Source organism: Micromys minutus, assembly GCF_963924665.1.
Source record: "Micromys minutus genome assembly, chromosome: 1".
NCBI lineage: Eukaryota > Metazoa > Chordata > Mammalia > Rodentia > Muridae > Micromys > Micromys minutus.
In genome coordinates, this window is record NC_137969.1 from 9,836,352 (window position 1) to 9,897,823 (window position 61,472).

The 61,472-nt window shown below is 37.9% G+C and overlaps 1 protein-coding gene across 1 annotated transcript; it reads left to right on the forward strand.

Moving 5' to 3' along the window:
• Positions 1 to 22,618: 22,618 nt before the first annotated feature.
• Positions 22,619 to 60,711, forward strand: DHX15 (DEAH-box helicase 15). Its single transcript, XM_080924496.1, has 14 exons — positions 22,619 to 22,820; positions 28,030 to 28,465; positions 31,179 to 31,372; positions 40,060 to 40,219; positions 41,283 to 41,501; positions 44,441 to 44,608; positions 48,419 to 48,505; positions 49,360 to 49,509; positions 50,045 to 50,153; positions 50,692 to 50,883; positions 53,633 to 53,755; positions 56,346 to 56,536; positions 58,560 to 58,729; positions 59,527 to 60,711. The coding sequence occupies exons 1-14, from the start codon at positions 22,750 to 22,752 to the stop codon at positions 59,642 to 59,644; spliced, it is 2,388 nt and encodes a 795-aa protein (XP_080780622.1). The 5' UTR covers positions 22,619 to 22,749; the 3' UTR covers positions 59,645 to 60,711.
• Positions 60,712 to 61,472: the final 761 nt, after the last annotated feature.

Below are 61,472 nucleotides of genomic sequence, written 5' to 3' on the forward strand. Positions count from 1 at the left end.
TGGCTTCCTGGCCATGATGCCCTCCTCCCAAAACAAGTGACAGTCAAAACAAACCTTCCTTCCATGGTTGCTTCTTGTCAGGTCTTTGGGGACAGAAACAAGAAAGGCAAATAACAAACACATTAAGATGCAGATATGTTGAGAAAGAAATTAGGGACATGACACCCTTCACAACAGTCACAAGCAATATAAAATACCTTGGTTAGGTGACCCTAACCAAGCAAGTGAAAGATCTGTATGATAAGAACTTCAAGTCTCTGAAGAAAGAAACTGAAGAAGATCTCAGAAGATGGAAGGACCTCCCATGCCCATGGATTGGCAGGATTAATAGAGTAAAGATGGCCACGTTACCAAAAGCAATCTAAGATTCAATGCAATCCCCATCAAAATTCCAACTCAATTCTTCATAGAGTTAGAAAGAGCAATTTACAAATTTATTTGGAATAACAAAAAACCCAGGATAGTGAAAATTATTCTCAATAATAAAAGAACTTCTGGGGGAATTATGATCCCCAACCTCAAGGTGTATTACAGAGCAATTGTGATAAAAACAAAACAAAACAAAAACCCCAAAAACCTGCACGGTATTGATACAGAGACAGGCAGGTAGACCAATGGGATAGAACTGAAAACCCAGAAATGAACCCACAACACCTGTGATCATTAGATCTTTGACAAAGGAGCTAAAACCATCCAGTGGGAAAAAGACAGCATTTTCAACAAATGGTCCTGGTTCAACTGGTGGTCAGCATGTAGAAGAATGCAAACCAATCCATTCTTATCTTCTTGTACAAAGCTCAAGTCCAGATGGATCAAGGACCTCCACATAAAGCCAATACACTAAAACTAATAAAAGAGAAACTGGGGAAGAGCCTCGAACACATTGGCACAGGGGAACATTTCCTGAACAGAACACCAATGTCTTATACTCTAAGGTACTCTAAGAATCAACTCATGGGACCTCATAAAATTGCAAAGCTTCTGTAAGGCAAAGGACATTAGGACACAATGGCAACCATCAGATTGGGAAAAGATCTTTACTAATCTTGCATCTGATAGAGAGCTAATATCCAATATATACAAAGAACTCAAAAAGTTAAGACTCCAGAGCATCAAATAACCCTATTAAATATGGGGTACAGAGCTAAACAAAGAATTCTCAACTGAGGAATACTGAATGGCTGAGAAGCACCTAAAGAAATGCTCAACATCCCTAGTCATCAGAGAAATGCAAATCAAAACCACCCTGAGATTTCACCTCACATCAGCAAGAATGGCTGAGATCAAAGATTCAGGGCCAGTATATGCTGGCGAGGATATGCAGAAAGAGGAGCACTCCTCCATCGCTGGTGGGATTGCAAACTGGTACAACCACTTTGGAAATCAATCTGGAAGTTCTTCAGAACATTGGATATAGTACTTTATTCCACTCCTGGGCATATACCCAAAAAAATGCTCCAACATATAACAAGAACACATATTCCTCCATGATCACAGCAGCCTTATTTATAATAGCCAGAAGCTGGAAAGAACCCAGATGTCCTTCAACAGAGGAACAGATATGGAAAATGTGGTCCATTTACACAACGGAGTAGTACTCAGATATTAAAAACAATGACTTCATGAAATTCTTAGGCAAATGGATAGAACTAGGAAATATCATCCTGAGTGAAGTAACCCAGTCACAAAAGAGCACACGTGGTATGTACTCACTGATAAGTGGATATTAGCCCAAAAGCTCAGATTACCCAAGATAGAATCCACAGACCACATGAAGCTCAAGAACATGTAAGACCAAAGAGTGAATGCTTCAGTACTGCTTAGAAGGGGAAACAAAATATTCACAGGAGGAAATACAGAGACTGTGTGGAGCAGAGACTGAAGGCAAGGCTATCCAGAGACGGGCCTCACCAGGGAATCCATCCTATATACAGTCATCAAACCCGGACAACATTGTGGAGGCCAAGAAGTGCTCGCTGACAGGAGCCTGGTAGAACTGACTACTGAGAGGCTCCGTTAGAGCCTGAGAAATACAGAGTCAGATGCTCTCAACCAACCATTGGACTGAGAACAGGGTCCCCAATGGAGGAGTTAGAAAAAGGACTGAAGGAGCTGAAGGGGTTTTGACCCCATAAGAAGAACAATATCAACCCACCAGACCCCCTAGAGCTCCCAGGTACTAAACCACCAACCAAAGAGCACACATGAAGGGACCCATGGCTCCAGCTGCATATGTAGCAGAGGATGGCTTTGTTGGGCACGGAGGAGAGGAGAGACCCTTGGCCCTGTGAAGGCTCAATGCCCTAGTGTAGAGGAATGTGAGGTGGGAAGGAGTAGGTGAGTCATAAAGGCAGGGGAGGGGATAGGTGGATTCCAGAGGGGAAATCCAGAAAGGGGATAACATTTGAAATGTATATAAAAAATATCCAATAAATTAAAAAAGAAAAAGAAAGATGCAGATACATTAATAGCTAAACTGTGTAAAAACTGTTTTTTTTTTTTTTTTTTTTTTTAAAGACATGGCTTCACTGTGTAGCCCTGACTGTCCTGGAACTCCCTCTGTAGACTAGGGTGACCTAGAGATCAACCTTCCAATGCCTAATAGATGACGGGATTAAAGATGTGAGCCAGCCTCACCTCCCCAGCTCACACTAATTTTTTAATTTGAAAGAAGTTCTCAGAAAACTTTAGATCGGTGTTTTCTTCCACCTTTCAGCACTTACCCACATCTTACCCCAGAGTGGCAGAGCCACTGTTAGTTAGACCCATGCAGTCCACACCTTCACATGTCCTTAAGTGCACACACACACACACACACACACACACACACACACACACAAGCACTAGTGTACATCAGTCTGCCTCCAGGAGCCATAAGACTTCAGTGGCTTACCAGTCTCACCCTGTGCTTGTGAGAATCCTAATTCACAACAAGTTCCATTCTACCTTGGAAGTCAAAGCCTACTAATTTATGAAGCAGAGACACTATTCAGCACGTTTGCAAAGTCAGCAAAAAGCAATTTATTAAACTGTTCCCTCATGGTTACGCGTTTACTTTGCTTTTAATTTTTTGCTACCATTTTGCATATAGCCTTCCATATTGGCTTGTTGTTAATTATTTCTACATGCCCAGGGGTGGAATCACTGGGTCAAAGGTTGTGTGGATTCTTTAATAGATGTTTTTAAGGCCATTTTCTCTCAAAAGACAGTGACGGTTCACAATTTCATAAACAGTGCAATAGTAACAGTCTTTTGAATGATTTTAATCTCATGGGTTTAATGTAATGCCTCATAATTAGTGGGAGTATTTTTATTTGTGGTGTTTTTAGGCAGAATCCCATAAAGCCCAGGATGACCTCAGATTTACTGTATAGCTAAGGCCAGCCTTGTTCCTCCTGCCTCTGCCTTCTGAGTGTAAGATTATAGGCACATGCTGCCCCATCTGGCATTATATTTATATATATTATATAGTCGTTATTACTATCCTAATTGCAACACCCAAAATGCTGGTGAGTTTAAAAACCATTAACATGATTTTTAGTCACTGGGAATGTTTTATCCTTCCTTTATCAATTTCTGTGAGTTTGCTGTGTGAGGAATGTTTAACCCTCATGTGTTGGCTGTGCTTCCCACACTTTACTAAGCAAGTCTGACATGACCGTCTTGCCTCCTTCTGCCCCTTAAAGGTTTGGAGTTTTGCTACCACACATTTCACATGCCTCAAGTTCCTGGTTTTCGTTTTTAGAACATGTTTTCTGTCACCCACATCTGAATGTAGCTACCTGAATGTTTCTCTAAGGCTTCTTGCTTACACTTAAGTTTTTAATCCATTTAGAATCTTTAGACTTGTGAAATTGAGACCCAAGTTCATTTTGTTCTAGATGAATAGCCGGTTACACCGGCACTGTTTATTAAATAAACCATTCTTTCCCACAGAATTGAAATACTGCCATTGTCACATATTAAATTATGATATATGCTGAGACCTATTTTTGGATTCACTGTTTGGTTCCACTGATTGGCCCGCCCTGATGCCTATGCCACGCTGACTGTGTTACTGTGACTTTTACCACTGCAGCTTCCAGCTGAAGACAGGCCTCTCATTATTCATCGTCAACATAACTTTTGTTGTTGTTATTACTCAGGCTTAGGATATTTGTGTATGGATTTGTGAATGACTGTCCGACTTATCCCACCTTGTGAAAGGGAGAACTATCCAGATTGTAACACGGATGCTACTGCTTTCTTAAGAAGAGCATTGCTCTTCATTGAAATACGTGAAAAGTTCAGTAGCATTTTATTTTTAATTCAGGTGTTTTAATGTTATGGGTATGAATGTTTTGTCTGTGTGGTACATATGTGCACTAAATGCATGCAATGCCCACGGTGTTTGATCTCTTGAAAGTGGCGGTACAGCCAGCTGTGATCCACTGTGTATGTGCTGGGAACTGAACCCCAATCCTCTACAAGAGCATCAAGTGCTCTTTGCCATTGGACCATCATCTCTCCAGCCCATTTATCACACATTTTTAAAATTAAGGGATTCCTGCTATGAAGACATGTCTTATTAAGTTCTAATTCTCCAGTTATTTCACAGCTTATTTGGCTAAACTCCTGATAGCTAAAGCTGTCACTGAGATGACGATGGTAAGTGTTGAGGCTGTTTTAATCCACAGACTTCTCCCTCCTATTCTTTACTGAAGAAAAGGGGTTGTTTTCCCAAGAACATTCCCTTAGCCTGAGTTTTGGTATCTGCACCTTTGTGGTGTTATCTAATGTCCAACATTCACTTAGGTATCGGAGAAGGCCTAACTGTTGCTGCTGCTGTCAGAAGCCCATCCATTGATTTGTTAGGACCTCCACAATGCTGAATAGATCCTTTTATCTGTTAACTGGAACAGATTTAGAAGGTCCTTCAACAAAAGTTGGCATCTTTTCCAAACACCCAGTACCTGGAATGTAGAAAAAAATAGGACTGCTCATAGGATGTGGTCTCCTGGAACCTGCTAAAGACAGCAACTGTTTTCTTTACTTCCAGACTGTCAGATGTAAGTGTAGTCACTATGGTTTCAATGAAGCATAATTGTTAATGTTACTTGTTTCACGGCTCTGCGGTAGCTTTTTAGATTGCTCGAGGTCTTTTTATAGGGCTGGGGGGGGTGTCTTTGAATCTGACAAAGAAAGAAAGGAAGGAAGGGAGGAAGGGAGGGAGGAGGAGAAGAGGAGAGAAGACAGAGGAAGAAAAAGAACAGAAAGTCAGGTGCTCAGGTCAGGGGCATTTCCTACCCAGACCCTTCAAGGCTGCAACCCAAGGGGTCCTTCTGCCCACTAGAGATCTTTGTCTGGAAGCCCTGTCAACACACTGGCTGATGTTTGCTAAGTCATTACACTGGAGCTTTATCTGGGGACAGAGAAGAAAGTGGAGTTTGTTTACACATTTGCATGTCCTAAACTTATGATGGCATTTCGGACTTATCTATAGGATCCCTAACTTGCTGATATACTTCTTCCCACACCTAAGACCTGCTGTTGTTGGCAATCCCAACAGAACCACTCCTTGAGGTCAGGACTTCTTAATATTTTAAAAATTTCCACTTGCAACCTATTTTTCACTTGAAATTTCTTTCCGTGCCGACGATCAGATTCCCTTTATACATGTACACTACCACTAGGCTACAGCCTAAGCTCCTGCCTCAGTAATTTAAATATTATACTTATATGTAAGCCAAATAAACCCTTCCCTCCTCGCTCCCCAAGTTGATCTGGTCATGATGCTTCATCTCAGTAATAGTAGCTCTAACTAAAATACCTGGTATGGATATAATTTTAACATTAGAGAATAAATACAATTTGCATATGAATTACATGGATGCGTGCTATGTTTGAATGTGGAATGTTTCCAACAGGCTCACATGTCTGAACACTTGTCCTTTGCTGGTAGTACTGTTTCAGAAAGTTTTGGAGCCTTTATATGTTGTGGTAAATATTAAATGAGATCACTTTTTTTCCATGCTAGTACTGGCTCTCATAGGGCCCCATGCCTCCTCTAAGAACTCAGGCACAATTCACTCCACCTGTCCCTGGTGCTTCTGTCCAGGGTGGCCTATGACAACCCTAGCATGCTGTTTTCACTCTTTCCTCTACTGTCTGGTATAAACATGACTCCATAATCATTAACTTATCAAACAGGTTTATATGTTAAATTCTCAGTCCACAGTCTTTCTACACAATAAGCTTACAGTCAGTTGACAAAGATATAAACTGCCCATCTAAATAAGATAAATAGACCCATAGAAACCCTTAGAAATAATCATAACAACCTTATCCATCTAGATATGCACTGAAACATCCATGTCTGCTTCCATGTTGCCTCCTCCTCCATGAATCTCCTGCCTCTCTCCTCTTCTGCTTTCCCAACTTTGTCCCCATCTACTCTCCACTGTCCAATCATATATTGTCTTGACATCGACCTACATTTATATGGCAGTAATGCTGGAGAAAGTGGTTCAACTGCATAAGCTTTTGGGGGAATGTAATAAGTATAAGGCCATCCACTGGGGCATGAGCAGTGTACCAGTGGCCACCCTCCTGAAGCAAAATTACTTTCCTAATGCACAGTATCTGTGAACTGCCAACAGTCCCCCAGCTAGGAGGATGGCCATGTGAGCTTCTTGCTCATCCATGCTAGAATGTACTTGGGCTTGATCTTGTATAGGTCTTGTTCAGGAAACCATAATTACTAAGTACAACAGGCTTCTATGTCCAGAAGATTCCATAGCACCCCACTCTATGCTCAGGCTATTACATTCTCTCTGCATCTTCTTTAAGATAGATATTCCTTGAAACTTAGGGAAGGTTGATATATATGTCCCTTTTAGGGTTGAACACATCAGTCCACATATTCTCAGCAATTTCATCAGTTGTGAGTCTATATTAACCACTACTCACTGGAAAAAGAAGTTTCTCTAAGGTTAAGAGAACAGATCCAGATGTAAAAATACAGGTACAGATGTAAACATTTAAAAGACAGCTTGACAACATGTCCATTTAGCAAATTTACAGTCTGAGATTTCCCCCTCTAGGTCCTGTGACCTCCTAAAGCAATGGATGGACTTTGACAAGCATTAAATTCCTACTGCGGTGCAGGCTTCAAATCCAATCAGAAAGTTGTTGGTTACCCCTTCGTTAATGCCAGTATCTATCTTGCCTAGCAGGTATATTAATTCTCTTTCCCCCTCTGCAAGACAGCATCTCTATATTTACTCTTGGCTGTTCTGAAATGTGTTATGAAGACCAGGTTGGCCTCAAACTCAAAGAGATCTTTCTGCCTCTGTCTACCAAGTGTTGTGATTAAAGACATGTAACACTATTCCTGGCTATTTAATTTTCTATGTGAAAATGAATACGCATATCTACTTCACTAGTATGTAAATTTGCTTTCATCTTTAATAAATGGTAAAATTAAATGTATGCCCCCAAATAGGCCCCAAAATTATTTGAAATATATTCCTTGATTATTTATTATCAGTAAATGATCTCTGCATATGCATATTTTATACACTTATATACCCAGTGTGACATGAAAAAATTCCTGTACAAAAAAGTTTAAGAAGCCTCTAAGTAGATGATTTCAGAAAACCACTTTAGGGAAAACCAAAATGAAGCTGTTAATCCATGATATCGCTCTGCAGGATCAAAAAAGGAAAGAAAATTTCCATATACCCACTACCTGGGAGGTGACAGATGTGTAGAGCAGGTGTATCCACAGGAACAACATTGGCAAGGCATGCTGGTTTACACACTTAATCCCAGCACTCATGAGGCAGAGGCAGGAGGAGTTCTGTGAATCTAAGGCCATTCTGGTCTACAAAGCTAGCTCCAGGACAGGCAGGACTACATACAGAGATCCTCTCAACAAACAAACAAACAAGCAAACAAAAACCAATGGAAAGAGTATCAGAGAGTCGCAGGATCTCTAGGCAAGTTTGAGTGCTGAGGGTTTACTTTCTAAGAGTGGAATGGGCCTGCAGGAATGAAGGTGTTTTCCAGAGGCTCCTGTGCCTCTTCTGGAGTCCAGGCTATTCAAACAGTGGACCCCAAGGATAAAGCAATTTCTCAGGAAAGCTCATGCTTGTGGAAGGGAAAGGCAACAGTCGAGCTTCAGAAAAACATGTTCTTTCAAACGAGAGAGATTTCACACAGTTCTACCTAGACAGACCACCTTACAGGAGGAGAATGGTGGTGAAACCACACCTTAAATGAGACGTCTTCATGTACAACTTCTTAGCCATCTATGTAAACTTCAGCCGAATTTCAGGATCCCAGAAACCCAAGCTGGGTTTCTTTGTCCCTCTTTCTAATGTGGCTACATTGAATATACCCCCCCACACACATTTCTTGTCCATTTTTAATTTGGTTTAATTGGCTTACTGAGGACAGGTGACCAGACCTGTCTTGGGACACAAGTTGTTACTTGCAAGTTCCATAACAGGACCACAGTAGCTGACTACTTCTTCAAGTGGAAAAGTGACAATACGTGACTTTGAGGAACATTTTAAAGAAATACACTATTAAAGAAACTCTGATTTTTTTTTTCTAGAATCTGATTCAGAGAAATGGCCGTCTGTGGATCACCTGACAAGAAATACAAATTAATTGTGTTTGAGGGGAACTCAGTAAGACACAAAATCCAATGGTAACATGGGGGTGTAGGTCTGGGTAGAGTGTGTATGAGAACTTCTGAAGGAAGCTGTGTCTGCAGAGCCAGATTGGTTAGAACTGCAGTTCTGTGGAGGGGTTGGGATGTTGCAGGTCTAAGAGCTTACCTTGGTCTACTTCTAGCCCTAAGAACAGCCAATCCTTGTCCACATCTGTGTGAAAACTAACATCTTGTGATAATAGATTAGTAACATCGAGATAGGGTCAATTCTAGAGCCAGAAGTGGAATGATGGTTTCCAGGAGTGAAGGTGGATGAGGAGTCTATTAAAACAGACACACTAATGAATGGGTATAGAGTTCAGTTAACAGGGTGCAAAGGTTCTGGACCTAGGTATACAAATGTACTGAATTTTTCTGCACTGTACACACTAAGAATGGATGATCTGGAGAGATGGATCAGTTGTTGAAAGCACTCCCAATCAGTTCTCGGTACCCACATGGCAACTCACAAGCATCTCAGGGAATCCACCCTCTCCTGGCCTCCATAGGCAGCAGGCATGCATGTGGTGCACAGACATTCATGCAGGGAAAACACCAGCAAAAAAAAAAAAAAAAAATGTCAGCAGTGGTGGTACATACCTTCAACAGCCCGCACTTGAGAGGCAGTGACAAGCAGATCTCTGGTCTACATTGTGAGTTTCAGGATAGCCAAGGTTATACAGGGAAACCCAGTCTCAAAAACAAAAACAAACAAACAAAAAAAAAAACAAACAAAAAAACCAAATAAAACCAAAAAGCTTTTTAATCCATTAAATCAAACAAACCACTAGCTTTCAGCAAACCGAAAGGTAAGAACGTCGTTAGGTAGCATCCTGGGTCTCTAGAAAAGCCTTCCCCGTCTTTTGCCTCTCTAGCGTACCCACAGATGTTATTACACTGCAGTGGTTCATGGCTGGTTTTGTTCTGTGAATCTATCTGACTCCATGCAACCACTTCCACATTGGAACATGGAAGTCATTACCACTCAAAATGGCTCCAGAACAAACCATCTCTTATTCCTTTTAAGATGAGAGATAGGGTTTGTGTGTGAACACATGTTTACCTGATTTTCTAGGCTCAATCCTGTAGCAACGAAAAGATAAGAAAGAAGGTAAAGCTGCAGTTCAAAAGAAAGAAAACAACATGTGACATAAACATGCACAAGGAGATGAGAGTCTAACACAACCAAATGGGAATGCTGGAGCCAAAAGGAAAACGCAGTAAGTAATAGCAACACCATACCCAACCAAGTAAAAACATCTGTGAACTGGATAAAAGTTAGTTTACTTGAAATTCTCCAGTTAGGGAAAAATGAGCTGTGTGGTCATGGTAAACACCTTTAACCCCAGCACTTAGGAGACAGAGGCAAGCAGATCTCTGAGTTTGAGGACAGCCTGGTCTACAGAGTGAGTTCTGGCATAGCCAGAGCTACACAGAAATGTAGAATCCAAAAGCCAAGCAGACGAAAATGGAAGACAGAACTTTGGAAGTAACACGAACGGCGAGTCTAGTGACACACAAGGGCAAGCCCTGTCTCCCTCTCATAGGCTGGCTGTGAGTTTCTCAGCCAAGTGCTGGAAGAACTGCCAGCCAAGGGGACTTAGCCCAACCCAGCCACCCCTGAGAAATGCAGAGCTGATAGGATGTTCTCAGACAAATAAAAGCCAAGGGAGTGCATCACCAAACCTGTTCTACAGGAGGTGCAAGGGCCATTCAGGATGAGCTGAAAGAATGGTTAGTAGCATGAGAGCAGTTGACAGGATTTACTCACCAAGCATGTTAGCAAATTAAGTTCTCTAATATACTGCACGCAATGGTGCATGTCTGAAATTCCAGTACATGAGAAGGTGAGGCAGGAGGATCACAAGCTCAGTACTGGCCCGAGTCTGATCGTCTCAGAAACAAAAACAAAAACAAAACAATGCTCCCCCCCCCCCGAAACAAAACAGCTGATTAAACAAAACAAAACAAAAAGATTTCTCTCTAGGACAGTAGATTTCTAATGTTGCTAACCCCTCATCTCACATACACACAAAACAAAACAAAATAACAAAAAAAAAAAAAAAAAAAAACCCAAGTAACCAACCAACCAACTGAATCAACGAACAAACGAATGAACGAAACCCCTCAAAACAATGTGAGGGCCAGGGTTGTAGGGATGTGAAGTTGTAGGGATGAGGTTGTAGGGATGTGAGGTTGTAGGGATGTGAGGTTGTAGGGATGAGGTTGTAGGGATGTGAGGTTGTAGGGATGTGAGGTTGTAGGGATGAGGTTGTAGGGATGTGAGGTTGTAGGGATGAGGTTGTAGGGATGTGAGGTTGTAGGAATGTGAGGTTGTAGGGATGAGGTTGTAGGGATGTGAGGTTGTAGGGATGAGGTTGTAGGGATGTGAGGTTGTAGGGATATGAGGTTGTAGGGATGAGGTTGTAGGGATGTGAGGTTGTAGGGATGAGGTTGTAGGGATGTGAGGTTGTAGGGATGAGGTTGTAGGGATGTGAGGTTGTAGGGATGAGGTTGTAGGGATGTGAGGTTGTAGGGATGAGGTTGTAGGGATGTGAGGTTGTAGGGATATGAGGTTGTAGGGATGAGGTTGTAGGGATGTGAGGTTGTAGGGATGAGGTTGTAGGGATGTGAGGTTGTAGGGATATGAGGTTGTAGGGATGAGGTTGTAGGGATGTGAGGTTGTAGGGATGAGGTTGTAGGGATGTGAGGTTGTAGGGATGAGGTTGTAGGGATGTGAGAAGCTTGTAACAGGCTTGGCAGAAATGAAGATATTCTGAAGATACCTTTGCCTTTTCCATTCTAAAGAAATGGAAATATCCCAGGGAATGCCAGGCTGGAGGATGAAAGAGGCTTCAGCAGAGGTCTCCAGAAAAATGTCATACAATGACAAGTGGTGATGCGTGGGACAACACCATGACTGGATTACTTAGTTGGATGTGTATGTCTGGCCTTTAATTTCAATCCAGGACCCCAAAGGTGGAATGGTGGGTGATGTAGGCTATGAGACCTCTTTGTCCCTTCTAATGTGGCCACTTTGAATAAATCTCATTTTTCGCTTTTTTACTATTAATTTCGCTGGTTTGTTGGCTTGGGTGGGTAGCAGAATCTGGTATCTTGGGAGACAGACTGTGACTCTAGTACTAAGTTGGTTCAGTCTATAAAGATGATGACTACCAAGCCTGAAGACTCGTGTTCAGTCCCAGGAACAGAAACAAAGGAGAAAACTGACTCTCAAAAGGTATTCTCTGATTTCCACATATGTCCCACAAAGCATGTGCCCACCACATACGATAAATAAGTGTTAAAAACCCAACTTTAAAAAAATAAAAACCTCAGATTGGCCAAGATCCAAAACTCAGATGACAGCAGATGCTGACAAAGATGTGGAGAAAGAGGAACACTTCTCCACTGTTGGTTGGGTTGTAAATTGATACAACCACTCTGGAAATCAGTCTGGTGATTCCTCAGAAAATTGGACATAGTACTACCTGAAGATCCAGTTATTCTACTTCTGGGCATATACCCCAGAGACACTCCAATATACAACAAAGACACATGCACCACAATGTTCGTAGCAGCTCTATTTATAATAGCCTGAAGCTGGAAAAAACCCAGATGTCCTTTAGTAGATGAGTGGATACAAAAATTGTGGTATCAGAAACAATGACTTTATGAAATTCTTAAGAAAATGGATGTATCTAGAGAATATCATCCTGAGTGAGATAACCCAGTCACAAAAGAACAGACATAATATGCAGTCACTGATAATGGGATGCTAACCCCAGAAAGCTCGGCCTACCCCAGAAACAACTCACAGACTGTGTGAAGTTCAAGAAAAAATAAAACATTATACTCAATCCTTACACAACAAGAATACTTTGACTAATTCTGGGTTACATCCTGTTTTACATGTACTTTTTGTTCATTGTAACTATAAGACCTTAATGCAGAATATCAAACCTTAAAAAAAAAAAATCCAAGCACTGACAAAAATGTATTCATATACATTTATGCAAAAATGCTTAAAATTTGTTCTTTTATCTTTGTTTTTTTTTTTAAAATAAAGTTAAAAAAATAATAAATAAATAAATAAAAACCTAAAACTGTGCGAGTTGTTTCATACGCTCATTTACTAATTAGCTTTCTTTTGTTAATGACTATAAAATATTTATGTATATAATTGATAAAATTGTACTCATATGTACTGAGCTCTATAAAACTATTAAGTAGAATTGCTGTTGTGCAGAGGGCAGACACTGTTCTTGGCCAAGCATATCCTTGGAATCAAGAGGGAAGAAAGTCAATGGCAGCCACCTGTGTGCAAGCTGACTCATAAGAACAAGAATCAAAAGGCAAGACAGCATAGTGCCTACTAATCCCCCTCAATGGACAAATGTGGACCAGTGATGTTGGACTAGTACTGGGACATGGAAATGGTGAGCTCTTCCTGGGAATTCCCCAAGAGGAAGATACCTACAAATATAAAAATATAGAGATGGAAAGAGAAGCTGTGTCTAAGCATACCATATAAATTAAGTTTTAGAAGAATGTGTGCCTAGGAGGTTGGAAAATGTAGTGGTCTACATGTACCATTGAGGGAAACCTACCATAAGAGAACCTGGAGTTCACCACACAAATAATTGGCTAGACTTCAGGGACCTGAGGCAGCCTGGAATACCTGCAAAGTAGAGAAGTAACCTACCTTGCAGCTCTCATCACAAGAATGCAGTGGTCACTAAAACAGCTTCTTCAGCCCTCAGAGACAGTATATTCTTACAATAGTATTCCAGCTCACATAGGTATGGCATAGAGGAGGTCCAAAGCTTTAAGTTGCCCTCTCAGACCACATGACCCAGAAGACCCTATAGTATAAGGGTGCTGAGTGAGAAAAAAATGATGTGTAGGTTTTATGTCAAACTCCAATGGGAAAATTGTGGTGTGGATTCTGGATCAAAGTCATACCAACTGCAAAAGAGAAATATGTACCTTTCAAAACAGTTCTTGGAGCAATGTGGTGTCCAGATAGAAACAGAGAAGTGGGAACATGGTGTCTTAGTGTTTTACTGCTGTGAGCAGATACCATGACCAAAGCGACTCTTATAAGAGAGAACATTTAATTGGGGCTGGCTTATAGGCTCAGAGGTTCAGTTCATTGTCATCATCCAGGCAGGCATGCTACAGGAGGAACTGAGTGTTCTACATCTTCATCTGAAGGCTGCTAGCAGAATTCTCACTCCCAGGCAGCTAGGTTGAGGGTCTTAGAGCCCACACCCACAGTGACACGCCTACTCCAACAAGGCCACAACTACTCCAACAGGGCCACACCTGCTAATTGTGCCACTTTTGGGCCGAGCATATACAAACCATAACACATGGGAAAACAAAATTTGTTTTCCATTATGATTGATTTCAAATTATCAATATTGTATCCACAGGCCCACAAGAGGTTCATAAAAAATATAGACATAGGCATAGTGTAGAGATGTTTGTTTCACATGTTCATACCTATTAGAAGGCATCCATTATACAGAAGATGCTAAAAAGCATCTCATTATATCTGCTAGCCCTCATCAGATTTATTGTATATTGTATTAGGAACAAACACATGAACCCGAGGACTATGGTTTTATCACATATTGTAGCACCAAGAGCCACTTTAGAGGCACCAGATGGAAGGAACACCTTATAAAGATGGCATGCTACCCTTCAGAGCACCATGGGCCTTTTGAATGAATCACCTCTAATGGAGCTATTTTCCTAATAATAGAATACAATGGTTTGGGAGTCAGAAATTTGAAATAGGAATCTCTTTGCCTGCCTTCATTCCCAAAAATCCATCTTTAGTGTTGTCTTAGTTAGGGTTTCTATTCCTGTACAAAACATCATGACCAAGAAGCAAGTTGGGGAGAGAAGGGAAGTCAGGACTGGAACTCAAGCAGATCAGGGAGCAAAAACTGATGCAGAGGCTATGGAGGGATATTACTGGCTTCCAAAGGTAGAACTCTCAGCTCCTCTTGCACCATGCCTGCCTGGTTACTGCCATGCTCTCACTGTGATGATACTGGACTGAACTTCTGAACCTGTAAGCTGAATAAACCCTTTCCTCCCCAACTTGTTTTTTGGTTATGATGTTTTGTGCAGGAACAGAAACCCTGAATAAGACAAATTGGTACCAGGAGTGGGGTATTCCTATGACAACCTGCCCATGTTTTGGGGAGGACTGTGGAAATTTGAGCTAGAAGAGCCATTGGGATGTTAATAGCTCTGTGGGATGTTCTGTAGGAGCTTGGAAGATAATGTTGAGAACAGTGCAGAAGATGGAGGCCTGGCTTGTGAAATTTCAGAGTGAAGATAGATTAGACTCTTATCATGGCTGTTGCTGTTTTGATTGTAAAGATTCTATGGTTTTGGTTAGTTGGGCTGAAGAATCAGCTGTGATTAACAAGGTACCAGGACTACTAAAGTGAAACCTTTGCATTACTGTGACTATTGATGCTGGTCAGCTGGAGCTAAGAAATTAGTGGTGATTAAGAAGAGACCAGCATCATTCAGGTGGAATCATCTGGGAACTATTTTCTGAGAGCACAAAGAGGCTGTGTTCCAGAGATAGCCAAGGTTGTACCTTGTGCTGTGGCTAGACTCTGTAATGTGTATCAGGTGGTACTGGCTTTGAAGGAATGAAGGAGTCATGAAGAACAGCTGAGGCTTGGCACTGTGAGAGGCCATGGAAGGCCATTAGTGAAGATGCAGCCTCAGTTGCAATTAATGCCCCAGTATAGTTGAGTCTTGATGCCACAAAAAAAGCTTATGACAGGCTATTGGTGAAGCACAGCAGAAGACAGCAGTGTTTTGGAGATGCCACTACCCTGAGATGACCACCAAGAACAGCAGTGGCAATGGAGTACAGGCATCTGGAGTCTAGAAGACAATGTGTGTGCTATAAAGGGCAGAGCTGGAGAAGTGACCCAGGCCCTTGGAGGAGTCCAGAAGTTTGTGAGTGGATCCCAGACAATAGATGGTTAGAGTTTGATTTTGCTTTTGATTGTGACTGTGCCCTGATATTTTTCCCTCTTGAAGGAAGAAGTGGAGCCTACAGGTAAGAGACTTTAAATTGTAAAATAAAGACTCTGATTTTTAAAAGAGATTGGATATTTTAAAGGGATTACAATTTTAATATGTAAGAATTTGTAAAGACTGTGGGAATTTTAAGGTTATTTAGATCTTGGGGATGAATAAGAAATTAAGGGTTGAGGCTTAATAGTGATGCGTTTGTGTGTCAAGTTGACAAGGGGTCAATTGGCTGGTTTTGTGTGTCAACTTGACACAGGCTGGAGTTAATCACAGAGAAAGGAGCCTCAGTTGAGGAGGATCTCAGTGTTCATGAGATCCAGCTGGAAAGCATTTTCTCAACTAGTGATCAAGGGGGGAGGGCCCAGCCCATTGTGGGTGGTGCCATCCCTGGGCTTGTAGACCCGGGTTCTATAAGAAAGCAAGGCAGTTAGTAACATCCCTCCATGGCCTCTGCATGAGCTCTTGCTTCCTGATCTGCTAGAGTTCCAGTCCTGACTTTCTTTGATGATGAACAGCAATGTGAAAAGTGTACACTGAATAAACCTCTTCTTCCCCAAACTGCTTCTTGATCATGATGTTTTGTGCAGGAGTAGAAACCCTGAATAAGATAAATGTTCTCTTCTAATGGAGACTCTAGGTGTCTAGTTCTAACAGTACTTTTGGGGGTAGATAATGTCATTTCTTTGTTTTGTTTTTTATTTCTATTGGTCTGTCTGCCTGTCTGTCCTAGTTAGGATTTTCATTGCTGAGAAGAAACACAATGACCAAGGCAACTCTTATAAGGGACAATACTTAATTGGGGCTGGCTTATAGGTTCTGAGGTTCAGTCTATTATCATCATGGCAGAAAGCATGACAGCATCCGAGCAAGCATCGTACTGGAGGTGCTGAGAGTTCCACATCTTGTTCCATTCCTAAGGCAAACAGGAGAAGACCATCTTCCAAGGACCTAGAAGGAGAATATTCAACCCCACCCCACAGTGACACCCTTCCCCCAACAGGGCCACTCCCTATGGGCCAAGTATATTCAAACCATCACACTATCTATCATCTACCTACCTTTGCCCCACCTTTGGTTTATTTGAGACAGAGTTGGTCTGGCTGTTCTGGAATTTGCTCTGTAGATCAGGTTGGCTTCAAACTCAGAGATCTGTCTGCCTCTGCCTCTTGAGTGCTAGCATTAAAGATATCAGCACCACTACTGTCCAGCTATTTATTATTTTAGCTGTATGAATATTTTACAGACAACTGAAGTTTCTTTTAATTTTTTATTTAAATTTTTTTCCAGTGCCTTCACTTTTTTTTTTTATATAGAAGGCTTCACTATAGCCAGGCTGGCACTGAACTCATGATCCTCTTGCCTTTGGCCTCCAAAGTGCCCATACATGCAGAGGATCAGATTTGCCTCTTAAAGATAGAGTTTAGAGATAGTTAACAGGTAAGAAGCAGGTGACATAGGCACTGGGAAATGTGTTTGGATCTGAAGGAATCAGTGTCTGTCTATGTAGGCCTATGGCTCACTTTTGGATACACCTTCTCAAAATGGTGGTGTTAGCCTTATCTGATGATTTGATATTGGCCTCCTGACATCAAAGAGCTCCCCCACTAGATAGCTAAGAAAGCCCCAAGTTTGTACTTTGAATCAAGACCATAACAGATAAACCAGGCAACTGTGAGCATAATACTTTTCAAAGTTATCAATAGCCAGGCTTGTACGTTTATGTTAAGGCGATGCATTATTGGACAGTAGAGAGTGGGGTGGGGACAAAAGTTGTGGTAAGGTGGAAGAGAAGGAAAAGCTGGAGATTCAAGATGGAGGCAGCAGAGGAGGATGGTTCAGATCAAGTTGAACTAGATCAGTTTTATCTTGTCTAGGTGGGCGGTTTATATCTTTTTGGCAGTGAATTTATTGTTTGGATGGATTGTGGATTGAGAATTTAACATATAAACCTGTTTGATAAGTTATTGATTGTTGAGTCATATTTTTACTGTGGAGGACAGAGTGTGAAAGCAATGGCTAAGAGGCAGCTGGAGCTTGCAGTTCCAGCTCTGTTGCCCTCACGAGGTAAGAGCATGCAGGCCCATAGAACTAGATGTGTGGGTGCCAGGCATGGTAACTAACTTCCTAGGGGACTGTGTGGGATCAGGTGCCAACTCCACACTGGAGCAGCTCCCACGGAGTGAGACTACAGGACCAGTAACAACAGACTTAATTTAATTTTTACTGCAACAGGTATGTGACACTAGAGCTTCTGGTTTTCCCTTGGTTTCCCTTTCATGGCTTAAGGGGAGCACTTTATCTTTTTCCAAGTTCTCACCTGGTCTTATCCTGCTATGCTTAAGTCCTGGTACTTAGTCCTCAGTTTGCTCTGCCTTCCCACAGCTGCTCAGAAGATCAGCTTTGTCTTGGTACTTATTGCAAATCAAAGAGAGTTCTGTTCTATCTTTCTGTTTGTTTGTTTGTTTGTTTGTTTGTTTGTTTTTGGCTTGTTTTGTTTTTGAGAAGCTGGCTACCATGGGCATACTACATATAATTGTAGGATAGCAAGGTATGCTGACATTTGCCTGTAATCTCAGTACAACAGATGTGGGGGCTACAAAATTGAGAGTTCAATGTCTTCTTTGACTCACAGGTTGAAAGCCAGCCTAAGACACATGAGTCCTTGTCTCAAGAAATAAAATAAAATTAAAATATAATGAATACATTTTAGGGTAATTGCTCCTCTTTAGTTCTTATTCTCACTTTTAGAACTTGGCATTTTCTTTTCTGAACACCACAGACTCTTTCCCATGAGATCTTTCTCATGGTCTGTTCTCCAGTACATTGCAGAAGGTTACAGTGACTTGACCAATTCCGTGTGACAGTTGTATTTTACTTGATACCACTGATCTGCTGATGACAGTGATAGATTACTAACTCCTCACCCAGTTACAGTATATGCTTTCTTGGGTCATTCCTTGGCTCAAGTATGTGAGGTTGGGTTCCATGAACTGTACACTCCAAATCAAAGATGAATGGTCAGCAAGTTTATAAAAGGGCATAAGACCAGCAATGAAGTAAATAATGAAAGCAGTTGGGTGTGGTTCCATCTGCCTTTAATCCCAGCCAAGGCTACGTAGAGGTGGGGAGTGGTGGTGTATGCCTTTAATCTCAGCATTTTGGAGGCAGAGGCAGGCAGATCTGTGTGAGTTCAAGGCCAGCGTCTACATAACTAGTTCCAGAACAGTCAGGGCTTCAGATAAATCCTGTCTCAAACAAACAAAAACAAACAAACCAAACAAGGCATAGGCAATATGGACTATGGTAGTACATTATTTAGCCTGAGAAAAGCTCTGGGTTTTAAGCTACAATACTGTAGGAAAAAATTCCTATACTGAAACTCAATAGCTCATCAACGGTACAATGCAGGGTAATATGTCCTGATCCTGTGGGATAAGGGCCAGATTGTGTATCTCTTACAATGAACATCATCGCTTCCTTGAGTTCTGCAAGTCATTCTAACAAATTGTTAAACTGAAACTTGTCCCTGGTTGGACAGAGGCCAAGGCAGTCTGAGGACAACTGAGTTTATGGATGGCACCTAGGGCAAGGACATCTTCAGGTTTGTTGTTGTTGTTAGACTTATTTTATGTGCATGAGTGTTTGCTTGCATGTAGTTTTTGTGAATCATGTACATGTCTAGTGATTGTGGATGTCAGAAGGTGTTAGATCCCTGGGAACTGGAGTTGCTGATAGTTGTAAGCTGCTATGTGGGTACCAGGAACTGAACTCAGTTTCTAGGCAAGAGCAGCGAGTGCTTTCAACCACTGAGCCATCATCTCTCCAGCCCCTGAATCTTCAGGGTTTTTTTTTTTGTTTTTTGTTTTTTTTTTTTTTTTTTTTTTTTAATGGAACCTTGATCTTAACTTTGGGGGTCTGAGGTAACATCACATAGCTGATAACTAAATTGCATGGGGGTTCAGAGATGCAATCTGTATTGGCAGCTTAAAGGAGGAAAGATAAAAGCAGGACTGAAGTGATTTGCTGCTGTTTTAGCTCTTACATCTTCAGCAGCGCTCTCCAGGCTGTGCATAAGTGGCTTGTCTTTGCATCCAGAGGATCACACTTCCTTGTCCAGTGTCTATTGTTCTCTTTGGGTCCTACCCATTCATCTCTAAAGTTTTTAGGATTTCTACTAGAAATGCTTTTCTTCCTCCAACTCAGAGATCCGCCTGCTTCTGCCTCCCAAACGGTATACCACCACCTGGAGACTTTCTTTGAGCCTTGTTGATCTATGTCATGTGTCTTTCCTCAGAGCCTCTTCTTTCAACCTTAGTCTAGACCAAGACCTCTTATATGTTCTCACCACCCCAGTCCTCTGTAGATGGCATTTTAGGACTTGTCAGATTTGCCAAAGCAGCTTCCCACACAGCTGTTAAAAGCTGTTTCTCTCCCTCCAGTAAGTTTCATAAAGGCAGAAAACATGGCTGTCCTATTATTTTTGTGTTGTTTGTTTGGTTGCTCAATGCCTGACACAGGCTTCAAAATATCCATTGAATAAATAAATTAAAGATTGGTTGATGGATCATCTTGATGTCAACTTGACTATATCTGAAATCAATCAAAACCCAAGCAGCTGGACATACCTGTAGTATTTTTTTTTCTTTCTTTTTCTGAGACAGGTCTCCATCCTGGAACTCACTAAGTAGGGCCTGGGACTGACAGGCATCCATCTGTTTCTGTTTCCTGAATGCTGCAATTAAAGGTGTTCTTCCACCTTCTAGGTGGCAGCCCCGATAAAAAGACAAAAGCCTTTGCTCCTTTCCTGCTTGTCCTCATGTTCATCTGTCCTGCTGCTGGGGTGTTCCTTCCCTGGTATTAGAACCTATTTTGGGGGGACCCCTGACATAAACCAAAGACCAGCTGAGACATCCAACCTCATGGACGGAACAAATACCAGATTCTTGACCTTCCTGTTGGAAGACAGTGACTAGCCAGGGCACAGTCTACAGCTCACTTTAATAAGTTCCCATATGTGTGTGTATACATATATATACATACATACAAATTTTCATTCCCACTTATAGGATTCTGACTAGTGCAATTAAGTAATAAGTACAGAGCAGTAGTTATCTCCTCTAGGTTGGCCATGACTATCATTATCCTATATCAGAGATGCTATGATGGTAATTCACAGGAGCTCTTCACTGGACCCACAGAAATCTGCTTGGCTCTGCCCTCAGGACTGCTGGGGTTAAAAGAATGCACTAGCACACCTGGCCTCCTAATTGATTGTCAATGTACATTTAGAAGGTTGTATTAGATATTGTGAAAGTAAAAAAAAAGTATTTGTGTTGATGGATTTGTTACAAAAATAGAAGCTTTTATCTGCCATGTTTCTGTTGTATTTAATCTTTTGAGAATCAGCCTAGGAGCGTCTTGACATGAAGTGATAACTCCGTGTTCGGGCTGATCCTTAGACCTCTTTCTCCCACACTTCTGGAAATGAATGCAACTGAGCAAGCACATAGGTTGAAGGGAGAAAGATACACCACCTCTTAAGCATCACCTTGCCTCAACAACTTGCCATTAGAGTAGAGTCTTTTTTTTTTTTTGCTAGTATTTTTTAGATTGGATATTTTATTTACATTTCAAGTGTTATCCCCTTTGCTGGTTTACTCTCTGCAAACCCTCTATCCCATCCCCCTCCCTTACCCTGCTTCTTTGATGGTGCTTCTCCAGCCACTCCTGCCTCAAGGTCCTAGCATTCCTCTACACTAGGGCATTGCGCCTTCAAAGGACCTAGGGCCTCCCCTCCCACTGATGGCAGATGAGGCCCCTTCAGTTCCTTCAGTCCTTCTCCTATCTCCTCCATTGGAGTCCCAGGGATCAGTTCGATGGTTGGCCTTGAGCATCGGCGTCTGTATAGGTCAGGTACCGTGGAGTCTTAGTGGATGGACTATTTGTTGATTAATTTCTTTCAGGTTAGGTGATCACGTCTATAAAATGTCTTTCTGGCTTCCCTCTACTAAGGAGCACAGCAACTAGGCATGCTAGGGCACGCCTTTAATCCCAGCGCTGGGAGGCAGAGACAGCACCTAATCTCTGAATTCCAGGCTAGCCTCTTCTACAGGGCTTGTTTCAAAACGGCTAGAGCTACACGGAGAAACCCTGCCTTGAAAAACCAAACCAAACCAAACCAGGACAAAGATGGGGCTAACATCTCCGAGTGCCTAATATGTCCTCATATACACACAAACGAAAAAGACTAGGGCAGAGTATTGGAGGCAGACAAAATAAGGTGCCTAGTACGATTACTTTCAATTTTCCGAATCCTTTCCAAAACATTTGTAGCTTGAATAAATACTGTCCTGGGGTAAGTGGACAAAACGAGTCACGATAAGTTAACATTTTTCACCTCGGTTGGGAATCTGGCGCAACAACTGCAAATTCTTGTTCTGGAAGTTATAAAGTAATTGTGTCCTGCTCTGCCACTTACCAGCTGTGTGATCTTGTTTTCTTAAACCTTCCTGAGCTTCGGGCCCTAAAAGCAAAAGTAAATGCACGGCTGGATAGATTTCCTAATTAGGACTAAGCTTTTTTAAACTTTCCGAACGAACTCCAGGCGGCAAGTGACAGCTTGAGGCGCGTCTCTGTCCTTCGCAGCCGCTCACAGCGGCTCCCAGCTACGAGGAGGGAGGAGCCCACGGGGCGCAAAGCCATTCAGCCAATCGCACAGCGGGCGGGACCGGAGTTCCCGCCTCCGGACGGCGTGCGCGCGCACCACGCCGGCACGCCCGCCGCGGAGGCGCGCGCGCAGGCCCTGCCCTCGTCGCGGCCGCCATTTTAGCTCCTGGTTCGGGCCGCACGGAGCGGGCTGTGGTGGCGGGAGGGGTGGGGGTCCCCGCGAGTTGAGCAGCGGGCCTCTTCTGTGTGGATCCGGCTGCTGGAGTCTCTCTTCTTCCTCCCTCCTAAGCGTCCGCACTGGGAGTGCGAAGATGTCCAAGAGGCACCGGTTGGACCTGGGGGAGGACTACCCCTCGGGCAAGAAGCGTGCGGGGACCGATGGGTAAGGCAGGCCGGGGTGCGCAGTCGCCTGGGCTTTGTTGGCTTGTGGTGAGGAGCAGGCCCGGCAGCCGAGTCTTTGTCTGCCGTCGGCCGGCTGGGGCGCGGGCCGAGTGTGTGCGGCCAGGGCGAGAGGCCTGTGGTGGCCACGAGGCCGCGGGAGGCGGGCGGGAGGAGCGGGCCGCGAGGCCTCGGTGCTCGCGTGAGGCCCGCCGCCGGGGAGAGCGGCCGGAACCGGATGGCCAAGGGCACTGCCCGGTGGGCGGCCCCGGGCGGCGGCGGGAGCTGTCTGCTTGACGGTAGAGGCGAGCCGACCTCCGGGCGTGCTGTTTGGCGGGAGACGGAGGGCCTGCTTCCATTGAGGCACTTCGGAAAAGGCCGTTGCCAACTTCCGCCCTCTGCCTGCCCTCCCGCCATCTCCTTTATTTCCTGCTTTGCTTAAAAACCAGCCTCGCTAAGCATCAGTGGGGTAGGTGTGTGAAAAATACGTATTCCCCCTCCGCTCTAAGTTATTTCTATCTCCTCCCGACTTTGGACGCACTTTTCAAAAAGTGATCTTAATAGTGTTTGAACAAACAACACCCACGTGCAGATTGAGAAATGCTTACGCCGATTCTTGGTTTAGCAGTTTGGTTCCTTTTGCAAAGACAACAGGCATTTAGCATGTAAGCAGTTGTGTTATCATTTTCCAGTCTTTTTTTTCACAGTTCATACTTAAAGTGTATTTTAGTTTATATTCCTACCCTCCCATTTTAATTTACTGTATGTTTTCGGCAGTACAGAGATGTTTGGTTAATTAAAAATTACTTCCACAGAAGTCCGGATGTCCAAAACTGTTGTATGATTTTATCATTTTTTTTAACGTCCTATGACAGTCTTGTGACACCGACTCGCTGTCAAGTCAGAGATGTGTGGTCTCTTGAGTTTTTGTTAAGTCCTTCGGGATTGATTTCTAACTACCAATATGAAGTATAGGTCAGGATAGGATGTGTTCTGATGCTCTTCTTAGATTGAAATATTGAATATGGAAAGCAGGTTTTTAAGTTTTGATTCTGTAGATTCATTTAAAGCTTTAGTACTAAGCATTATAATAATACAACATCCCAAGACAGCAGCTGTTCCTTCTAGCAACAATTCCAAGTGTTTGTATTTGAGCTAGGTCAGTTCTTAGGTAGAAACACAGCTCATGAATATTCTCCAAGGGAGAGCAAAGTTCCAGTGAGCTTTTCCATACTTTATAGTGCCATCTAGAATTCTTTTCTCAGCAGGAAACTTAGTACTGTAGTTAGGCATTACCACCTGCCATGCCATTTATATTGGATTGATAAAGTGGGGAACTTCTTTGAAGTCAAAGTGAATGTCACATTTGGCTAAGATGCAACTAATTTCCCTCCTTAGAAGTCACATTGGAATGAACACTGTGAGTTAGTTCTTTTCAGTGTTTTTTGTGTGTATGCTCACTACTCAGTGCTCTTACTGGGATTAGTGACTCCACATTATAGTGATTGTGGTGATTTCTCTTGCAAATGTATGGCATTGGTAAAATGGACTTTGGGTGTATCATGGTAGCTTCATGTTTCCTCTGAATATTTCATATTTGTCAGTAAGTACAGGAGAGTTCAGTTGTACAGCAATTCCTTAATTTCTAGAGATTCTGGGGGCAGTTTTTGCTGTTTCCTAAGTTTTTTGAGTACTTTATAGAACTGGTTTTCCTTAGCAATAAGTTTAAACAGTATTTGTGCTTGGTATCTTTGTTTTTTCTTCATCACTTAATTTGAACACACTTTTGACTGCCAGGATTCTTTGCTTCCCTATCCCTCCTCCCTTTGCTCTTGTTTGGTGTATTTGACAGCATGGACTTGTTCATTTTGTCATCCCCAGCTGTCACCAGACCCTGTTGTCTCCATTCCAGCACACTTTTGTGTGTGGGTATATGACCGCTGCTTGTGTGTGGCAAGCAGAAGAAAACATGGAGTCAGTTACTTCCTCTTGACCATGCTAGTCCAGGGGTCAACTCAGTTTTTCAGTCTGTGACATCTCACCAGCTCCAGAAAGTCTGAGGACATTTTTATTCTAATGGTTCTTAGTAGTCCTGATCAGAACTTAAGATTCTGTGTAGGTAGAAGAGGTTTCACTACAATCCTGTGATAGCTGAGGTTAACTAATAAGATAAGGTGCAGTGGGGAAAAGAGCAGTAAGTTACTTCAAATTGTTATTTCCATCTTTGGAGACCATACTAAGTACAAAATGCAACATCAGTGAGCTCTTGGGATTTGGGTCCCATTGGCCTTGTAAGGCGTCTCTCTTGTCTTGCTCATTGATATTAAGTGCTTTCCTAGGGTTTTCTGTAGATGAAAAGTGAGTATCCTTGTGTATACATATTAATGTTTACATATAATGCACATACTTAGAAGTTCTGAAAGTGAGACTGTCAGAAGAAATGTAGTGTTTATTTATATAAAATCTCTGAAGTAAATAACGAGCTTCCATCCCTTAGCAGTTTATCGGTACCCGTTACTATTCCAAGTACAATTTAAACTGAAACATCAGTAGTAACCATGTTTGTTGGTGCATTTCAGATATTCCAGGCAACATTACAGGTATTAGCTTATTACAGGTATTATTAAATGTTTTTAGTTCCATTTCAAAAGCCACAGCTTGCATGTAAGCAAGGAAACATTGTTCTTGATAGTTGTCAGTGTTGACTGAAGTGCTATTTAGAGCACTTTCAGCCCATCCATAATAAAGAGAGACAGCATTGCTACATAGCCCTGACTATTAGAAACTCACTATGTAGACCATGTTCACAGAGAGAACAGAGTGTCTCTGCCTCTTGAGTGCTGGGACTAAAGATATGTTTAATCACCACACTGGGATTGTTTTATTTTCTTTAAAATTAAACACATTGTTTCAACTAGAAAATTTTTATGAACAAAACTTTTATAGTAAAAGTTCCCATTTAAAGGAGAACTGTGTGTACAAAGTGGAGAGGCTGTGAATCCCCATTTGACAGACCTTTCTGTGCCATTATTCAGAGCAGCCAGTGTGAACTGCAGCTGCGTTCCAAGGCATTGCTTCAGTTTTCTGCATATTCCTAAATGTTTTCTTGATAGTTGATATTTTTTCCCCTTTGCAGAGAAGATAAAGTGAGTCTTAGGCCTTTGCTTGTTTTGTGGTTGCTATGCCCTTCTTTTTATTTAAATTTTCATTTCACGGATTAGCACATCCTTGTGTCTTGCATTGTATTTCTTTCTCTGCAGTAATGAAGCTGCAGGTGAAATGTGTTCTGAAAAAGTGTGTATTAATACAGGTTAATTAACATCACATAACATTACATAGACGTATTCCTTGTATCTCTCTTTCCTGAAGTTTTGTTGCTTTGAATAAAGGTTATGTCCTAATTGTCTTGGTGGTATGGATGATGCTTATTAAATTTCTTTTTGACTTTTCTACTAAGGTAATAACTACGGACACAAAACTTTTTAAAAATTTTCTGTGTGTGTGTGTCCCCACACAGAATATATCACCAACTTGTTAGAGATGGGGTCTCACTGAATTTGAAGCTGACTGATCTAACAACCAAGATTCGTTTCCCTCTCACCAATACTGGGGTTACAAGGCATTGCAAGGCCTTTCATGGCCTACCTGGGGCTACACATTTGAACTCAGATTCTCTTGCTTTCACTGCATCACTAGGCCTGCAGGGTATCTTTACTTATTTTGAGGTGATAGAGAACCCAGTTAAGGAGTACCTAGAAGAGAAACAAAATTAGAAACAAAGGCGATGGTTGAGATCTATTTTACAGACAGGCTTAGCTTGTGAAATTTTGAGACTTTATTTTGTATTCCATCTTTTCTCCTGAGTTTTTTTTTAATTAGATAAAGAGTTTAAAACTTTTTTAATTGAAAATAGATTCTTTTAACTTATCCCAACCATAGTCCCTGTTCTCTCTCTCTCTCTCTCTCTCTCTCTCTCTCTCTCTCTCTCTCTCTCTCTCTCTCTCTTTCTCTCTCTGTGTGTGTGTGTCTCCCATTCCACCCCTTACGTATATAGTTTTAATTATTTTGGGTTTTGGTTGGCTTGTGAGGCTTTATTTAGTTTTGTGTGGAGGTTGGGGTTGGGATTGTTTTGTTTTGATTTTTTTTTTTTTTTTTTTTTTTTTGGTGGAGGGGAGGAGGAGGAGGTTTGGGCTTTTTAGACAGGGTTTCTCTGTATTGCCCTGACTGGCCTCAAACTCATAAAGATTCACCTGCCTTTGCCTCCCAAGTGCTGGAATTAAAGACATGTGCCAGGATTAAAGGCATGTGCCACTGCCACCTGGCTTTATAATTCTTCAATGGGTAGACATTAGAATGGAAGAGAAATCACAGGGTAGTGAGGCCTTTCTTCACTGCAAGAGTATATGGAATAGAATGTCATATTTTAAGAATAAGATTGGATGAGGTTAGCAGTTTGCCACTGAACCATTCTCACACAGTGCTGTGTTTAGTTAGCATTTTAGCTGTGTTCTGTTTGAGGTCTTTACTGTTGCTCCTCCATCAGACTGGAGAGTTGAGTGCTCTTCCTTGTTCTGCTATACTGATACTTAGGTCACAGGAAATAAACTTTTATGTGTTGTAAGTAAAGAACAATGATAGGCTTAGAAGCTTGTTTCTGTTTAATTTCTATATTGCCTCATTATTTTAGTCTAGGTCCCAAAACCTTTCAGGCACTTAAGGTGTATGAGTTGGTCTGAAGTAAAGTTAGAATGAGTAAACAGATTCAGTACTCAGACCACCTTCAGATGCAACTCGAAGCCATATTGTTGGTCTTGTATTTTAAATTATCTTAAAATTACTCCATTAGGAATATCTGTAGTAGATACCAGAAATGACTGCTTTTCTGAATTACTTAATTTTTAAAACAATTCCGTATTTTGTTAACATTGTTTTTAATTTGACATTTCATTTTGATTGATTAGATGACATTTTGTGTTGAGGCTGTGTCCTGGGTATTAAGACTGGTAGTTAGACTTGGGAGCTGAGCCATTTTGATGGCCTGTGGGTCAGTTCTCCGTGTTGTGCTTGAGGTTTTATTTAGAGGATGGAACTAGAGACTTCTATCTAATAAAGGATGTTTATTCTGGCATGTGAAGAATCTAGTCATAATTTCTAATAACTAATTGAGATATGTTCTTTAAATCACTCTGATTTCCAAATTTTTCTATTTCTAGGAAAGACCGGGAACGAGATCGGGATAGAGAAGACAGATCTAAAGATCGAGACCGAGAACGAGATAGAGGAGACAGAGAACGGGAAAGGGAGAAGGAAAAGGAAAAAGAATTGAGAGCTTCCACCAATGCCATGCTTATCAGTGCTGGATTGCCACCTTTAAAAGCTTCTCATTCAGCTCACTCAACCCACTCCGCTCATTCAACACATTCTACACATTCTGCCCATTCAACACACACTGGACACGCAGGACACACATCACTTCCACAGTGCATTAATCCATTTACCAACCTGCCCCATACGCCTCGATATTATGATATTCTAAAGAAACGGCTTCAGCTCCCTGTTTGGGAATACAAGGATAGATTTACAGATATTCTTGTTAGACATCAGTCATTTGTACTGGTTGGTGAGACTGGGTCTGGTAAAACAACACAGGTGAGTTGTTAGATATGGTAAATATGTTTTAACTTAACTAAATGTATTGATTGGGTCTTGGTAGTCCTTCTCCATTTCTAATTGTCTTATAGAGTACCTTGAAAAGTAACCTTGATGAACACTAGTGGTTTTTCAGGGTGTGATTCAAATAGAGAATGTTTAGGTTTTTTCCAAGTCCACATAGGAAAATAATTGGTATGTTCTCATCTTGAAAGTATGGCAGGAATAAAGTTTGTTTTCTAGGGCCTGAGTAGAGAGATCTAAATAAACAATTGTTGTTTCTACTCACAAGTGTTTGTTAAAATATTTTGAACTTTGTGAATAGTGTAAAAAAAGTTGAAATTGCAGTCATGATAATGCATACCTTTTACTTCCAGCATATAGGAATGAGGTAGGCAAGTCTCTGAATTCAAGGTCAGTTTTATCCATATAATGAGATCTTGTCTCACAAGAAGAAAATGATTAGAAATGCTACAAGGTACAAAGTGGTTGTGACCTGCGTCTATCTGTCTCCAGTGTAAACACTGTTGAAGGTGGCTCATTCAGGTGCCCACAGGTTTTAAACATGAATAAGCCATTAGTTAAAATTGTTGATAGATAGGCAGCCTGTTTTTATATTTATATATTATTGCATCTATGTGTGTGTGTGTGTGTGTGTGTGTGTGTGTATGGATGCACCCATGGCATAGCACATATGTGACAATCAGAATAGCTTAGGAGAGTTACTGTTTATCCTATGGGCATTGAGGATTGAACTCAAGTTGTAAGGCTTAATGGCCGTGCCTTTACCTCACTGAGGTAACATACCAACCTTAGGCTTGTTGAGTGACTTCAGGAACTAGGTTGCTTATAAATTTGAAATGTCTAGATGTACTTTGTAATTTGTACATGTAAATTGCACTTTACTACATAGAGCCAGATAGCCCTGCTTTCCTCATGCCGCATAACACAACAGCTCATAAGCTGTTTGCTTATATCCTTGAACGTGAATTAACTAGTTCTTGTGAGTTTAATAGGCACTTGGAAAGCCATCAGTTAAGAGTTTTGTTTTGACTACAAAAGTTGCTGGATATGCTAGAAATTTTCCAAAATATAGGAAAATACTCAAATTAACGTAATAATTGCCTGTTTTAATATGCAAAGATAAAAGTGTTTATTGGCTTATTTAATTTTTATGAATGTAGGATAAACATTTATAATTGAACATGATGCTAAGCAAATACTCTACCACTGAGCTCTTTGTTCAGCCCCCCACCCCCCGAAGGATCTTGCTATGTAGTCTGTCTCCGCTTCTAGTTTGCTATCTTCCTGCCTGCTAAACCTGAGGTGTTGACCACCATGTCTGGCTTACGATTTTTTTTAAATTATGTTCTACAGATCAAAATTGACTAGTTTATAGAGACATTTTGATACTGTAGCAGCCAAAAATATTAAAAGACTTAATTGAGGAACAGTATGATGTTAATAACAACTCTTTATTTTCGTTGATATTATGTCATTATTTTCATGACATCTTTAATTTCAGCGCATGGGAGGCAGAGCTTGAAGGCAACTTGAATTAACTCATTAGGAATTAATACATAAATCTGTTACTTTCCCATCAGTTATTTTAAAAGTACAAAGAACTTCTAAAGGTTTAAGATATGCCAAATTAACCAACACGAAATTATTCATTTCATCGGAATAATTTCTTTTAATCTGAACAATTTTAAGAATTAAGAATTTCACATTGTTTGATCACATTTTACTTTCTTTGTTTTTTGGAGGATGGTTGGTGAAATGAAAGTAGATCCTCAAAGCATTCCTAGAAAAGCACTGTGGGACTGTTGGTTCCCAGAATTAGGAAGGTAGTGTTATTTGGTTATTTGTTTTCTTCTCTTAGGCCCTTGAAAGACATACACTATTTTGCAAATTGCAAAAGTAATCTAACTAAATTATATAATAGTGTATGTCAGTCAACATTTGTCATCAGATGTCATCATATAAATACCGAGATCCAAGCCCTGTACATTCTTTAGCATTAGAATGTTTAGGATTTCAGAATCTTTGATGGGACAGATCTAGGTACTTGTAGTTGAGGATTCTTATTGAAGTCTGTGAGCATTTACATCTTCTGTTCATTTCAGTTAAGTGAGAGAAGCCCTTCACATCTACATAGTGTTATAGGTCACCATAATGACCACCTTGAGCTTCATATTTTTGTTTCCCCTTTTCTCTTGGCTGTTGTTTTTAGTCCTTTTGACCTTGAAGGTGACAAGAAATTTTGAGAACTTAAACTTATAAGATGGTATCTAAGGCACTGTTAGTGTGTATAATATTGCTCCTGAGAGAGTTAACAGTGTTAGGATGACCTTTTGATTGGATTGCAATGTGATACTTGTGCCTACATTTTTATAATTAGAAATGTGATTTTCAAAAGTATACATTGCTATATTTTACTTCTGAGACTTCCAATTCTTTAAAGGATAGAATTTAAATTGGATGTTTTTTCCATTGCTTAGAAAAATACTAATGGTGCAGCTGTGCTGCTGAGCATAGAGCGGACCTTCTTCCTAGGAGGTCGTTATGTCCCGTCAGTGCTCGGGGTATTGCAAACTGAGTCTTTGCATAATTGAGTTTTGTTTTAAATAATTACAGTAAGATAAAGTTTTAAATACATATAGTTTGTATGTGGGCAGAGTACAGATAATTTAAATGTGGAATTATTTTGTAGATACCACAGTGGTGTGTGGAGTATATGCGGTCCTTGCCAGGACCCAAAAGAGGAGTTGCCTGTACACAGCCCAGGAGAGTGGCTGCAATGAGTGTGGCTCAGAGAGTTGCTGATGAGATGGATGTCATGTTAGGCCAGGAAGTTGGATACTCCATTCGATTCGAAGACTGCAGTAGTGCAAAAACCATTCTTAAGTAAGTGCTGTCTTTAAATGGGTACTACTCTAATTGTAGTTTTCTTCCATTGGTTAAGGAATTTTACTAATGTAATTACCAGTTTTAAAATACAGTAAAGTAGACATGTCAGGTGATGTTTTATCAATGGTTTTTTTTCTTGGTGATAATATATTTAGCTCTTAAATATATTATAAATATTTAGTAGAAATTCTGTTTCAGTTTAGTTGTATGGTGCTATATCATCTGTGAATGTCACTAAAAGCATAGAATGTGGGGTTTTAGATGGAGTTAAATGTAATAAAGGGTAAAAATGTCTGTTAGTAAAAGTTACTCTTAAAGAACACATAGTATGTGGGTGGGATATGATTTATTTATGGGTACAGGAAGTTGTGTAGTTCTTGCTGTGTGAGCTCATGGAGGAATCCTGTGTAATACAGTATTTATACCACCTCAGGGTCCTGCTTCTTTATGCCTGCTGTGCTCTGGACCGTTTGAGAATACTTATGTATTCTCTATGTGCAGTTACATTCTGCTTAAGTAGTAATACCTGTTGTCCAATAAGTCTTATTTTCTCCTGTTGCTTTTATGTATTAACATTTATAGGACATTTAGTCAGTTTTAGAAATAACTTGGTCACAGTTTTCAGTTGTGCTGTAAAAATAGAACTTGGGATACATGATCAGTGACTGAAGCCTGTGGTGTGGATATGCCGATAAATGAGATTGATTGGATTAGGAAAATGGTACAGTAGCATAGTATGAGGTCCTGTGTCTGCCATCTTCAGTCTTTTGATTCATCCATAGTTGAGCATTGATCTTAAATATAACATTTTTACTTTTGAATCTTTAGCATGTCTCTTTTTTAAAGTTTATAACTTAAAAAAATAATTCTTTAATTAGAATAGTCTGTTAACTTTTTAGCTAATATTTCACTTTCTTGGGTGTGTTTGATTGGAACTTAATAATTTTTTAATTGAAGTTCAACTTTAAAATATCAACCAATCAACTTAAGTTTTTGACCTTTTTTGTTTGTTTTTTTTTTAAGTTTTTGACTTTTAAGGGGTGTATTTTTGGCTCGTGTCGTAATTTTCATTGAATATATGGCTTTACGTGATAACATCTATGAGATTACAGCATAATAACTATATTTACATAAAATCGGCCTTTTAAAAATAAATCTATAAGATGCAGATATCAAGGACTTGAAGGTACAGCTTTTTCCCCATCTCTAAAAGGAGTATCTTTTCAACATTTGGTTAGGTACCAAATTTTTCTTAATAAGCTACAGTTAGGGGATAAAACAGTTTGGAGTTTTGAGAAAGTTACAAGCCATATTGAGAGCATATGGCAGAAAGTAGAGGAAGGATAGACTTTCGAAAGATGAATCTTGTGACAGACAGGTGCAGTAGTTCAGAGTGAGAGTGTTTGGCACTGTCATACTAACTTACTAAGCAATTCTCAATTGTATTAAGTTTAAAAAATTGATCTACATTAGGTAAGATTCTCTGGCAGTATTAACAGAATTGGAAATGGGTTATTTTTTATTTCCTTCAGGGAGAGAAAGATTGTAATGCCACTCTTAGTAGGAAGTGTGCTAGTGGTAGTTTTATTTGGTAGGACTGCTTCACTAAGAAGTGTTGTAAAAGTATTTGGATATATTTGTATTAACTCACTGAAAACCCAGATAGTAAAAACTGGTAATGCCTTAAACTGAAGGTCAGTTGTGTATTGAATAGGAAGAATGCATAGACAGGTCTTTACATATTTTTCTATTTAGAAATTAGTGTTTACATTTTATCAAAGGAACTTTAATACAAAAGGATAGTAGAGAAGACTGAATTTTAATGATTTTTTTCTTGAATATATTAGAATTTAGACAATTTGAGGCTACATTTGTGTCTTTAAAATTGGTCCTATATAGTATCCATAATATATTTTCAGTGTTTGAGATGCATTAAATTCTACGTTAGATAGTGTGCTGTTTGCAGAGGATTTTACTTTGTACAAATTAGTTGACATTAGATCAGACATAGGAAGCTAAGGAAACAGTTGAGTCTGAACATGATTCATTGTGATGTTTGGAAGAAAACGTTATGTGTAATACCATTGCTGTGGATTGAAGAATTTCTTGGTATGAATTGTAACAAATCATAGGACATTTCTTAGTTTATTTTCAGGGAGCAGATGACTTTGGAGAGGGAACAGTTTGATAATCATATCTGTAGAAAAACTATCTTGGAAAGTTACCTAGAAAAACTGACTTTGTAGCTAATATTACTGGTAGTTGAGGTGATAAGACTTTTTCCCAGCTGCACAATAGAAGTAGCTTGATATTGAGGGACTCCAGCTTTTTACCAAGACATACCCAGTACTTTAACCATTAAACAGTACTAGTAGTAAGGAATCAATCTGGTTTACATCTATAAATAGAAAATACAGTTTCAGATCTCTAAAGCAGAACATGTTTATGTGGAAGACTAGCTTAAGAATTCACATTTGATAGAGAAATTGGTTTCTGGGTGTTATAGAGTCTGTAGCCCAGGACCTTAATGTTTGCTAGACCTGGGAGCTGTATTTCAGTCTTTATAGCCAGCATTTTCAGTCTAAGATCAGTTGAAGCAAATAGAAAGATTTAGGTATAGGGTGAAAGAATTCCAGGTGTATGGGATTAGCCCTCCCCCCCCCATTTTCTTTGTTCTTTTAAGTGGAAGGTTAGTTTTTAAGCCTTTAAATATATAATTTGTGTGTCAGTTTGAGCATGGCATGTGTATTATATATCAGAACAACTTATGGTTCTCTCTAGTGTGTGTGTGTGTGTGCGCATGATTTTTTGAGACAGGGTTTCTATAACCCTTCCTGTCCTGGCTTTTGCTCTATAAATTAGGATTTCCTAGAGCTGAGTTCTGCCTGAGCTTCCTGACCACATGGAGCAGTTAATTTTCTTTTCTTTCTTGTTTTTAATTTTGCTTGAGAAAGTACCAGTTACTTTAATTTTTAAGCATTGAACAAACTTATATAAGCATTTTAATGCTAGATTAGATTAAGTTATTAAAGAACGAGATTATTATGGACACAGTATAAGATCAAAGGTGGGATTTTTAATCTGTCTTGCTTAGTGAAGCTACAAATTTGGGGCATAATTAGAGTCTGTCTAATATGCTTTACTTGTATGTGGAACTTGGTGGGTTCTTGCCTTTTCCACTTATTCTGAGGAAGTCAAACTGGGCAGCAGAAGAGTGAGAACCTTGTGACTACAAGAATCTTGATGAATGTTTAGCAAAATTAAAGAAGGGGCAGATACAGTAAAGGGTCTTTCTCTGGCATCCTTGAAGGTTCTGTTGATGAAGCAGAGCATGGGGATTTAGTGATTTATGTAATTTCCCTTTCATTCTGAATCTGTTTTGGTTATCTGATTAACTTTAGCTTTGGAACTTTAAAGGAGACTCTGGAGTTAATATATACAGCGAAGTATAATTTTGGAGGGACATGAGTGTGTTCTGTTGACTATTGTTCTGATACTCTACTGAGAATTTTGTCTAGTCTGTAATTTGAGGGTAAGCTGCTAGCAAGTCAAGAAAAGGTAAAGACAGTTGAAATATAGGGGGAGAATGGCATTTTTGAACTTCATTGTATGAACTGCTTCATGTAAAGCTTGAAGGAAATATATTTTTAACAAAAAGTATGTTTATACAGTCTAGATTAAAAAATGGTTTTAATTTCAAAGGTAGGCATTTTTTATAGGCAAGAAGATGAAAGAAGCCAAAAGATCCTACCAACAAAATACAAACACTACTCACAGTAAGGATCTTGGTAGGGAACATTTAAGATTGGGACCCTGAGGATTATGATGTATTGCCTGGCAAGTTTAATATTGAAATGCTAACTGTATAAGAATTTAGAGTCTGGAGCAATAGCCAACAGGGCACAGTGATTTAACAGATGGGAAATTTGAGAACCAAGATGATCCCTCTATCCTAGGGTCTTGTGTTGGGTCCCAGCCCTGTGAAAATTAGCTTCAAGTTTTCAGAGAAAGGGGCTGATAACTGCTTCAAGGATTCTGAGTATGTTGATCTGTGCAGTCATGATATACTACTGACAGATTGATAGTGTGTAGTCAGCAAGGCTAACACTTACTGCTGGTGGTACTGCTAGTGGTAGTACATTTCCAGCTTGGTAGATTGTAGAATCTTACCAACCAGATTTAGTTTAAATGAAAATGGTTTCCATTGGATCAAATATTTGAGTGCTTGGTTTCTATTTGGACTGTTTGGGAAGGAGTCCTCTAAGGAGTGTTTGAGGAGATGTGTCACTAGTGGTGGGTGGGTCATTGTCTCTTTGAGGTACTGGTTCAGTACCTTGCCTTCGCCATCCTCCCTGCCATGATGGTCATGGGCTCACCCTCTGAAACTGGAAGCAAACTTCCAAAACACAAGTTGCCTTGGTCTTGGTGTCTTCTCATAACAATGGGAAAGCAACTGGTGTCTACCAGCTACACTAATATAACACAAAGTTGAATTACAATTAAGGAAGGTTAGCATGATGTTTGTCATTGTGGAATTAATGTAGGCAGATAACCCTTAGGGCTTGAGATAAGCGGTAAAATCCTGTCTGCTACTACTTTAAGCCACAACTGTACAATTTAAAAGTAATTTATAGTAGTAGGCTTTATGAGGCTAAATGGTTTACTTTGATCTTTGTGCTCTTAGGCTGGGGAGTACAGAATAATTGGTTGGTTGACTATTTAAGAAACTGACTGAAATATTGTTACTTTTCAAGTGGGATTTTATTTTTTAATCTATAGGCAATGTGCTGTGCCACTTAGGGAGGTTAGAAGTTGGCTTTTCTAATCATTAGACTGAACTCAGGTCCTTAGGTTTACAAGGGAAGTGCTTTTGCCCCCTTACATTGACTTTTATCAGTGTAAGCTAACTTGATCATCTACTTATTTCTATTATATATACACTTGCAAAAATTACTTGTAGAAGGGTTGCTTTGTTTGCACAGTGTTTGAGAAAATACTGTATAGAAATTATAACCTCAGATTTCTAGGGGTGAAAGAGTATTGCCTTCAAATTTTAGAGTTGGAGTTGAGCAAATATTTAAAAATAATTTGGTTTTGTTTGTTTGCACTTGTTAAATATTTAGACTTTTTCTTGATTAGGTGTTTTAATTTGAAGCATAGGCTAAATAAACTTGGCATAACAAAACTGGGTGTCTGGGCTAAGCATTTCAGCCAAGAATGAATGGGGGGGGGGCGGAGCGCAGACAGTGTATGTGTGAGAGAGAGAGGAATTTGATGCTTCCTGGTTTTTACTTTTTTTTATTGTATATTTTATGTTGAAATGAGCACCACATCTAGTATTTCTCATTGTAGTTGGTAATATGCTTTACTGTTGTATTTATTCTTGTTAGATTGAATTTGATACTGTGAAAATTACCAAGAAGTATTTTTGATATACTAAGCTACCTTGAACTAATAGTAATGTTTGCTTTTATATTATTATGATGAAAAATTCATCTGAAGACTTAAATTATTTAGGAGGTCATTTTAAGTAACCAGTTTATAATGAATATAGTTTAGCTGATTGGCTCTAGATATGTCTGTCTACGCAGACATTGAGATTATTAGCTTTGTTGGATATGTTTGTAACATGGCCAGGGATTACATATTGTCTATAAAGAGATTTTAATATTAAGTAACAGAGCATCTCCTTGTAAAACTGTATTCATATTCTAAGGTTTGCTTGGAGTTTTTATTTAATGCTATGTGTGTTTTAAGTTAGCCCCCCAGAAGCCCCATGTCTTAATTCCTAGGTAAGCTGGGGTAGTTTGGGGACGGTCTTTATTATAGATCTGTTTTCTCCTAAGTGAAAGCTGCTTTTGCTTTGTTGTGTGTATTGTTGTCATCCAGAAGCTTTTATGATGAAGAATATAAAAATGATAGAGTTGACATTGTTGGGCTTGCATTTCTTTAAATAAAAATTGAAAAAATCTAACTATTAAATTTGGACAATTGATATTTCCCCCCCTTAAACTTTAAGTTTAAGTTTAAGTTTAAGATTGTCATCCTATTTTATTTATATTTATATGTATATATATGAAAATGTTCAGAGTTATATGAAAATACTAGGTTGATTTATATAAAAGACTTTAGAATCCACACAAATGCTTGTTGTACTGAAACCAGTCCTCCAAGGATACCACATTCAAAAGATCATACTGTCTTTCAGAAATGTTGAATCTTTATAAAGAATTGCTTTCTATAAACTTGTTTATGTATCAGTGTGTTTGGGTTTTTTTTTTTCTTTCTTTCTTCCCCTTTTTGCTGTGAACACATACCAGACAAACAACACAAGGGAAAAACTTACTTGGACTTAACTTTTGAGAAGGGGTGGGTATATCATGAAGAAGATTGGGTAGTGGTCAGAAGTATGAGCCAGCTGATGATAATCTGTCTGCAGTGGGGAAGCAAAAGTAATGCTTGGGTGGTTTCTAGTCTAGGACTTGAGCCTATAGCATATTGGGTTCTCCCCACACACACTTAAAAGTTTCTGGAAACACCTTTATTGGCACACCCAGAAGTTGTTTTCATTATCTCATTAGTTAGGAACCTGTATACAGTTTGTCTGTGTTACTTGTATATATTTGTTGAAAAATACTTAAGCTAGGTTAGTGCTATTCAACAACTGGCTTTTTATGTGGCTTTTATTTATTAAAGAATTATGATTGGAAGCCTTTTCAGATTATTTATAATAGCCCAGCTTTGCAACTTTTTTATAAATTGAAGTACATCTTAGAATCAGTTGAAGTCTTGTAATTGATAAGAGTTTGGTATTTTTCATTTCCTGTGAATATTTGATACTGATCCAATTTTGTGTATCAACATTTTCAATACACAGTAATTTTTTTTTTTTTTGGAAATAACAGACAGAACTAATATCCTCAATAATGTGCTTTCAGAAATACAGGATTTCCTATTGAAAGACTAGCAATTGATAGTCCAGAAATGTGTCGAAACAATACTGAGGTATAATAGATAGGCATTTGAGTGAATATTGTTGAAATAACCAGTTTTTTCATGTCCCCCTAAAAGTTTTGTGCATTTATCCGCATTTACTTTGTCACTGGATTGTCTAGCTTGTGTCAGTAACTCATCTGAAAACAGTGATTACAAAATGTCCTCAAAAAGGTAGACAATTTCAAGGCATCTAGAAGCAATAGTGTGGTTTATCAGGTACTGGGCTGGACTGTTAGGACATTTAGTCATTGTTTAATTGACACTAATTTTTTTCCTTTATGTTCTTAAAATCTTGAAGTTGATTCCAGAAATGGTGGCAGTTTATTTTAAAAAGAACACTGTAGAAACACAAGCTGTAGAAATGGGGACTGAGTACAGTGACTCTTGTCAGCATTTAAGGGTCCAAGCCAGCCAAAGCTATATAATAAGTCCTTGTCTCAAAATTGACTTACATGTGTGTTAGTGAAGGTGTACTTGTTTGCCAAATGTTTTTTTAGTTTAGAATTACTCTTAGAGTAAATAGATGGATTCTATTTTTAGCATACTATGTTGTATGCTAAATAAACTTAACTGCTTCAATAGATGGTATAAAGTCAAGTTGGTTTATGAAAGATTGGGGGGGCTGGAGAGATGGCTCAGTGGTTAAGAGCCCTGACTGCTTTTCCAGAGGTCCTGAGTTCAATTCCCAGCAACCACATGGTGGCTCACAACCATCTGTAATGAGATCTGATGTTTTCTTCTGGCATGCATGTGTATATATACAAACGAATAAATAAAATCTTTTAAAAAAAAAAAGAAAGATTAGGTATGGTTAGATTACAGACAAAAAAACCAAAATTAGGTCATAAATAATGGCTTCAGATTTTTGTTATGCTATTTCTAAATTTTTATTTATTTAACAGACCATGAACTGTGACTTCAGCATTTTAAGGCATATTATGTTTTTGGCCAGGTGCCAAACTTAAGGATAGTTGTTCTGTATTAGTGACAGCATTGACCAGAGTGGGATGGACAGGAGATGTCTGACCTCTACAGTGTTTTACAAACCACCCTTGATCTGATACTGACTCTACAAGGTTCCATCTGTAATGGTTGGATTCCATATTAACTGCCTTCTCTGAAGCCGTTCTAAGTTATTCAGTTTGATGTCATTTGCTTTTGATTTTACATCTATATACCCGCATTCTCCTGATGCTGTTGGTTATTGCCAGAGCCTTTATGAATGAACTCATTTTGTCCTTAGGTTATTTCATTTGTTGTGTAGATTTGTGTGCTGTCAGCTATTGTTACATTATTGCCACATTATTATTAAAAATTGGGTTTCATTTTTTCCCCTAAAATGTACATTTTGCAGGTAGTAATATTTTAGTTGTGTGATGGCATGAAACAATTAAAAATGGTTTATTTATTGGCTTGTTTTAAATGTTTTTAAATAGGAGTTTTAAAAAAGCATTTTAAGTGATAAATTTAGTTTTAGTACTTGTGTGAAACCATGTGATTGTTCTATGCCACAATTGGGAGTTTTATTACATTTCTCAGCATATTGTAGTTTTTGGTAAGATTTTTGTGATAATACAACTTTTTAGTGTCTGTTTAAACTATTTGGAAACTTATTTTTTGCTTATGATAGGATAGTTAGTTTTAAATTACATGGATGAGTTTTGACAATGTTGTCTTTGTGACTATAGGTATATGACTGATGGGATGCTACTTCGTGAAGCTATGAATGACCCCCTCCTGGAGCGCTATGGTGTGATAATTCTCGATGAGGCCCATGAAAGAACATTGGCTACAGATATTCTCATGGGTGTTCTAAAGGAAGTTGTAAGGCAGAGATCAGATTTAAAGGTGAAGAAGTAACTTGATTTTTTTTTTAAGTGTTTGTGCATGCATGTGCACCTAACTGTGGGTACTTGTAGGGCCAGAGGTAGTACTAAATTCCCTAGTATAACATGGTTGGAGTAACTATACGCATGACCATCAATCCCTGAAAGAAACACTTTGCTTTTTCTGTTTGCTATTTGAGATAGGGTTTCTCTCTCTGCTAGCCCTGACTCCTGGACTTGGTTTGTTGACCACGCTAGCTTCAAACTTGAAGAGATTCCCCTTCCTATACCTCCAGAGTGATGGGATTAAAGGCGTGTGCTCCCACACCAAGCTTGCTTACACTCTTGTGTAAGTGTCCTACATTTTGTAATCCCAGGGCAGGGAGGTGGATATGGGTGCCTTGCTGGCCAGCCTGAAGACCCTAGCACTTTTTAGATTTTCAAAATAGCTGTGCTTAATTTAAGGCAAATTTTATTTGGTCTGTTTGATTTTATTAATGCATTGTATTGATTACATTAATAAAATTAATTATATCATTACATATTAACTCTTTATATGGTGCATAATGAGTATATTCTTTATGTAGGCCCTATTCATTGTTTACTTTATCACATATTCTAGTATTTTAAAATGTAAAGTCTCAGCTGCATTTTGTTCCTTTCTATATTTTATTTTTGTTTTTTTAAAAACAGGGTTTTACTTTCTAACCCTGGCTGACTTTGAACTCACAGTGATCCACCTACTTATATCTCTTTCAGTGTTAGGGTTTAAGATGTGTGCCACTACATTGGCCTGTATTTTATTTTTAATGCTTCTTTAAAGATTTTCTTTTTTTTTTTTTTTTTTTTCTTTTTTCCCCTCGGGGGTGTGGTGAGACAAGGTCTCACTATGTATATAGCTCTGGCTGTCTTGAACTCCCTAGTTCTGTTCTGGGATTAATGATGGCATACACCATCACATCTAGCCTTCAGTGCTGTCTTTAGCTGATAATACGTACTTAGGAAACAGGAACTACTTTTTTTTTTTTCTTCTTTGAGATTATTAGAGCTAAAGCTTCAAGTAATTTGCTGTTTTCCTCCTACAGGTCATAGTTATGAGCGCTACACTAGATGCTGGGAAATTCCAGATCTACTTTGATAACTGTCCTCTCTTAACTATACCTGGGCGAACACATCCTGTTGAGATTTTTTATACTCCAGAACCAGAGAGAGATTATCTTGAAGCAGCAATTCGAACGGTGATCCAAATACATATGTGTGAAGAGGAGGAAGGAGACCTTCTTCTTTTCTTAACTGGTCAAGAGGTATCATTTGCTTTATGTAGTTTTTATAGAGATGTACATTAGCTAGCAACTCTAAACTTAGATGACCAGGGCTGGCCATATTTTTCTCATCTCAGTCCTTCAAGTTGCCAGCGTAATTGTTTCAATATGTGCAATATTTAACCACCCCTTTTTATATGTTCATATTTTAAAGAGTAAAACGTATACATTTGAAATGGTAGATGTTCATAAATTTCGTTAAATATTTGTGCACCTTTTATAGTAGAACGTCTGAGTTCTGTTCCAGAAGTGTCTTACGTATGGTCAGTAGATTGCTGGTCAGAAGGAAGAGAATTTGCTAAAACAGGTTCTGGTTTCTGTTTTTGATGGCTTTTTTATTTTTTTAAATAAGTGAAATTTGAGGAAGAAATATAGTGTCTGCAAGCTCCTTAGGTTATTTAAGATGTAGGGCTGCTTTACCAGAGGAGTGGTTTATAGTCCCGACAGTCCCCACTGTGATACATGGCTGCACCTAGACTGTGTTGTGGAAAATTGCTCTAAGCTCATGCAAACTGAAGGCATGCCTTAGCGCACCAGAACCTCTTGTGTCCAACCTCTGTAGATCTGCTAGCTACATGATGTGTGGCAAATGCCATTTAGTTAAGAACTATGAATTCAGGATAGTCTTTTTTAATCCTGGTATGTGTTGTGTTTTTATTTAATTTTTCTTAATTGTCCTTATGATTGTGTCTTTGGACATGTTTTTTTTTTAAATACTATTTATATTGTGAGTCGAACATTTTTGTATTCTCAGATTCAGTATGCAGTATTGGACATTTATCAGCATCCCAGCCTTCCCATATTAGATACAGCAGTACTTTTTAGGCATAACCAGTAAATACATTTAGATATTGCCAAATGTATTGAGGAGAGGGTTTGGGGGGGCAGTTAAAGTGGAAAAGTTTCCATACTTCTGAAAGATTTAACTAATTGCTTTTCAAATGGCATGTAAACAACATTCATGCTCTAATTGTTGAAGCTAATGCTTGTGGAGTATTCATTTTGTCCTCTTGTGTTTAGTCTACAATTTCTTACTTCCTCTTGACTTAATCTACTCCAATGAGGCATTTTTGAATAGTATTGGAAGTTTCAGCTGATCACATGGCGAGAACCTAAAAGGCCTTTTTTCTTAGTCACCTTAGTGTAATTCATTTCATTCATTGTGGAAAGGAAAGCAGTAAGCCTCATGTTTTCAGCTGTGTGCTAGCATGTAGGGAAATTAAGTAAAATTAAAGTTGTGAACCGTTGATATGTTTTTGAGTTTGAAGATTTGAAGCTGGTCTGTTTCTCATAGATTTCTTTTACTACGTTTACCAAAGTCTTTTAATGCATGGAATGTAGCTATTAGGCTTATCACTTACCTGTTAGAGTGAGCTAGTATAAACAAGTCTAAATATCAGTAGTCTAATTTTATTTAAAATTGTTTTACTCTGATAGGGTCTTAATTCCATAGTTACATGCTAGCAAGGCACATTGTGATCTTTATAGAACACTTAAAAGCAATCTTTTTTTTAAATACTAAATTTTTTCCCACAGATGGCATTGATTTTTCGTTTTCTAAAAACTTGAGATCTCAAAACAAACTTTGGATTTTTAGTGGTAATTTCCTTCTGTCAAACAACCTTATAATGGTTAAGGAAATTGCTATTTTTTAGTAGGCAAAAAGGTTTATTCTATCCAAGGATTTTATACTTTTAAAGATTTATTTTAATTTTGTGTGTATGCATGCTTACATGTATGTTCATGCATGTGCATCACATGTGTTCTCCAGGACAGAACAGAGGACCAAATACACTGGACTTCAGTTACAGGTGTCTGTGAGCTACCATATTTGTGCTGGGAACAGCCAATGCTTATAACTGCTGAGCCAACCTCAAAATATTTATTTATTTATTTATTTTATTTACTTTATTTTATGTGCATTTGTGTTTGGCTTACATGTATGTCTATGTGAGTGTGTGTCAGTTCTTGGAGTCACAGACAGTTATGAGCTTCCATGTAGGTGCTGGAATCTGAACCTGGGTCCTCTGGAAGAACATTAGTGGTCTTAACAGTTAACTCTTTCTCCAGCCCCAAAATTTATATTTTTTAACACAGAAACTATTACAAGTTGGTTTAAAATAATTGTCAGGAAACCTAGTTTGATACAAAGCCAATTTACCTGAAAATGTCTTTTTATCTTAAGATACTCTTACTATAGCTGTCTAGTTAATACATGAAAGATTGTTTAATAATTGTTTAATGTGTTTTCAAGTTTAATTGTCCACCATCAGCCTTCCTTTTTAAAGCCATTTGCTACCTACCTCCAGAGCTGCTGCCCCTTTTCCAAATGCATTTATTATGTCTTTCTTTAAATTTATATTTGAATACAAATATGTTGGATTAGTTTGCCATGGTGGAGAACATTCTGAAGTGGCTCTAAGGCATTTGTGTCAGTATACTTACGAAATACCTGTGTTGATACAGAAAAGGTGCTTGTTCTTATTAAGCACAATGAGGCAATTCTTCTATATAATTGCATTAGTGATATGTGACATTAAAGCCTAATTACTGTATTTAAATATCTAACACATCAGTTTCTTTTAGATTGTGAAAATGAAAAGGTTATGAGTGCAGTTAAATATTCCTGGGTGAGAAATTTCAATTTTAATAGTTTGTTGAGAATTAATTAGAATGTCTGAGTCTTCAAGAAAAGCGGGTATATAATGCGAATATGGTATTTACATATTTAGCTCAATGCAGAAATAAAATTTTCTTTGGTTGTTTCAAAATTACACTGAAATTTCTGTAATTTTGGTTAGCAAATTTGAACTAGGTTATCCATGAAATGAAGGCAGATTATAGATATGTTAAATGGAATGCATAAAATGAGGATCAATTTTGTTTTCACACTCTTTTAATTTAACATTTTTATTTTGTAGGAAATTGATGAGGCCTGTAAGAGAATAAAGCGTGAAGTTGATGATTTGGGCCCTGAAGTTGGTGATATTAAAATCATTCCATTGTATTCTACACTTCCACCCCAGCAGCAACAGCGAATTTTTGAGCCACCACCTCCAAAAAAACAGAATGGAGCAATTGGAAGAAAGGTAGCATTAAATATTCTCTATCGTCATTATTAATAGAAAACCTACACGATACTGTCACTCCTAAATTAGGAGCTCGATGTCATGGTACATGCCTGTGATTCTAGCACTCTGGCAGAAGAGGCAGGATGATAAAGAATTTAAAACTAGCCTAGGTTATGAATGAAACCTGCCTGAAAAAGTGGAGTTAGCACAAATTTAAGGCAGCTTTGCTTGGTCTACATAGCAAGACACTGTCTTTAAAAAGAGAACCACAAAACCCCATAACCACTGCAGTCACCTAAAGCCATGGATAAGTGGTTGGCCACAACAGAATAATCTGCATTTCAGAAGGGAGTAGAAAAAATGTGTTAAACTACACTTTGGACCCTTTAAGAAAACGAACTACTTCCTCCACAGAGGCAGTTTGTTCTTAGCAGATAGTAGAGTTCTTAGGATGATCTGAGAAAGGGAAGGGGGAAGGTCAAATACTGTCTTAGATATGATGCTCCAAAACTAAGTGACCTTTTTTTTAAAGCTTGTGTGTTGTCCCCTTCTTAGAATTTTGACTAAGAGAATAGAATTTTAAGTTAGCAAGTGTTAAATGTTGACTCTGTACAGAATCTGAAGTGTTAATCACACTGAATAAATACATGATTCCTTGAAGGCAGGAACCTTATTAACATTTTTTGATAAAAGGATATATAGTTTTCTTGGGTAACAGCAAGTGTCCTGCAGTTGAAGCATGTGTTCAGTACCAGTTTCAAAATAAGTAAAGATGTTAAGATTCAAGTCTTAATAAACCTGATAATAAAACAGCACTGTTGAAAAATACCAGAGCATGAATTCAACTTGAGAAGGTTCTTTCTAGTTTTTGGTCTAATTAGTGCTTCATTGGGTTGCAGTTCCCATCAGTACATTCTCTAGGACATCTTAACTCATTTCTGTGGTAGTTAGTATGCTGTCCAGGAAGAGCCTGAAGGACTAAATTTGTGGTGAAAGTATTTGTATTTTGTGTATCTATAGTTTTACAATGTTGATTTATTTTTAATTAATTCACCAAGCTTAAAGCTACATCAGGATATAAAAACAAAAACAAGAAAGACCTATTCTGTAGTCTGGTCCAGTCTTGACAGTTACTTTACATGAGTGCCCTGAGAGTGGGAATAGCAAGCATGAGGACCATTCAGGCAAAAATAGTTGGATTCTTTTCTGTTGCCTAGCTATAGATAATTAGTTACTATTAAGCCTCAAAATATGAATTGCTTAGTAAAATGGGACATGGTGTTTGTGGGGATGGTTTCATGGTTTTGAAGGGAGGGTTAATGATCTCGTTATTTAAAGTAGTTAACCGCACAAGCTAATAAACGTCTTTGAATTGGAGGGGTACACTCCTCATGTTCTGGTGGCTAAAAAGTGAGAATTAGCTTAATCTAGATAATTATTGTGGCCAAACAGTATTCAAGCAGAGCAATCTAAACTCCCTAACTTCTAAGAGCAGTGAGTTAACTAAATATTGGTTTTAAGTTTAGATACAGGTTTTTGAGGAAAATTTTTAGCACTAATGCCAACTGGGGACTGTTCTATTACCTTAAGATGGTTTCCTTGTCCTGAGGTTTTAACACTTTGCTAATTTTGAACAGTCTAGAATAGGCATGTGACATTGTTACTTTTCCCAAGCAAATCTCTTGACTGCTTTAGGATCACTTTGCTGATTAGTTCCTAATTGAATGGTGAACTGTTACTACTTGTTTTACCTGATTGATGGGGTTGCAATGCAGCCATCTCTCTCATTCATTCATTCATTCATTTATTCACTTTCTCTGTGTGCATGTTGTATGTTATCTAGCTATTTTCAGATCTAGTGTTCAAGTCTATAGAAATAGTCTTAATTCTAACAAGTTCTGTGAAATTTAGCCCTTTTTGTTTCTAAAACTACCTTTACAGTTTTTAAATCCTATCCTTTTGGTGGTAGAGACTTCAGTAACTACCAAACAGAAGCCTAGGACTAACACTGTGGGATTTGACATATGCTTAGCAAACAGATACTTAAAAGTAGTTACATGTAGCTTGCTGAGTTAGCATAATATTCTATTTCTTGAACAGGTGGAGGGCCACATGTATATATGTATAGGGTTTTTTCCAGAAAATTATGTATGTATAATTTTTAACACTTTGCTAATTTTGCACACTTATTACAAAGTTAAAATAATATCCAAGTTTTTAAGAGACTTAATGATTTAAGAAGCATGATGACATTTTCATTACCCAGTCTTCTTTTTGTACATGATGTGAATCTTCATCTGTTTATTCATCATATCCAGAGGGTGTATACTACTTGCTTATGTTGTAACATTGATGCTTATTTGTAATTCCTTAAAGTTGGTAACATCACAAAATTTTATCACATTGTGTATTAGAAGATCCCTGTGAAATGCACTTTTAACATAACAGGATATAATTGTCTTGCTTCACTGTCTTAAATATATTCAGAACCATGATCTTTTGCTGAAGAATTCAAAAGTACACATGATTCTAGGTATTTAAATGACAACTTAAATATCAGATCTGTAATCTTGTTCCCCACAATCCTTGTGCTAACTAGTCTAATATAGGGAGTTTTAAAAGCAAATTGACACTTAGGGATTTTAATGCCTTCATAGTATTCTGGTTTGATTTCTAGCTCTGGTACTTGATTAACTGAGCTACAAGAAAACTGACTTTTTACAAGAATAGTGCAGTAAGTTGTACCCTTCTTACCATTAATGTTAAGTATGATATGTTTGTTTCCTTTCTAATTATTGATCTAGAGAAAGTAAAACTACTGCCATTTGTCAGCATTTTTCTTAAAAGAATGGAGAGTGGATACAGGTTCTTTCAATTCTTGTGTGTCATACTTAATGCATAAGCCACTGGCTAAGCTGACCCTCTGTTCTTCTGAGAAATTTTGTTTTAACATCCAGGTCCTATGCTAAAAAGCTATTTTTATCTTCAAGTAGAAGATAACCTCATTAAAGCATTTCTTTGTCACTTACACTTTCTTTGTGTAACCTCACCTTCTAAATTATAAAGGCTGATAAATCTGTGTGAACTTCTTGGCATACATGTCTCCAAATGTCAGCATTACCACCATGAAACATCCATTTACTTTTGTTTTAGTAGAAAAAAGTATTTAATACCATTTCCCAAGTAGAACCAATTTTACTCCTCTCCCCTTTTCTTTAGCCAAGCTTATTGTTTTGGACTTGGTAAGCAAACACTCTCTAAGGTGAATGAGCACTCTCAAACTAATTTCTGAAGACATTCTAAAACATAGGAAAATGATGCAAATTCAGGAATAGACTATGATAGTAGTATGTAAATACATCAGGTATCATTCCCTGTTAGTAAAAGCTATGCACTCTTCTTAAACATTTTACATTTCGTTGTGAGGATCTGCCTATTCTTACTGGATTATACCTTGGTTTTGTTATTTATTTATTTATTTAATTTATTTATATTCACTGTGCCATTTTTATTAAAACTATTAGTGTGTGTTTGTTTCTGCTATACATGTAAATTTTCTGGGGTACATGCTTATGTGAACTTATATTCAATGTAAGAGATTTTTATAAACTGTGCCTAATAGTGTGTTTTATTACTTGCCTTTTGATGGCACATTTCTATTTGTATAATCACTGTGCTTGATACTCATGTGTTGGTGAGAAATTGCTATTTGCAAAGAGTAGAAATGATTAATGCTGCACTTTTAGTTTGTCTTATTTACTGCTTTTAAAGTTCTTTTGTTAATGACAGCAGGTCAAGTCATAGTCATTTTGCTTGATTTCTGAACAGGTGGTTGTGTCAACAAATATTGCAGAGACCTCTTTGACAATAGATGGTGTGGTGTTTGTAATTGACCCTGGATTTGCAAAACAAAAGGTAGGTATGACTGGAATTTGCTTTATATGGGACCTGGGGGTGCTAAATGCTTGCTCATCTTGTAGCTAAAACAGTTTTTCAGGATTACTTCTCTAATTTTGGGTTTCATTTTCAAATTTGTAACATGATCCCCATGTTCACTTTTGCACTCAGAAATTAATGCTGTGTTCAGTGATCTAGGCCACACTTTCCACACACTCTGGTATAAAAGCTTTGTGTTCCTTTCATGTATGAAGATGGCTTAGGCATGTGGTCTCATGTACAGAGAAAAGTAGTCGTAATAGAAATCCTGGATCATACTATGTAGGTCAGCGAGAATTAGTTTCTATTTTGCGTACTAGGCATATTTTTGGAATACTTTAATATTCTAGGAAAAGGAACACCAGTTACTTCTAAGTGAATAGTTGCTAAAATAATTCAAACATGTTTTGGATAGGTACTACAATGTAATCTATAGGTGTATTATTAATAGAAAACTTTATCATTAAAGTGAATGCATGTGAGTAACTTACTCCCTGCCTGTTAAGAACAGATAATTTAAATTAAACAATTTAAATTGCTGTCTTTCCTTGGGACAGGCAAATTCTTCCTTCACTAAAAACATAGCCAAGTTTAAGTTAAGAGAGACAGATGTAAGCCATCTGTATGTTAGACATTTTTAGCCCCAGTCTTTTAGAATGGTAGCCAGAATGCCTAAAAGAAAGGTAGACTGTAAGATGAATGGTGTAGAAGCTAATTGTCATGGTCAGCAAACTACCTGCGATTTGACATTAATTGTGGGCTGTTAATGTAGTGTTGGTTTTAATTTCATGTTTTACTGAAGAAAGAATCATCAACTGTTTCCATTCCAATAGGTATATAATCCTAGAATCAGAGTTGAGTCTCTTTTGGTGACAGCAATTAGTAAAGCTTCAGCTCAGCAAAGGGCTGGTCGAGCTGGACGTACCAGACCTGGGAAATGCTTCAGGCTGTACACAGAGAAAGCTTATAAAACAGAAATGCAGGTAAGGAGTAATGGTGTACGTACCTTGTGCCTTTAGAAGAGTAACTATAATGTTCTAGTTGAAGAACAAGAACTTCCTTTATTTTTGGGCTAACATTTTTTGAATAGTGGTTCTCAACCTGTGGTCTGCAATCCCTTTGGGGTTTCTCAGACCCTCAGAAAACATGGATATTTACATTACAATTCATAGCAGTAGCAAAATTACAGTTAGAAAGTAGCAATGGAAATAATTTTAATATTGGGGGGGGAGTTGGTTACCATTAAATGAGGAACTGTATTAAAGGACTGCAGCATTAAGAAGGCTAAGAACCATTGTTTTAGAGTCTTCATTGCCTTACCTTTACCCTAGTGAGTTATAGTATAACATATCGATACATCTGATTTGTATTTAAGTAGTTGAAAGAAGTATGATTTTTAGGGTAATCTCAAGTATTTTTCCCCGTGAAGTAGTTATGTACAAGTTATGTAATGACAAAGCAAGAGGTTAGGGGGCACTGACAAAGGGTAACCATAACATGTGCTTTTACTTTTATTAGGATAACACCTATCCAGAGATTCTGCGTTCTAATTTAGGATCAGTTGTATTGCAATTGAAGAAGCTTGGTATTGATGACTTGGTACATTTTGATTTTATGGACCCACCAGGTATGATCTAAAACAGCACCTTCAATCAGCTTTGTTAACTGAAGATGTTTTTCTTTGAATCCTATAGAGTATATATGCATTAAGATTGGTTTTATGGGGTAGTTTTAAAAATGGTGACAGTTAATTAGTGAGAGTGAATAAGTCCCCTCTAGAACTCACTCTTGGAATTTACATTAATTGAATTATTCCCAGGGTAAACAAATATAAAAATTGTATTTTTATACTTCTCTTTTTTTGCTTCTAATTTTTTATAGGAAATAATTGTCTGCTGGCTTTAGTCTTATTAAAGATATCCTTGAACTGGTCCCTGCTTTTAAATGTAGGAGTTATAAGTATTTCCCACAGTGCCTGGCCTGAAAGTCATTTTAGTATAGTATTGTTTGCTCTATCTGTATTATTGAATCTGATGACAACTTGAGTTCTGAACTGGATCCAGTAACGAATGAAAAATGAGATTGCTTATAATAGTTTGCACTTTGTCATATTTTTGCTTACGTAAGACAACTTGTCTAATAGATTGCCTTTCTCCCTTACTTAGCTCCTGAAACTCTGATGAGAGCCCTAGAACTTTTGAATTATTTGGCTGCTTTAAATGATGACGGAGATCTGACTGAATTGGGATCCATGATGGCAGAGTTTCCTTTAGATCCACAGCTCGCTAAAATGGTTATTGCAAGTTGTGACTACAACTGTTCTAATGAGGTCCTATCTATTACTGCCATGTTGTCAGGTAATAGAGGGAGAGGGACCAAACACCCAGCTCTTCAGAGTCTGTGGACTTCCCTTCTGTGGTTACTGTTATCATTATTAATATTATTACTGTCATCATCACTACTACTACTACTCAGTATGGTAATAGATTTTACAGATGGATTTAAGGAACTTAGTTTATTTCCTAAATATCTTGTAAATAGCTTTATAAAAATTCTTACAAAAGTCAAGTTTTTGTGCACAATATATAGCAAAACATTGGCTCTATTGAGTACAGACAGAAATTGCAATGAGAATTTGAATGCAATTATAACTGCATTTTTTTCTTTAGATCCATTAGTCCTATTTTAATGGTTTACTGAAAGTATACAAACTTGGTTAGCACTGTTCACTGAGCCTGTGTTTCATTTAAATTGAGCCTTTCCTACATGTAGGTGTATTCAGTGACAAACATGAGTTTCTGATTTAGTGTCACATAGAAGTAGTAATGTATGATTTAGGACTTGAAGTCAAATTCTGATTTTGATATTTTTTTTTATTTTGCTATACAATGGCAGAAAAACACCTGCTTAAACATTTTTCTATAAACTTGAAAATTTTTAAACATTAGGTATTACATTGAGAAATAGTGCTCTTAGTGGCAATAAAATTTTAGTCTAACTTGGAAATTAGATTTCCAGAAAGGAGAAGAAATACTGCAACAAAAGGATTTCTTTTTAATCTTTTTAATCTTTTTTTATAGTTAAAAGTATCATAGTACTATATACTACGAGTTTCAGTACGGAACAGAACTTTTAATTGCAGAGTGGTTTACTGGTTTTGATTACTTATTGCCAAAATTAAAAATTCTATGGAATTAAAGAATAAATTTTCTAAAAATATAATTATGGCATAGTTTAGATGTATAGTATATTCTAATGGTGTGACTTTTACTTAAGAAGTAGCTAAATGTTCTCTTGCAGAGTTATGACTGATCAGACTCAGAGCAGATGGGCAGGGCAGTATCAACGTTTTAAATAAATTGTCTCATTTGCAGAGGTGGTGGTAGGTTGTTGTCTGCCTGCTTCTGTTTGTTATCCTCCCAACAACTTTAGCTTTTAGAGAAAAGGGCAAGACTTATTAGATAGCATGCTTGTGCTATTTGCTATAATTTCTTTTTCTGTTGGTTTTCATATCAGACATAGTAAACAGTACTGTTGGTGTATTTAGAATATTATTCCTTTGCAGTTGGTCATTGTGAGATTGAACTCATCAAAGCTAGATGTTAGTTTTGTGTGTAGTAGGAATTAGGAAAAGCACAGGATTTACTGGTGGTTGTTTTTACACTATTGAGAACAAACATACACAGTGTTGTTGTTTTTTTTTTTTTTTAAACAAGCTATTTGTGGACAATGTTAAAATTGCAGTGAAGGAGACGCCAGGACAAAGAGCAGTTAGAGCTTGTGAAGCTCTCCCCCCTTTTTCTTTTAGTTCGAGGTGCTGAGTTGAAAACCAGGGGCCTATGGGCTCTCATGTTAGTATTTAGAGCTGTGAGATGTTTCTGTACTTTTCTGAGTTACCTTGCTTCAGTTATATTAAGCAAGACTATATAATGCTTACTGTGACTGCTTTGACATCTGTATTTGGCTACTTTGCCATCTTTAAAGGGGAAAATTATATGGGAAAGAGTAAGTTGATGCTATGTTTGATCTCACTGTTGATTATTCCCATTATTTTCTGTCTGAACTGATCATGTGATTTTTTTTTTTTATTGATAAGGTTATATAAGAGCTTCAAAATATTGAAAAGTCCCAAGCTTGTTAATTTATCTTGATACTACTTTTTATAACTATGGAATTGCTAAAGTGAATTAAGGAAGGTTGTATTTCAAAAAAAAGAAAAAGTAGTGCATACTTTGTAAGAACTTAAAAGTTTGTGAATTAACCTTGAGGCTCTAAACAACTACTGTAGTTCAATATTTTGATGACCCTTGAAATAGTGATTGCTTCAGACTAATTGTCAATTCTTTAATACTGGATTTACCTTTATATTGAGGGTTCAATTCAAATTTTTTTAAACTTGGGGCTTTATTGACTGATTATTATTATTTAAATGCTGCAACAATAGACGGAGTATTTCAGCCTTCTAGAATTTTCTTAATTCTAGGGCGGTTTAACCTTCCACCACTACTGCTATCATCAAACCCAAGATTCTTGAATCTCTTTTTTTTTTCCTTTTAATGTTTACCTATACTTGGTTACCGGTGCTAATAGTGATACCCACCAGTTGGTAATAGCCACAGATTTAGGGAAACAATCTTGATAGAAATGTGGCAGTAGATTGGTTGTTTTAGTTACACAGTGGGCTAGTACAGCTTCCTGACTACAGCCATTCAGTGGGTTGAATGGATGGCCTTTTGAAAAATTACAGTTAACTAAAAGGCTATTGATACCATACTTCTGGTTATTGGTAGAGCTATCAGCACTGGTTTTTGAAATAAGTTGAGCTTTCTAGTAATTTGATGGCCTTCAGAATAGCTGTTTTGATGCCTACTTTTAGATCTAGTTAAAATAATCAGGTACTCTGTAGCTTTGAAACCCTCTTGTCTTACAGATGTGGTTAGGTGATGTACCAAATCAAGGTAGTAAACAGTCCAAGATGCAGTTGGAGGCCATCCTGCCCTGCCCTATGCTCTGTGAACTGACCTAGCTAGGCCTTGTTCCTCTATCTGTGAATGCGTGACTCATCGATATGGGCGTTTGTGTTGGGCCCATACCAACCTTGTTTAGTCCCACAGTGTTTTGTTCGCCCCACGGAGGCCAAGAAAGCTGCAGATGAGGCCAAGATGAGATTTGCCCACATAGATGGAGATCATCTGACACTGCTGAATGTCTACCACGCTTTTAAACAAAGTAAGTCAAATTAGATTGAAGGTGCTCTTGCCTGAGTGTCACTTAGAACATAAAAGATGTTTTTTCATCTCAATTTCATTTATAATTTGTGACATGGTTTGTTAGAAAAACTCCCGACTAGCCAATTTCTTCCAAAATTGTTTAGGTTTATATTCAAGGGAAAGAGGAACAATTAAATAAAACTTGAAAAATACAGTGATACAAATAAGACCTGTATATTATTTATGTAATCTTTACTAACATTTTTATAATTAAGAAATTGAACAAGCAATAGGTTTGAGTTCCTGTTCTCAGTTATACAAGTGGTCTGTAAAAGTTCACTTGCATTGTTTCTCACCTATAAAATTAAGACATTTGTTGCCCACTTAATTACTACATTTCTCTAATTTTATAATAAAGCAATTATGAAATTCAAATATATTAGTAGTTTTTATATGTGTATTTTGACTTTTGGGTAGGTGAATTTGGTGAAAATATAATGGGTATCTCAAAGATGTCTTACTCTGTCTATTGTATTAGCAACAGAAGCAGAGGTGGAAAATGAATTAGAAAGTAATATTAATTCCCCAGAGGTATGGTTTTTAATTAAATGCTTCTAGTTACCAGGAAAAGGGTGGTAAAGCCTTGGTGGGTTTTAGATTTGTTACTCTGTGTTCTTGTATTATACCGGAGGCAGCAAATGTATTTGATAGACCACTTTTATTCACTAACTGCTACCTTTTAAAATTCAAATTTTCTGGGCTAGAGAGATGGCTCGGTGATTAGGGGCTCCTTTTGTTCTTCTGTGGACCTGAGTTCAGTTCCCAGCACCCACATTGGATGATTACAACACTGTTAACTCTAATTCCAGGAGGATCTGAAGACTTAGGCCTTAACTGGTAACTCACCTGCTCCCACACAGAATTGAAAAATAAAATGCAGTTTAAATTATTTTGTAATACCATTGTATACAGGGAGTTCTCATTCTAATCTACAAGTGAATTGTTTTAATATTTAGAGTAGCTCTTGGCATTGTAAGGAGTGACTAGCTAGCATTAGATTTTTTTTTCTCTATTCCATTTAGTTTTTTTAAAAATCAATTTAGAAAAATGGTAGAGCTATCAGGTAATATGTGGTTATCTTAACTAACATTGTCATTTATCCAAGCAGTCATTAAACGAGGGTGATACTCCCTTTCTGAGGAGCTAGGACAACGGGCGTTTTTGACCACACAAGCTCTTGTTAGTCTTTGATGCTTGAGTTTTTAAAACTGGGGAACTCTTAAAAAGCTGCACTCTTGATTAGGGCATGTAGATCAACGCCTTACTTAGTCTAAAGGTTTTCCTTGCCTAGCTTTTGGTCATATTCTTCAGTTAGTTGGAAGGTGTATTTCAGAGTCCTGCTTATTCTTAATTCTAAAATGACAGTGTATTCTGTAAAATGATAAGCCTTAAATACAGTGTATTTAAGTCTGTTTAAGACTTGACGAACATTTCAGGTATTTGAATTCTAGCACCAAATACAAAACAATATACTACAGATATTAGAATAGCTTAGGAAGACAAACCTGGTTCTAGTTTTTAATGCTTTCTCTTTTACACTTTATAATTTTGCAACCCTCTCAATTTTATCAGTATCAAAAAATCTTTGAAGCAGATGGTCCAGTTTTCTTTTGTGATTTTTTTTGGATTCTTTTCCTTTGATATATTTGGTACCTTTTGAGTTCTGAGTTGAATAATACTGGTTTGGAAGTTTTCAAGAAATACCTTTTTGATAATCTATGTAGTAAAATTTATTAATACTTGGCATACTTATTCATAGTCTTTAGACACAGATGACAATAAAATCTTGCTTGTAAATTGCTCAGGCAACTGTTGCTGCAGACAGAATTTAGTATTTCGGTGTAGAGGACTAGTTTAGGCACAGTTAGAGAGCATCATGCTGCTTGTTTGAAGATTACTTCATTAATGTTGTATTTGATTTTCTTCAGCTAAGGCTGTGATTTCTTTGAAAATGAGCAAAATCTGGCATTTTATCAAGTTCTCTGAATCTACCAGTGTTTAATAAATCCTTTGTTGGAAACAGCCAGGTGGCTGTTAATAGGTAAATAATTCAATTTGCTAAGAATCATTGATTCAAAATCACTGTTTTACTACCTATTAGCCAGAAACCTTAGAACTGTTTCTTTGAATTCATTCGAATGAGGTTTATTGCTTTTTTTCTTTTAAGCAAAGTTGATAATTATATAGAGAAGATATATATTAGTGTTGTTCTTTTTTAGTTTAGTTTATACATCTTTCTTACTGAAGATTTTGTCTTGTTGTGGGTCTTTGTCTCTATGTTTGTCTGTGAATGAATGCAAGTGTCTGAGGAGACCAGAGGTTTCAGATTCTCTTGGACCTGAAGCTGCAGGTGTCCTAAATGTGAGCTGCCCAACATGGGTGCTAGAAACCAACCTCTGGTTCTTTGAAAAAGCAGTACACACTCTTAACCACGTAGCCATCTTTCTAGCCCAGTAGCCAATATTTTTTTTTATAGAGTTGCTTTTCAAACTTTTCTACTGTGTGGATGATTCACGGTCTCCTCTTTTTCCTTCCCTCCTACTTTTTAGATCATGAATCTGTTCAGTGGTGTTATGACAACTTCATTAACTACCGGTCCCTGATGTCTGCAGACAATGTACGCCAGCAGCTATCAAGAATTATGGACAGATTTAATTTGCCTCGTCGAAGTACTGATTTCACAAGCAGGGACTATTATATTAATATAAGAAAAGCATTAGTTACTGGGTATTTTATGCAGGTAAGTAGTTAAATGACCAGGTAGTGTTTGCCTTTGGTTTGGTTTGAGTTGAAGAGCACCAGAAAAAGTTGGTTCTTACTGTAAGGTCTAGTTTCTTTTGCAGAATATTATTATGCAGAATAATGTCTAATGAGTAACAAGTTAGTGCCTTAATTAGATAAGTTAGGAGTTTTGTTTGTTTGGATATAATTTTATTTCTAAAACTATACTTTAGCAATTTCAGGTACAAATAGAAGTTTTAGCCCGAGTTTTAAGAAACTAAAGTTTCTCAAAATCTTAGTCTTAAAGTCTATTATCATAAGACTACCAAAATGAAGCTGTTAGTTTTCTCTTTTTAAGTAAAGTTCTCCACATTGGCTATTTTATACGTGATTGTGTGTGTGTGTGTGTGTGTGTGTGTGTGTGTGTGTGTGTGTGTGTGTGTGTGTGTATACACGTACGTACCCTGCACCCACTGTCCACTGGAAGAACAGCTAGGTCTCAAACCATCGAGCCATCTCTTCAGCTTCCTTGTCTCCACATTTAAATAACTACATTTCTTTTGTGTTTCTACACAGTGGTTATTGGCATTTATGACTGACTTGGGGCACTGTAAAATCCGTGTGTCATTTGATATAAGCCATTCTGAATTTTTCCTTATGAGTTATTTAAATGTATGTATTAGAGGTGATTAGAATAGGAATAAAAAGACAGATAAATACCTTTAGCAGGTTTTTTAAATTTTTATTTTTTATGTATGGGTATTTTGCCTGTGACATACTGTCTGGATAACTTGCATACCTGGTGCAGGTAGAGGTTTCAGATACTCTGAAATTGGAGTTAGAGTGGGTTCTGGGTATTGACCCCTAAGTCCCTTGCAAGAAGAGCAAGTACTCTTCGGCCTCTAAGCCACTTCTGAAGCTCCTGCAAATTTAAGGGTCAGTTAAAATAAAATGTTTGAAAAATCTACTGGTAGTTAAGTTCAGACTACGTTGCATGAGTTGAAATTGTTTTAAAATAATCCATCTCCTGCTTGTCTATTCTGTCTTTAAATGTTTCTCAAACTAGTTACATTAGCATTAGAGCCATTTGTGTACAATAGCTAAAAGGAATCTGGATGCATTTGGTCCCATAATCTAAAATCAGAGAAAATCCTGTGAAGCATCTGTCTTTGAATTAAAATATCAGAAAAAAGTGGGTTGATGGGTTTGTGAGAATGAGTGTCACAAAAGGATGGCCTTAAATGTCAACGGTTCTTTTGTCTTCTCTAGTGCTGGGGTTACAGGTGTGTGCAGTTTCTATGCCTAGGAAGAATGCTTGTAGTGGTATAAGATAAACAATACAATCAAACATAAATTTATATTTTGCCCGACTTGTACTAACTTTTTATTGTTACTTCTTAAAATTTTTCTCTGACATAGACACAGATAAAGCTGTACGTAAGAACTGTAGTCTCTCAGCTCCTATTCTAAAAAGCGCCAACAAATGAAATGATACTTGGTACCTAGTATATATTCAATATAAATACTAATTGTTGTTATTAAGTCACATACTATGCAGAGTTGTAGAATTGGGAGGGCAAACTTGTCCTGCATTATTAGTTATTAGGCAGGAATATAAGTGTATACTTAGGAAAAGAAAATAGGAAAGGATTGTGTGATCTTTCTTTCCGTGCTTTTTCATACTGTTTTCTTTATAGGCTGCTGCTTTCTTTTTGCTTAGGTTTCTTCTTAGTTATGAGTGTGGTAATATTTGTCTAGTTTGTACTAGTGTGTGGTGCTGGAGAGACATGCCTGAGATAGGAGTGAGGGCTGGGAGATCGCTCAGAGTTGAGAGCACTGAGTCCTCATCCAGAGGCCTCTGGTTCTGAGGGGATCCAACATTTTTTTAGACCTCCTCCGGCAGCTACACATGTGGTACACAAATAGGCAGCAAAGTAGGCACAGTAAAACTCAAAAGGGTTTTTAAGTTTGAGTTCTTTTTTGTAAATTTACTCATACGGTTTATAAGTATTTCTTGGAAACACTAATTGTTTCTGTTTCAGGTGGCACATTTAGAACGAACAGGGCATTACTTAACTGTGAAAGATAACCAGGTGGTCCAGCTGCACCCCTCTACTGTGCTTGATCACAAACCTGAATGGGTGCTTTATAATGAGTTTGTGCTGACAACAAAGAATTATATCCGGACCTGTACAGATATCAAGCCAGAATGGTAAGTAAGCACACTGTTTTCCATTTTGATTTCAGTATTTTGTTGTGAATAGAATATGCCTAGGAGATGTAGCCTCCGCTCATTGTATAGATTGAACTTCCCAGCTAGGTGTAAAGATATGTATATGTATCGATATGTAAAGATAAAAATTATATCAAATTGTTGTTTAGCATATTAGCTTCTAAAAATTGTAATTAAGACTGGCTATTCAATTTTTTAGCTACATGATACCCTTGTGATTTCTCTACCATCACCATTTGTATAAGTTATGGAGTGTCAGCCAAGAGTGGACTGGAAAGCATTTATGTTTTCTTGTGTCATCTAGTATTTTGCAGCTTCCATCCATCAGCAATTAGTGGCTTTTAACACTTCAGCTGCTTAGAACGTTATCATTTTGTTACATGCTTTGCCTAGGGAAAAATGTTTACTTTATAAAAGATACAGTTTTATATTTGTAGTTCTTAATACTGTTAATGAGATGAAGTTATTTGACTATTAAAACCATAACCATTAAAATACAGGTTGAAGAGTGGTCGAATGAATCACTCAATAGCTTTGTGTTTTCATATTAATGTAGATAAAGTGTTAGAAAAATTAATCTTAATACTTTTTTCAAAGCTGATAAGTTCAACAGAAGATGTGTTGTTTTCCTAAGCTGATATTCCTGTAAAGATGTAGTTTTAAATCTTTGATCATTGATTTGTTTGAACATTTGCCTTCGTTCAGCAACAGTGTAGTTATTAGCAACTCTAGTACTTAAATCTTGATTTCATAACTTTTTCCCCCATTTTGGACAGGTTGGTGAAAATTGCCCCTCAATATTATGACATGAGCAATTTCCCACAGTGTGAAGCAAAGAGACAGTTGGACCGCATTATTGCCAAACTTCAATCCAAGGAATACTCACAGTACTGACTCAATGCTTAGGTCTGCAGTCATTCAGAGGACAGCTTTAAAAGATGAATGAAGTCAAGTTCAAGCTGTGCTCTTCATGTTGGTTCAATAATGGCCTTTATTTGAAAGCTTTTTAATTTTTCTTTACAGTAAATATTCCATTCTGATTTCATAAATTAAACATTTATGCCTCCCTTTTGTGTTGACACTGTAGCTCATACTGGAAAAGTCGATCAATGTTTTGCAGTTTATTGAAAGTAGTTCTATATATAACAATGTTACAAGCATTTCTTTAGAAATGGTTGAAAATGCTTCTAAAATGTGATTATCGACCATGGTATGCATGATCGTTGTAATTGTTGACATTCCTTTTAGAAGTTGTGAAATGTTACAACTTGTGCTTCTGTAGACACAATCTTCTGTCTCCATACAGAGGCACTGACTTCAATAAAGTCTATTTATACTAATCTTGGCCCAAGTCCTTCCGTATCTTTTATTCTAAGTTTCTATAATGAGTGTTGGGATTTTTCATTTTCATTGTAATTATACTGTTACTACATATTTAGCATCTTTTAAAAGGAGTGCTCCTTAGGTACAGTAGCCATCAAACCTGGGTTTTAAAGAGCATAATGTAGCACTTTCTTAGGTTAATCAGTATGTAATCTAATGGGATAAAGTGTGTAATATTTTTTGAAATTAGATCCCCAGAGACAGAATAATGGACGAGTAGCTTTGTCGTCATTCTTCTTAAAGCTCATTCCAGAAGGCTGGTCGTTTATTACCTTGTTAAATGCTTGTGTCAGGTCTTACTGTACTCAAATGAACAGTTTAAACACTCTAGTCCCCTAACATGTTTATTTGTATTGGATAGAAGGGAACAATATTCTGGATCATTATTAGTTTTGCTAAATATTAACTGTTGGAAGCTTATATATTGTAATTTGTATAGTGTGTTAAATTGAGAAGTTGAGCTTCCTACTAACAGGCGGTAAACAAACTAAACTCCTTTTGGAACCAAAATGAGATGGTTGATGTGGCCATTCAAAAGTACTGCAATAATTTTTTTTCACTTGCAGATTAAATACTGCTACAAAATTTGGATGTGTCTTTTTCTTGTTTTGTTTTAAGACAGGTTCTCTCTATGAAGTCCTGGGTGACCTGTGATTGGCCTCAGAAATCACTGATTCTTCTATCTCACTTTTTTTAAGTATGAAAGGGGAATGTATAGTTGTGATCTGTTGATAGACTTGTTAGTTTCAAGTAGTAGGAATATTTTTACTGTGCTTATTACGTGATGCCTAGTGGTTCGGGATATCTAGAAACCACATCAGAGACATGGAAGGAAACAATTGGCGTTCACAGTATGAGGAAGTAGGTTATCTGCAACTGTGTCTGTTTTGTTTAATTACATCTTAAGAGAAAATTAGAAAATTAAAAGTATTGAAGACTTTTAATTCAACATTTCTAGCAGAAACGACTTGGGGGGCTATGAAAAGTACTCAGGTGTACCTGACTCATACACTTCATACAGAAGCTGATTAAAATTCTTTTTTGATTCTGGCCTATGAGCTTTTTTGTTAATTGTTAAGTTTTGTTACTGCTCTCTCATTGTTCTCCTGCCTTTGGGTTTGGGGATTGATCTCTGATTGTTGGGTTTGTTGGGAAATGTCTGCTTGATGATCCTTCCCCCTAGTGTAAAGTCAGATTTAATCCATATGAAATTTAAAAGTAAAATTGACTAGTTTGGTAGATACATGTTTACACACTGGTTATATTTTGTATATAGTACACATTAGAGGACTTGGAGAGGGAGTCAGTCACTTCAGAATATTTTTACTGGTCCCCCATA

What these genes read in the sequence shown, in the direction of transcription:
- DHX15 (XM_080924496.1), top strand. Translation starts at nt 22,750, where the DNA reads ATGTCCAAGAGGCACCGGTTGGACCTGGGGGAGGACTACCCCTCGGGC. An exon ending in ATGGAGCAATTGGAAGAAAG is followed by an intron (nt 44,609 to 48,418) that starts GTAGCATTAAAT and finishes ATTTCTGAACAG; the next exon opens with GTGGTTGTGTCAACAAATAT. An exon ending in TTACTGGGTATTTTATGCAG is followed by an intron (nt 56,537 to 58,559) that starts GTAAGTAGTTAA and finishes TTTCTGTTTCAG; the next exon opens with GTGGCACATTTAGAACGAAC.